The sequence below is a fragment of the Vicia villosa genome, unplaced genomic scaffold (genome assembly GCF_029867415.1).
Source record: "Vicia villosa cultivar HV-30 ecotype Madison, WI unplaced genomic scaffold, Vvil1.0 ctg.000924F_1_1, whole genome shotgun sequence".
Taxonomy (NCBI): Eukaryota; Viridiplantae; Streptophyta; class Magnoliopsida; order Fabales; family Fabaceae; genus Vicia; species Vicia villosa.
The window spans coordinates 174,220-246,308 of record NW_026705415.1 but is presented as its reverse complement, the minus strand read 5'-3'; the positions used below and the strand labels follow the sequence as shown (position 1 = coordinate 246,308).

The following is a 72,089-nucleotide window of genomic DNA, read 5'->3' as shown; positions in this document are numbered from 1 at the left end:
TAAATATCTCATAAAAATAGTAGTATTTTTTAGGTTAATTTTGTATTAGTACTTGAATTGCTTCTTCTATTTTTTTGTATCATTTCCATGTTTTTGATATAATTGTTGTGTGATTTTGTTGCTTAGCTTTCGGCCATATTTTAGGCCTACTTTGTTAATATCATTAGTATGCTCCTTTTAGAATCTATCCCATCATAACTTTAGATTTAGACTCCCTTTGTATAAATAACAATTAGGTTTAGAAATTAGGCTAGTCCCCCACTTTTTCATTCTTTTCTTTTACAACACTAAAACACCTAACAAATACTCAAATAAAATCCCTTTAAAAAATACAAAGAAAATACTTAAAAAACATTAATAAAAAAGTGAAAATCATTAAAAAGGGAATGGAAGCTTGAATCTCCCTTGCTTAAGGGAATCATTCGAGTGCTTGGATCTCCCTTGCTTTAGGGAACCATTCGAGCGTAAGTTCCCAATTTCTAAAAAACACCAACCAAAGAGTAACTCGAGTTTCCCTTGCTTAAGGGATTTCCTCGAAACACTCAAAATCTCTCTCTCATCTCTTTTTCTTAAGGGCAATGTTATTTCCGCTCGCACGCATCATAGGTCGATCCCTTATGCAAGAGCGCGAACGTTAACTCCGCCCAACTAAAAAACACAAAAACAAACAGAAAATCGTGAGCCGAGCTACGGTAACTCTGATTCCTGAAAAGGATACGTAGGCAGCGGGGTAGGGCCCGTGCGAGTACAATTCTTTCTTTTCCCTACATTTTGCATTCATTTCGCATATAGACATAGACATATTACACACCCTTTAGATAGAAACAAACATAGGTGGATACCATCGAGTACGATGGGCGCGAGGGGTGCTAATACCTTCCCCTTGCGTTACCGACTCCCGTACCTTGATTCTCTGATCGCGAGACCTTGTTCCTTCCTTTGCTAGGTTTTCTGATATCCCCTTCCCTTATGGGATAAATATATTGGTGGCGACTCTGTTCATTTTTTCGCGAGCGTGCGACAATAGGCGTTTTGAGAAGATGACCATTGGGAGCATTTAATGCGTTGCGTGATCCGTACAACATTGCATTTAATGTTTCACTCTTTTGTCAACTACCTCGAGCCTTGCTTTTCCTGCTTTAATTGACTTTGCCTTTAATAGCTTCTAACGTTCCTTTTGTCAGTCAGCGTAGCCTGCCATCTTGTACTTGCTTCTGATCTGATCTTTGTAGATACAACGTTTGAATTAATCAGAGTCAAACAGCTTGGTGCAGAGCATCTTCTTGTCTTCTAACTTTGAAGTGCTTCTAGCGTGATACCATAAGAAATTCAGTGCTTCTACTTCTGAACTCAAGTTCTTCTGATGCTTCAATAGACCATGTTCTGATTCTGCTTGACCATCTTCTGATGTCTTGCGAGAGCATGTTCTGATGTTGCATACTTGAACCTTTTGAGTCAGTGCTTCTTGCGCTGAATTGTGCATACTCATCATATATTTACTGTAATGGAAAATGCATAGGATTAGAGAACCACATTGTCTTATACAAAATTCATATACATTGTTATCATCAAAACTAAGAATATTGATCAGAACAATTCTTGTTCTAACATGTAGGACTTGCAAACACTGATAAGTAACCCTATTTAGTGGTGTTTTGGCTATGAAGAGAGCAAACTCACGTGAGGTGAGAAGCTTTGTGTTTATGTGTTACATCTTGTAAGTTATGATATGTCTTTTACCCTCGAGGGGGTAAGGTATTTATAGAGGCTTTAGGTATAGAATTTAGGTAACCCCAAGATATGGTAACTGCTCCCCATCGACTGGGGTAAAGTTGACGTCCTATTCCCTACGGAGTCTTGGCATGACTTTATACATGGGGTTAGCCGCTAAAATGATTATATTATACACGTGTTCATTAAGGGTCATCCCACAGGCCACATAAAAGGCCATGCTCCGGCCGACGCTTCATGGGGCGAGTACCCAATGATGAACATATGTCACACTTATTTGGGACTCTCGTAAATATATCATTACACAGTCCCTTAAGCATGAGGAATTGTAAAGGACAAAGTGTTTTTAAACTTCCCTTGGGTTGAACCTCGAGGTCAGGGGCGAGTCGCTTAATTTTAGGTAAGTCCCTCAGCTAGAGGCGAGTCCCTCGACTATGTGAGACTTCTTTAGTTGGAGGTGAATCCTTTAGCTAAGGGGCAAGTCCCTTAGCTATGGCCGACTTCTTTAGTTGGAGGCGAGTCCCTTAACTAGGGTGTGTGTCTCTCAACTATGGGCGACTCCTTTGGTTAGAGTCGAGTCTTTCAGTTGGAGGTGATTCATCACCTTCTTTCCAAATATCTTCGGAGTAGCCAGAGAGTTTTTCTTAGATGAGAGTTCCAAGGTTATTATTGTGTGTGTTCTCTGCAGTTGGTGATTTGTAATTGCACAAACTTTCAGCGATTCTCTTTGGTGTCTGTTGCAAAATATTCTTCTTGGAGGTGGCTCCTATTGTGTATATTTCTAAATCTTTTATTACTACTGTTGTCAAATAGCAATAGTATCAACTCTCTAGCATAGGAAAATTTAAAAATGCTAATATTTTGCATTCAAATCTCTCAAATTTTTGTACAGTTGATGACATGGGACTGTTATTTTGATCGTTTTGGTGTTCAAGGTACGGTTCCTTTGAATCTTGCTTCCTTTTTAAGGTATGATAGACTTGGGAAATATGAAAGACTTAGGACATTGTATAGGGTTGGTAACTTATAGAGTAAATACAACTGTAATTTTAAATAATTTTCAATTTTTGGATAACCTTTCAGAAATTCTTTAGCAAACCAAACACCAACAAAAAAAAGAAATATTGAGGATAATTAAGCTTTTTATTTTGGTGATCTTGCTACAAAGTATGTTTTCGTGTGTTGCTTCAGTTTCATTACCTTAGGATAAACTGAAACTTGTCAGACAAAATTATGTGTTATGTGTTATTCTTTATCCAATACTAAGTAAGGGAAATAATCACGAAGGCTCAGTAGTATGGTTTCAGACCCCTATAAAAAAGGTATGGTTTCGAGGGATGTCGTTTGGAGTTATAAGGCTCTCGTTTGGAGGTGGTCGTTCATAGGGAAAATTACTCATTCCAATTATAACTTTTATGAGTTTAGCAATAACCCATTGTTTTACTTATGTTAGGTTCCAATCGGTTTGTAATTTTCTTTTTCGGCCTTTTTGTGGGATGTAATCTCGAATCTTGTTATTTCTAATATAATCTCTTGCTTTCAAAAAAAAAAAAAAATCTAATAATTCATTGGTGGAATATCATGCTGCCAAGTTTGTACAGATACACGATAAATAATTGGTCACTACATTTCCAATAATTGTTCCTTCGTAATCATTTATAAACCTGATTAGAAGTCATAAATATAATTTATCCTTTTGATGCTTGCTTGTGGTTTTCTTCTTAAGGTCCTCTGAATCATGTATGTCTCCGTTATGTTAGATTATTTTTAAGGCCTCTATCCATGGAGATATCTACATTTCCATTAATTGTTCCATAGAATGAATTTGACATGAAACATGTCCTGCAAGTAACTACATTTCTAGGAGAAATTGATGGAAGTTTCTTTCACTTCCTCTGCAACTTCATAACTTGTCCTTGAAATGCATTATGTCAACTCTGCTAGATAGGTGTTTACTCTTTACCAATGGTCCAGTACTATTAGCAAAGGTATGCATATTTCAACTATGGACATTGTCTTGACTAATGTTTTTTGTTCTTTTGTTATATATGTAACATGAAGTGTCACCGTTAACATCAAGTAGGTTATCTCACAACTCTAAGCCTTTGAATGGCAATGGTTCATTAAAAGGAATAGACGGTGCACCAATTTCTCATTCAGATGAATTTGACGGCTTTGTTAAGGTACATGGCATATTATTGCTAAACTATGAGTCAAGTTAGTTATATTTTATTACCGTGTTGTTTGTACTCATTCATGTTAATGTGTGCTCCGTTTTTTCGGGAAAACAAAATACCATTCATCCACTATATAAGAAATCACTAAAATATTAGATTATGCATATGATAATGATTTATAGAGAGATTAACATATGTGTGTCATTTGTGTGAAAATATATTTTGCCATGTTAATCCTTTCAGCTCTTATTTCTATTAGGGTGGTTTGAGTGCTGGATGAATCCAATGAACCATTTTTCTTGTAATGGTTGCAAGATTTGAATTTTCTACAATCATATCATTGTCGATTCCATTGATTGATCTTCAATGTAAATTAAGTTATTTTCTACTTTGATTTTTTGTATGGAATTATAATGTTTCTTGATTCGGACCATTGACATTAGAGAAATGTTGAAGGGAATCTACAATGGCAAACAATGTCATGTTGGTGATATGCCAACCGTTTTGAACAGGGATTGGGCTGCTGGTGTCCACAAAATCATTGTATAAATTGCATTGCCAGTTTTGATATCTACTTTAAGCATTCCATTAACTATTGGGGGAGGGATCAGGTACTCTAGTTTTTAACCTTTTTTTCTTCTTCATACTTAATTTTTTCAGTATTTTTTTAGTATGCTGATCTTTATTTGTACGTAACAGGGACACCTCGTTGATCTTGTTCAAAGGGAGGTGCAAACACTACTGAAGTCTGCACTGGTTGTTGCACTTTCCATTATCCAAGCAAATCCTCAACTTGAAGACACTAATGTTGGAATTATCCGAGCAAATCCTTAACTTGAAGACACTAATGTTGGAATCATTAACCGGTAGATCAGAAGAGTATGGAAAAGAAAAGTTATACACGTAAGATGCTTATAAGTTAGAAATACTTTATTGTTAGTTGCTTCGCTAAAACTATTGTAATACAGACATGTTTAAATGTGTGTATTTCCAAATGTAGAGTGAGTTAGTAGTTTAAATCTATTTAGGAAATCAGAGTTATAACAATGAAACAAAAGTTGTGATTTGTGAAGTTTAACCAAAATAGAATGTGATTTTGCTTTTGTTAAGGATATTAAAAATTTCTTTTTAATTGTGTTCTTATCCTAGTAATAAAATATAAGTTTTCTTTTTAACTGCTATAAGGACGCAATTCGGGGAATACTGGGTTCAATTCTTAAGTGGGAACAATGTTTGGCCAGTGCCCATATCTCTCAGAACAAACTATAGATTACTAGGGCCCCTTTCCCCTAAGAACCCGAGTGCGAAAGCCAAAAAATTTTTTTTCTAATTCTATTAATAATATTTTAAAATTTTAATTGTTTATTTAAACAAATATTTAATTATTAACAATTATGATACCCTTATAAATTATAAATTGTATTTTGCGAAATTCTTTTTTTTTTAATTAAGCCTAATTAATTTTGATTAGAATTAATTATTAAAAAAAAATAAAGCTTAATTAATTTTGATTAAAAATAATCACAAAAATTTAAATAAAAGAAGCTATAAATTTTAGTTTGAGATTTACTATGAAATTTTGGTGGCGATATTGTAGCTGTATGGTTGGGGAAACATGTATGAAGACTAACATTTTTTGCTACATTTTAGTTGTGGTTTAGCTATGAAGCTTAATATATTAATTTGAATTTTGCTAGGAAATTTTGGCCAAGATTATTAGCCGCTCAATCTATGCTACGGTGTTTATTGTAGCCAATCTCCAACTAACTCTGTTTGATTGAAATTGGCTACAAATTACCTATTGTTTCCGTCGTAGCAAATCACAAAATTTCTTGTAGAAGCATTCAAGTTTTAGTCTAAAAAAAAGCTGAAACCATGTGTTAGCCATGATGTGTCCCTTTTGCTTGTCACCAATGGTGGCAACAGCAGTAGGGGTGGAACCCATTATGGTGCACCCAAAACATCCAGCTTCAATGGTGGCAAGTTTTTATGACATTCATCCGATGGATTGATATCCAGCATCAATGGTGGCAAGTTTTTATGACATTCATCCAATGGATTGATGGTGCACGACCCACTTGATCAACTATTTTATCGTATCAACTTTCAAAGAGTGTGAATTGTAATCCTATGCGAGGCAATTTGATTGCAAAGTTATTTTAACTAAATGTGATTTGAGTGTAGAATTCAGAAAGGTAGAAGGACAAAAATTAGAAAATCCATTTAGTGTTACTAGATACATTATGGAGAACTATTTATGGAAAATCATATAGTAGCACCTGATTTAGTTTAGATTCTTATTGTAAAATTTCATGAGGAAGGACTACGAAAACACTCAACAAGTATTGTACAAAATGGTAACCTAAGCTATCATAAAAAAACACTCACAAAATTTATTATTAAGAAATGCCAAGAAATTTAAAACAACATAAACTAACATAAAACTTTAACATAAATTCAATCAAGTAAACAATTGAAGATTAACTAAGTGGGAACCAAGCTTTCAACATAATTTTGGTTAAACATCCACGAAGTTAACTTGTCCATTCTAGTTTTTTTAATTCTATTTCCACTCCAATTATAGAGAATCACTTCCGTTCGACCACTGTTTGCTGCTTGTACTAGTGCGACACCACTCTCGTAAAGGCACAAAGGGGCTAGAAAATATTTATCTTGATTACGAATATTCAAATCCTGATAACTTACTTTAAGAAATTGAGTCCAAGAATTTTCAATTCCAAATTCCGTCATCTTCCATATAATAAAATGGGTTTCTTGAGTATGGTGACTAAAATAGAGAGAGTCTCCCAACACATGAAGAGTTGGTGAATGAAGTGAAACTTCAACAAAATCTTGAGGGGGAAGTAACTTGCTATATGTGTCGGTACTTAGATTCAACGAGATAATCACAATTTGTTGAGCAATATCTCGGGCCAACAAGATGATAGTGTCATTCAATGATACATCTTCATTGTGAAAGATGCGTCTAATAGGAACACGACCACAACAATTTAAAGGAATCAAGTTAGGAAGTTGAATAATTTTCCTAACATTACAGCCGAAGCTAAGTATTTCAAACTTATTGGGATGGAAATACACAATCTTATAAGTATCAGTTAAATTATCGTAACCAAATGAAAACTTGGAAATCCAGAGATAATCCAAGTGTTTCTTAAATATGTTAGATGATGTGTTGGTGGCTGGGTTCCATAACTGAAACCACTTTTGCCTTTGATGATCCTTCAATGAAAAAACAGAGAAACAGAATAATCCGTTGCAGGAACCAATGAATTTGTACCAGTATTTGGGGTTGGATGGGGAGTAACGTTGGGTGGAATGGATTATGGAAGGATTGTTTAGTAAAGTATTGAGGGGAAAGCGTAGGATATCAGGACCGAGAGTAGAGGTGTCAAACAAGCCCTATAATTAAAAGCCCTAACTATTTGGCCCCATTAAAGCCCTATTATATTGAGCCCCCACTTATTGAGATTTATATTGGGCCCTAAAATTTTAGGCCCTTTGCATAATACATCTTTTTTTGGCCCCATTGAAGGGGCCTTATTTTATTTCAAAAACTCATAGAAACTTCATTTCCTTGTAAAACAAGCTAAGAATATATATATTTTGACATACCCTCCTTCACAACTCAACTTTTTAAATTATATTATTACAAAAAATTATTTTTGATGCTTCAAAATCTTTACCTACAAAATAAACATAAAAAATTATGCTGTGTATTGTGATTTAGTTCATTTGATTTAAATAGTGAGAATTTAAGAAGTTACATTACGCTAAAGAAGTAGAAGAAATGGGAAATGGAAGAAGTTGGATTAGTGGATTAAAGTAGTGGGTAATGCCAACTAATTAATTAATTATATAAAATGAAGTAGTGAGATTAGTGAGGTGTTATAGAAGAAGATATGCCATGAAATTTTTAAACACGTATCCTATATTTTTTTAATTAATTAGTTTTAAATAATTGAAAATGGGAGTTATCATTTTTTAATGCTAATAAAACCACAGCATGATACATAGACATAAATCCAAATCCAAATCAGTTAAAACAACACAACAATGTTAGCATTTAACACCTATTGCCAACCTTGCTTACCAAGTTATTAAATTAAAGAATATTGAATACTAACAGTACCTTCAAGCATATGTATCATGGGCTAGAATTTTTTAACAGAATTTTTAATTTATTTTTTGTTAATTTAAAAAAAAAACTAATTTAACAAGTAGTTTGTTTTTTGAAAATTTTAAACATAATTTTAAAATTTTTTATTTAAAAGTTATTTAGTTTTTTGATATTTTCATTTTATTCTATTTTTTAAAATTAAGTTTTTTATTTTATTTCGGGCCTTATAGCCCTTTTTCAAATTTTGGGGCCTTCTAACATTGGGCCCTATGTATTTGAGAGCTTACCTTTTTAAAATTATTTTAGGCCCCTTTATTATAGGGGCTAGTGCCTAAATTTATTGGCCCCTTAAATTGACACCTCTAACCGAGAGACATGCACAGGATTTGTGTGAGGTTTCTGTTTTTCTTTGATTGTTGAAGATGTAATTTGATGAATGCAGGATCGGAGATGAAAGTGTACGGTGAGTTCTTCAGGGAGGAATACTACTGACGTTATCGGAGTGCGTTTGGATTTACGTGACTTGGTTTTAGGAAGATTCATGGGAACTTAGGCAGTGTTGAAAGTGAACCCTAATAAACGAAAATGTGTATTTCTGTTTTGCGAGAGTTCAACACAAAACACCATGAGATCTTAAGTTGACGTGCCGGTTATGCATTCTTCCTCAATTTTAATAGGAATTGAGAGTGATGCGTGGTGAGAAATTCTAGGTTTTTTTTTTCTAAACTCACGTTTTCTTTATTTTCTAAACTAATTTTTTTTAATCATTCTAAGGAAGACATTTAAGGCTATGGTATTATTTTAAAAAGTATATATATATATATATATATATATATATATATATATATATATATATATATATATATATATATATATATATATATATATATATATATATATATATATATATATATATATATATATATATATATATATATATATATATATATATATAGGAAGCGTATCTATTGAAAACTGATATCTATTGTGAGATACGAGAGCTATCGTTATCAACCATTAGATTTAATTAACGTTTCGGATTTGAAAATTCCTTATAAAGAGCACCTTATTGAATTTTTTTCTATTACCTTTACAAAAAAAACATCCATAAAAAGATATTGTTACCTAAAGTATTTTTATTGGGACTATTAAGTTTGTATTAAAATATCATTAAAAACTCGTTACATTCATACTTAATTTTATTTAGGATATTATCATAAAATATAATACAAATATATATTTTGTATTTTTGTTTAAAATTTAAATCATCTAAATAATAAGTATTTAATTCACATTATATTTTAAGAATAAATATATTTATTTTATTTTAAGAATTACGATAGCCAGTTATATTAGTTTTATAGATTATTCAACATAAAATATTTTTATCGACATTTTTTTTGTTTTTAATTTATATACAATTAATGTTATTGTATTAAGAAATAAAAATTAATAATATAACTATATAAAAAATTGTTTAAAAATATTAATATAACTATATTATTAGTATAAATACATATTAATTAAAATTATTAATATAATTATATAATAAAAATATACAGTAGTATTAAATATCTTGATAATTATATGATTATATTAGTTCTTATATTAATTTATAATTATAGTAATGATTTTGATTAATATATAGTTGTACTAATTTTTTTATTTGAATACTACGATGTATAGTAGTAGAGTATGTTTTTATGGAATTAATATAGAGTTATATTAAGGATTTTAATTATGATGTTAATTTTTTTTATACAATGATAACAAATATAATATAATTATAAAAAACAAAACACTCTAGATGAAATTAATTTATGTTCTGAATAATGATAACCAATTACATTATATTTATTGTTATAGAATAAAAAATAGCAAATGAATATATTTCTTAAAATCAATAATAAGAATTATATATTAATCTAAAAATATTTTCATAGATTTTAATTAATGTATTAATTGTTATTTTTTTATATTAATAATAATAATATATACTTATATATTAATTAAATATTAAAAAAATACTTTCAATAAAATTATTTTATGTTGAAAATTTTATAAAAAGAATTTAATTAGTTATCATATTTCCTAAAATATAACATGAATTAAATTTTGGTATAGACTAAATAAGTTATAAAGAAAGAGGATCATGGAAAGAGAAATTAATCTAGTCCATTAATTTCAATGGATATAAAATTAATGGTTATGATTAATTGTTCTCGTTTCTCACGATAGATATCAGTTATCACTGGATACGCTCCCTATATATATATATATATATATATATATATATATATATATATATATATATATATATATATATATATATATATATTTTTTCAATAAGCAATTGTATTAGAATGAGAGTATAAGGGATACTCCTCCCGATACAAACGGAGAACCTCAACTACTCAAAACTGATAAGAGGTTGAGTACTCCACAAGAAAAAAAATACATAAATTCACAAGCTTGTAACTAATGGATGACCACTTCCAAGAAGTGAAAATAATCTCCGACATACATTCCGAGAAACTAAAAGATCCATTATTATAAATGATATCATTACGCCTAACCCAAATACACCACGCCGTAGCTAACCAAATAATCGCTACAATATTCCTACGAATCGAGAGACGCACCTTGTCAAAAGAGAAAGGGAAGACTTGAAACTCTTCTAACGATAACCCCCATCCATAACCAATCCACTCCAAAACCTTGTTCCAAATGGTCGCGAGAGCCCGACAACCTCCCAGAATATGCGGTAAACTTTCTTCCTCCGAAGAGCAAAAAGCACATTGTAAGTTGTTAACATCCAAAATGCCTCTTTTGTGTAAAAGGTCCTTAGTGGCAATTCTGATATGAATTACCCTCCATCCGAAAATGATGAATTTAGAGGGAACTTTTACCTTCCAAAGGAACGAGCAAGCTTTAGCGACATTTGAATTAATTGGCGGGCCCGACAGCTTGGAGAAGTACCAATCATAACAGGACCTAACAGAAAAGACTTCGTCTGATGATATGAGCCATACGAAAGAGTCTTTAGAATGCTCCCGCAATGAAATGTGCGAGGTAACAGCACACAGCTCCTGCCATAGAGAAGGAAAGACAGCGCTGCTGTCCCGAAGCACGACATCACCATTCCAATCGTGGATCTGTCCCGCTGCTGCCACTGCGACAGAAATGGATTCTTGATCAGCATTCGCAAACAGCTCAGGGAAAGCCTGTCTTAACGGTTGAGTAGCCGCCCAGTTGCTGTACCAGAATGGTGTGTTTGATCCGTTGCCAACGTTGCACTCCATTGCCCCTGCAACGTTGTGATGAAACAAAGAAGAGTAATTGTCAGAAATAATAATGTCTCTCCACCATAGGGAGTTGGATTTGTGAACGACGGATTTATCGCCTATGAGTACCTTCTTCTTTACTTCTCCGTACCGAGAAGCAAGAATGCTACGCCAAACCACCTCTTCCTCCGACAGAATCCGCCATTTCCATTTACTAAGGAGCGCAATGTTCATTACTTCCACGTTCTTTACCCCAAGGCCTCCTTCATCCCACGATTTACACACGGTTTCCCAACTAACCCAGTGTATGGGTCTTTTAATTTCGTTCCCGTTCCAAAGAAACTTGCTTTGAATGACCATAATCTCTTTAAGAATCTTAGAATGAGCCTTATAAAAAGATAAAGAGTAAATCGGGATGGAATTAAGAACCGAGTTGATCAAACACACCATACCCGCCAAGTTAAGATACAAACCCTTCCAAACGGCCAATTTATTCTTCAAAACCAAAATCAAGTCCCTCCACATTGATAGTTTTCGCGGATTATCACCGACCCTAACACCGAGATACTTGAAAGGAAGCCTATCAACTTTACAAGCAAGAAACATGGACGCCGCTTCTAAATACCTATCTTCAACGTTGCTGCCATAAATTGAGCTTTTATGAAAATTCACCTTCAACCCTGACATTAACTCGAAACCTCTTAGAATAGCTTTCATAGTCCACAAATTAGCGGTGTCACCTTCAGCCAAAATAACGGTATCGTCCGCAAATTGAATTATGTTAACCTCCTCCATTTCATTAATTTTAAAACCTCGAAAGTCACCCAAGTCAATAGCTTTCTTCATTAAAGCCGTTAGCACTTCCATTGCCAAGACAAAAAGAAAGGGAGAAAGCGGATCTCCTTGACGAAGCCCCTTTTCGACTTTAAAATCTTTAACATAAATTTATTATTAAGGAATGCCAAGAAATTTAAAACATAAACTAACATAAAACTTTAACATAAATTCAATCAAGTAAACAATTGAAGATTAACTAAGTGGGAACCAAGCTTTCAACATAATTTTGGTTAAACATCCACGAAGTTAACTTGTCCATTCTAGTTTTTTTAATTCTATTTCCACTCCAATTATAGAGAATCACTTTCGTTCGACCACTGTTTGCTGCTTGTACTAGTGCGACACCACTCTCGTAAAGGCACAACGGGGCTAGAAAATATTTATCTTGAATACGAATATTCAAATCCTGATAACTTACTTTAAGAAATTGAGTCCAAGAATTTTCAATTCCAAATTCCGTCATCTTCCATATAATAAAATGGGTTTCTTGAGTATGGTGACTAAAATAGAGAGAGTCTCCCAACACATGAAGAGTTGGTGAATGAAGTGAAACTTCAACAAAATCTTGAGGGGGAAGTAACTTGCTATATGTGTCGGTACTCAATTTCAACGAGATAATCACAATTTGTTGAGCAATATCTCGGGCCAACAGGATGATAGTGTCATTCAAAGATACATCTTCATTGTGAAAGATGCGTCAAATAGGAACACGACCACAACAATTTAAAGGAACCAAGTTAGGAAGTTGAATAATTTTCTTAACATTACAGCCGAAGCTAAGTATTTCAAACTTATTGGGATGGAAATACACAATCTTATAAGTATCAGTTAAATTAGCGTAACCAAATGAAAACTTGGAAAACCAGAGATAATCCAAGTGTTTCTTAAATATGTTAGATGATGTGTTGGTGGCTGGGTTCCATAACTGAAACAAGGTCTTTTGCCTTTGATGATCCTTCAATGAAAAAACAGAGAAACAGAATAATCCGTTGCAGGAACCAATGAATTTGTACCAGTATTTGGGGTTGGATGGGGAGTAACGTTAGGTGGAATGGATTATGGAAGGATTGTTTAGTAAAGTATTGAGGGGAAAGCGTAGGATATCAGGACCGAGAGACATGCACAGGATTTGTGTGAGGTTTCTGTTTTTCTTTGATTGTTGAAGATGTAATTTGATGAATTTAAGATCGGAGATGACGGTGTTCCATGATTTACTGACACATCTGAATTGCATCAAAGATTTAACCGGAAGGAATGATAGAATTGCATCAAATATTGTAAATATATCACTATATTGTCTATTCCTATTCTCTTAATGTAGCCAATAAAAACTAATCAATTAATTTCATTAATGAAGTGTGGTAGTAATAAAGGTAAGGAAAGACAATTAAAGTGACCTATTTCTTCCCTTCGGAAAAATTACCTATTTTTTAGGTTGAAAACATATATGAAATGAGTATAATTATTTAATATTGGACTGAAAAGAAGATGCTGAAAATGAATTAATTAAATCTGTGCCATTAATGATAAAATTTGAAAAAAATAAATTTAAACATTATAGAGATATTTATGCTTCATACTGAAATCTTTTTTTCAAGCACAAATCATAAAAATTTGTATAGGAGACATTGTAGAAAATTCAATTTTTTTATTGGTATAAACACTTACACCGTATATTATATATTATATTCTACGTATATTCCATACATCACAATTTGTATATTACAATGAAAACCAATTATTTGTTGAGTTACCACCAATTATTTGTGTTGATTTCTTAGTTTGTATTCTCCTATAGAGCCTTCGTATCTCAGCTCATGAAAAATCAAAAAAACATACCTCATATTTGTTTTTTTGAAATAAATAAAAATAGTAAAAAAAATAAAAACTAATAAATATCAGAACGATTTTCCCATTTATTTATTTGAAAACATATGGGGAAGTAACCAATCGTTAGTTGGTTCATGGTGATTGGCGCTGAGCTTGGTAGGGAGGATCGCGGTTCGATCCCCGCAACTACGACCGGGAGGGGGCTGGAACCACTTGATGCCAGAATTAATTTTTTTTTTTTAGTAAGCAAGAGATACTAAATTAATGAAAAAGGAGAACAAAGGGTTCTCCACACCTTTACAAGCGGATACGGGAAAAAGCCCGGCCAAAAGGAAAATTACAAACCAACTACTACAACGAGAGGAATAACAAAGGATCCGTTACAAACTCGTAATAGGAGAAATTGGAATGTGTAATTTTACCGCAAAACATCCACTTCCAAGTTAAAGATTTAATATTCCAAACAATATCGTTAACACTCCATCTATCCTTCTGAAAACGCACACCGTTTCTAAGAATCCAAAGAGTCCAAACACAAGCAAGCCAAATCATTCCCTCCTTCCCTTTTGTCACTTTCTTCAAACGGAAAAAGTTATGCCACTCCAAAAAATTAGCTTTGCAATCTTCCTCATCCTTCTCCTTTTTTCCCACCCAAACGGCACCTTCCAACCACACCTTCTTGACCACCCCACAAGAAAAAAAGAAATGCCTCTTGTTCTCCACACAATTGTTACAAAGAATACAATTTAAACTATCCGCGGAAATAGCCATGCCTCTTCTCACCAAGAGGTCTAAAGTAGGAAGTCTATTTCGGAAAAGTCACCAACCAAACGCCTTCACTTTAAAAGGAACCTCCGATTTCCAAAGAATCCCAAACGCCTCATGATTTTTGTCAAAAGGCCCATGAGGAGTCTGAACCCGCCTAATATACTCGTAACATGAAGCAACCGAATAAGTCGAACCCGTATCCGCCTTTCCCATCCACACCACGACATCCCTACCTTCCTAATAAATACTATCTATTTTATTCGATTTGAGAAAAACATTTATTTCAAAGATTCAAACCAATTATTTGGGACTATCATTAATGATGGTTAAAAAAAATATTCTAATGATTCAAATCAATTTGAATTAAGAAAATTAATGCTGCAATAATTACGTAATTTTGCAATATTAATATGTATTAATCACATGAAATTACATTTTTATTATAAAAATAAACACAAAAATATAAGAATAAACAATACTACATATTTTCATTGACACAATGCACACTCCAAAACAAATAAAAAATAGTAAAAAAAAACCAATACCTACATATTTTTACAAACATAGTACAATTTCTTTTTACAATTCAATTTGAGACATCTAATGAAATATATTACGTTTAGGGGCATGCAAATCTCTTAAAATTGTTTTCATTAGGGTAATAAAGTATATTTTGTGTTAGTTAATTTTTATATATTAAAATAGAAGTAATATTTAACCAATTTTTAAACACAATATATTTTAAAATTATTGTATGTTTAATTTATTTTTAAAATAAATAAATAAATCATTATTAAATAATTTATCTATAATATGGTTGAATATTTTATTTTTACTGAATCCGAAAAATAATTTCCTAAAATAAATGTAAATTTTGAATAAACTATATTCCCGGTATTTTAGCCATTTACAATTTTTCTCTTTACAATAAATTGTAATTTAAATATTAATTATTATTAATTATGATATGCCATCTAACCAAGAATATTATTATTTGTAATAAATAAACATAATTAGATAATTTTTTATCTATTAATTTGATATTAAAATGAATCATATAAATTCTTACTATAAGAAATTAAGTATTTTTTTCTTTTATTTTGTCATAACATGAGATATAATTGTTTCATCAAGTTTATCACATTGTTTTAAATAAATATTTTATAAAAAGAATAATAACTAATTTAATGAATCAACTTTTATAGTACCAAAACTATCTTGTCAAAAGTGCATAAAAAATAATCAGTCTTAAAATTGATATATTTGGTTATTATTTCCTGTATTCCGTTTTGAATTGCTATAGAACATACTATTTATTTTATTTATAATGTATATACTATTTATTTTATTTATAATGTATTTTTTTTTCAGTAAGCAAGATTTTACTAATAAAAGAACAAAAGTCTTACAAGATACAAAAGGAAGCCGAAAAAACAACAGCGGAAAATTACCCACCAAATAGTATCTAAGCTAGATAAAGCAAAGGGTTTTTGCTAAACTCGTAGAAGTTACAATTGGGCTGAGTAATATTCCCTATAAATGACCACCTCCAGAGGAGCGCTTTACACCCCCAAACGACGTCTCTAACATTCCAAACACCATTTTTAAAAATGATTTCGTTCCTACGCAACCAAAGGCTCCAAATGATTGCCAACCATATACCTCCCGCCTTTCCCTTTTTAATGTTCAGCTTTCTACAAGTGATGTATCAGGAAGAAAAACTTTCCTTAAAATCAATAACCTTACAATTGATCGTTCCCAACCAATTTGCAATTTCCTTCCAAACTAACTCCACTTCGTGACATTCCAACAGCAAATGAACAGAAGATTCGGGATTACAACCGCAAAAAACACAAGAGATATCAGAATTAGGAGAAAGGATACCTCTTTTGAGGAGCAAGGCCTTAGAGGGAATTCCGTTAGCAAAGCACCGCCAACCGAAAGCTCTAATTTTAAGGGGGACATCCACCCTCCAAATGGACTTGTAGGAAACGTCAAAAGCTCCCGGTGGGCCATACGGAATATGCATCTTGCACAAGGCCGCATAGCAAGACGAAACAGTGAATGCTGCCGCACCCGAAGGCAACCAAACAATGTTGTCGCGGACAGCAGCAGCTGGGACAGTGCTGTCACGGACAGCAGCAGCAGGAAGAATGGTTGGGACAACGGTTTCCAGCTCCCTCCGCAGACCTGCAATCTCTGCAGCAACCGAACCAACAGCTGCGTTCGAAGTTCCGAGGCTGCCCCATTTCCATAAATCGTCCAGCCTCCCCCCCATACAAGCAACGGAGACCTCCTTCAAACCAGACGCTGCATACGCCTCCGGATAACGGTATAAAAAAGGTTCTCCCTTATGCCACGATGAGTGCCAAAAAGAGATTGAATATCCGTTGCTCAAGCTGAACCTGCAATTTGAATTAAAGAAATTTACCGATTGGTTATTCCCTAGCGAGCATATGTCCGCCCACCAAACAGAACAAGAACGGTTGTGATTTAAATTACGTCTCCCATGAATGACATCAAGATTAATATCTCCGTATCGAGATTTCAACAAGCGATACCAAAGAGCATTAGATTCTTCTAATATCCTCCATCGCTATTTGTATAGAAGAGCCTTGTTGAAAACATCCAATCTTTTGATTCCTAAACCCCCCTTTTCCACCGGTAAGCAAACTTCATTCCACCCGACCCAATGCATCTTTCGTCTTTCCTCCGTTCCTCCCCACAAAAAATTACTTTGAATCTTGTTCATTTCTCTTATGACTTTCACCGGAGCTTTATAGAAGGATAGAGTAAATATAGCCAAGCTTGACAAAACCGATTTTATAAGTGTTATTCTACCGCCGAAACTCACCCACCTACTCTTCCACGAAGATAACTTCTTCCTCATTCCGTCAACCAAAGGCTTCCAAAAAATGATTCTTCGAGGATTGGAACCTATATTAATACCAAGAAATTTGAAATGCTTCGACTCCTCCCGACAACAAAGAAAAACCGTAGCCAACTCCATGAACCGTTCATTAACATTAATTCCTATAAGCTTGCTCTTATGGTAATTGATGCTAAGACCCGAAACAATCTCGAAACCTTTCAACACCGTCTTGATGGCTCATAAGTGATTCCAACTACCGTCACCAACCAATAAGGTGTCGTCGGCAAATTGAAGAACATCAATAAAACAACTCCCTTGAACTTTGAATCCCGCGTAATCCCCATTTTCCACCGCCTTATCAATCAAGATTTTAAGGCCTTCCGCCACAATCACGAAAAGAAACGGGGAGATAGGATCTCCTTGACGTAACCCTCTTTCCACCCCAAATTCCCCCGTTGGACTACCGTTGATCAAAACCGACATCTTACTAGAAAAAATTAAAACCTCCATCCACCTCATCCATTTGTCCCCAAATCCTATGCTCCTCATCATGAATCTTAGAAAATTCCAATTGACTTTGTCATAAGCCTTCTCAAAGTCGACTTTGAAAAGGAGACACTCCCTTCCCTCCTTAGAAGCAAAATCCACCAATTCGTTAGCCACAAGAACACCATCCACAAGATGCCTACCCGGGATAAAAGCGGTTTGACTATAGGAAATAATAGAAGGCATTATCTTTTTGATCCTATTAGCCAACAACTTCGCCAAGATTTTGTATATGCTACCAACCAAACAAATGGGTCTATAATCGTCTAATCCCAAAGGATTAGAAGATTTCGGGATAAGGGTAAGAAATGATGAAGTTATTGATTTAGACAAAACAACCCCGGTATGAAAATCCTTAATGCAAGCACACACATCCCTTTTAATAAAAGACCAACACTTTTGGAAAAAGAGAAGAGACATACCATCCGGTCCCGGACTCTTCGCCCCATCATAACTCCAAATCGCGCCTTTTATTTCCTCCTCCGAGAAAGGTTCTTCCAAACCTTGACTTGCCTCCGAATTTAAGCAATTGAAAGAGGCATTTTCCAAAATCGGTCTATCTTTCCAACTTTCATGAAATTTGCTTTCAAAGTGCCTCTTCACCGCTTCTTTCACCTCTAAAACCGAGCTCACTACCCCATTACTAGTGACAAAACTACTAATATGATTCCTTCTCCTTTTCTCCTTCATAACTTTATGGAAGAATCTACTATTCGAATCGCCGTCATTCAACCACTTCAATCTCGACTTTTGAATAAGCATGTTTTCTTTTATTCTAAGATTCATCCAAATGTTTTTACTAGCCTCTTTCCTCCTAGCCAAGTCTTCCGCATTCAAAACCTCCAAGTCCTCCATCTCATTTAACTCCTTAACCCCCTCTTCCACCGCCAAGTCGAACCTACCGAACACATTTTTATTCCACCATCTCAATTTATCTCTCAAAAGCCGGATCTTTTCTTTCAAGACAAAATCGCCTCTTCCAAACACCTCCATCTCCTTCCACTCCTTTTCGACAAACGGCAATAAATTCTTGTTCGAAAACCATTCGGTGTTGAACTTGAAAGGTTTAGGCCCCCAATCCTCTTTATCGACTTCTAACCAAATCGGGCAATGGTCGGAAATATCCCGGGAACCAATGAATTGGCCAACAACTCCCCACAAAGAAACTAAAGTATCAGATACTAGGAACCTGTCTATCCTGCTCTTTGATCTCCCATCCCCACTATACCAACTGAATTTGCGCCCTTTACAAGGAACATCATTAAGGCCGGAACTATCTATGAACTCCGAAAAATATCTCCTCTCTGAATCGGTGCTGGCAGCAGATCTTCCAACCCTCTCATTTCTAGATTTTACGGCGTTAAAGTCTCCCCCAAATAACCATTCACCATCAGTGTGTTTATTTTTCAGAGTCAGCAATTCTCTCCACAAATTCCTCTTCTCAGCCAAGGCACAGGATGAATAAATATTCACAACATAAAAAGAGAAGTTCTGGCAACTGACCTTTACCCCCAAGTATCCGAATCCGCAAAAACTCGACTCAACCGAAACTGTAGACAATTTCCACAGGATCAGTAAGCCGCCCGCAGCACCAACCGATGGACAAAAAGAGTAACCAAAGTTCTGACCTCCCCAGAAACTATTGGCCAACGAATCTGAAATCTCCGTTAATTTCGATTCTTGAATCAGAAAAATGTTTGCACGACCCTTATTGATAATATTACAAATCCTCTTCCTCTTCAACTTACTACCTCCTCCCCTGATGTTTAGACTTCCTATAATCATTATGAATTTTGAGATGTCGTCTTCCTTCCTACCACGATCCTCTGATGGTCCTGAATCTGATCAGAGAGCATCTCCTTCAAGCCCTTTCCCACACTGCCTGCTCCCACTCCTAAATTAATTAGAGCACTGAACATTTTGTCCTCCGATGGGGGACGAAGATAAAGTTTCAGCCTGTTATTGCAGCGGATGATGTTAGACTCACTAGAAATCTCTCCATGAGCATAGACGGTATCGGTATTGAAATGCATACAGTAAATAATAACTATAATTTTTTGAACGCTTCTTGCTTCAACTTCCATATAAAGACTTTCTTATTCCCATTTTCTCACTTCTTTGCTCGTTAAAGTCACATGACTTCTACAAGCTTTCTCCGATTTAAAGATTCCAAAAAATTATCGATGGAGATCAAACCGATGACTATTAAACATTTCCTATGAGTAGAATTCCAACCAAGATGTTAAGTGATACATTTTAATGACGCTCTTTGCAAAACCTCGCATATGAAACTGGGGTAGCACCTCATATTCAACTGAGATTAATGTAATTTTTGTAATAGTAAAACAAGGGGTGATGGTTCTATCTTCTTATGAAACATAGTACGTAGAAGCCTCATATCGTTTGTCAAACACTTTGGATGAAAATGTTATTTAAAGAGTTGAAGATTAATAAAGTTGTGAAGATCAATTTGTTAGTTGATCATAAGCTATTCATTCAAAGAGTCATTAAAGAAACAAGCACATTTCATTTCTAAGAGACTAAGTGAGCAAGAACAAGTTGGAGATTGAATACTCCACATTAGGTTATTGGGTATCCAAATTTCTTTGCTTTCTACGAAAATGAACTCCGTATATATATATATATATATATATATATATATATATATATATATGTGTGTGTGTGTCCCAAAATACTTGCAATTTTATATTTAATCTTCCAATTATATATATATATATATATATATATATATATATATATATATATATATATATATATATATATATATATATATATATATATATATATATATATATATATATATATATATATGGGGACGACTCAAGTGAGAACACTTGGTTATTATGAGAAATGAGAACAATGAATCACGACCATTAAATTTTGATTTTGTTGATTTTAATGGACTGGATTGGTTTCTCTTTCTATGTTGATTTAAAATAAATACTAAGGATCATAGAAAGAGAAACCAATCCAGTCCATTAAAATCAACAAAATCAAAATTTAATGGTCGTGATTCATTGTTCTCATTTCTCATAATAACCAAGTGTTCTCACTTGAGTCGTCCCCTATATATATATATATATATATATATATATATATATATATATATATATATATATATATATATATATATATATATATATATATATATATATATATATATATATATACTTGCAATTTTATATTTAATCTTCCATTTGTACCCTCTAATAAATACTCTTAATTTATTGTTTTCTCACTTAACATTAATGTTAATTTGAAACACCAATAGTTAATTAGGATAATTTGATAAAATCATTATTCTCTCTTTTATTTATTACTGTTTCTTAATCTGTGTGAAATGTTCATTTGCGACAAATAATATGGGACGGAGGGAGTATTAAACTTGATGTTGGTACCTTTCATGATCAACACTACAAGAAAATAACATATTAACTACCAAATATTTGCTAGAGCTATTAATTCAAGGTAATTTTCGGCTTGATTGCATGTGATTCTACTTCAAAAAATAATTTCATAGCTAAATTTAACATCTTTCCTCTTTTTAGAATTCAATATGGCATAACGCAAAATAAATATAGGGTTAATAGTAGTTCACCCCCTGTAATGTTAGCGAATTTTGCTTTTCCCCCCTCTCTACCTTTTGGCAACGGTTTTTTCAAAAAAACCGTTGCCAAAACCGGCCTTTGGCAACAGTAGGAGGGTAAACCAAAACACGCTCATATTACAGAGGGTAAACTAAAACTACTATTAACCCATAAATATATAAATAGCTATGATAGCAAGTGAAAAAATATTGTCAATGAAGGTGTAGGTGTGAAATTTCCAATTTATATATATATATTTCTCAGTCCATTTTCATTTGTTATATTGATATTTAATTTACTGATAGTATATGTAATTTTTTAATGTAGAAATTGAGAGAATATTTGACTTGAAGATTGCAAGTGAGAGAATCTCAATAGTTTTTTTTGATAATTCAAAAGTAATCTCAAGGGTATTTGAAGTACTTTCATCCATTGTTCCTTCTTCCTCTTTACAAATTTCTCACAATAATGCATCTTGATACCCTCTTGGGTTTTGATAATTAAACTTGTTCTTAATTAGGGTTTAATGTGTTATAATTATTGTTAATTTAGCTCTTCATATTGTTTTTCTTAGATGAGAGTTCCAAGGTTATTATTGTGTGTGTTCGATCTACAGTTGGTGATTTGTAATTGCACAAACTTTCAGCGATTCTCTTTGGTGTCTGTTGCAAAATATTCTTCTTGGAGGTGGCTCCTATTGGGTATATTTCTAAATCTTTTATTACTACTGTTGTCAAATAGCAATAGCATCAACTCTCTAGCATAGGAAAATTTAAAAATGCTAATATTTTGCATTCAAATCTCTCAAATTTATGTACAGTTGATGACATGGGACTGTTATTTTGATCGGTTTGGTGTTCAAGGTACGGTTCTTTTGAATCTTGCTTCCTTTTTAAGGTATGATAGACTTGGGAAATATGAAATACTTAGGACATTGTATAGGGTTGGTAACTTATAGAGTAAATACAACTGTAATTTTAAATAATTTTCAATTTTCGGATAGCCTTTCAGAAATACTTTAGCAAACCAAACACCAACAAAAAAAAGAAATATTTAGGATAATTAAGCTTTTTATTTTGGTGATCTTGCTACAAAGTATGTTTTCGTGTGTTGCTTCAGTTTCATTACCTTAGGATAAACTGAAACTTGTCAGGAAAAGTTATGCGTTATGTGCGTATTTCTCTTCATAGTAATCGAGTCATGGTTTTGTACCTACCTACTTGCAGTAACCATAAGTCACTCATTTTTTTACTAGATTGGGCTTTGAGTCCTATGAAATGATATTGGGACTTATGGACTTGATTTAAGTAAGATACGTTGGTTTGGTGGTTTTAAACATCTCCAGAGGTTCATCAAAAAACTGTTTTGATAAGTACTTAGAGAACAATTAATCTAAACTATGTGCTTGTTTTAAAAACAAATACTTCTTTTCGCACGTCCCTTAAGGCTTAAACTAGAGTTATGTTCTGTTTTTTGTATTGGTTTGCTTTATAGCTTATAGCATAACATTCTGCATCCAATACTATGTAAGGGAAATAATCACGAAGACTCAGTAGTATGTTTCAGCCCCCTTATAAAAAAGGTATGGTTTCAGCCTAGTAAAAGGAAGATCTAATAATTCATTGGTGGACTATCGAGCTGCCAAGTTTGTACAGATACACGATAAATAATTGGCCACTACATTTTTAATAATTGTTCCTTAGTAATCATTTATAAACCTGATTAGAAGTCATAATTTATCCTTTGGATGCCTGCTTGTGGTTTTCTTCTTAAGGTCCTCTGAATCATGTACGTCTCCATTATGTTAGATTATTTTTAAGGCCTCTATCAATGGAGATTTTTTTTTAGTAAACAAGATTTCATTCAAACGGAGAACAAAGGGTTCCCCAACCTGTTTACAAAAGGAACGGCAAAACGCCAAAACACATAAATTACATCCCAAATATAATTACGATAAGAACCATAGGGGTTCTTTGACAAAATCGTAAAAGGAATAATTGGAGTGTGTAATTTCTCCGCAAAAAGGCCACCTCCAAGCCAATACTTTGATGTTTCAAGCTAAATCATCAAAATTCCAAACCTCTTCCCTAAAACAAACCCCGTTCCTACATAACCAAATAGCCCACGTCGTTGCCAACCAAATAATATCTACTTTCTTTACATCTACCTTCTTAGATATACAAAACGAGTGCCAATCCATAAAACTCGATAAGCTCTGTTTTTCCTCTATCCCACTCTTACCAATCCACCCCGCTATTTTCCTCCAAATATTCTTTACAAAAGAACAAGCAAAAAAGAATGATCTCTATTTTCCAAATCCCTCCTACAAAAGGAACACTTTAAGTTATCCAAAGAGAAAGGAATACCTCGAAGCGCCAATTGATCTTTTGTAGGAAGCCTATTAGCCAAGAGCCTCCACGCAAAAGCTTTAATCTTGAAAGGAACATTCGACTTCCAAACCAACCCCTTCGCCTCATGAAAACGACAAAAGGGACCAAACGGAACACGCTTACTAGCATACTCCGAATAACACGAGGCAACCGAGAATCCTTCACCACTATTGAGGCTCCACTCCACCCCGTCCTTGTCCTCCCCCAAATCCCCGAAAGCCATCAACAAATTCCGAAGCTCCTCCCATTCGGCCAAAATAGCTCCGGTAGATAACAAATGCTCCGCTATACCAAGGTCCCCCCACAACCATTTACCATCCATCTAACCACCCATCGCGGCAACCGCAACTCCTTTCAAAGCCGATGCCTCAAAAAGAGCCGGAAACTCAACCTTCAAAATCTTCCCATCCAACCAAACTTCCTCCCAAAAGGGGGTTCGAAAACCATTATTAATTGAAAACCTACACAAAGAAACAAACGGGTCAAGAAAAAATGCGGTCCCAATTTTCAACATATCCTTCCACCAAAAGGATGCCCTCCTTATATCTTTAACATCACCCCCTCCTCCCAACAACTTCATCGAGAGGTCACCATAGCGAGATTTTAAAATTTTGAAACTAAGAGAATCCGCACCTTGGATGATCTTCCATCTCCACTTGCTCAAAAGAGCCACATTAAAATCCTTGATATTTTTCACTCCTAACCCCCCTTCTCAAAAGGTTGAGTAACAACCTTCCAACAAATCCAATGAATGCACCTCTTCTCCATCCCACCTCCCCAAAGAAAATTACTTTGAATTTTCGTTATCTCCTTCACCACCTTTTTGGGCATCAAGTAGAAAGACATGGTAAAAACGGTTAGAGAACTCAAAACGGACTTCAATAACGTTATTCTACCTCCTAGAGTGAGGAACCTATTTTTCCAACCATCCAACCACTTTTTCAACTTGGAAATAAGCGGACTCCACATTTCGTATTTTCTCAGATTAGACCCCACCGGTATTCCAAGAAAGGTAAAATTACTCTCTTCTACCTTACAAGCAAGAGAGTTAGAGGCGGCCTCCAAGAAACCCCTACCCACATTGATGTCAATCAATTTGCTCTTATTATAATTTATGCCCAACCCCGACACCATCTCAAAAGCCTTAAGAACCACTTTAATGGCCCACACTTGCTTCCAAGAGCCTTTTCCAACCAACAAAGTGTCATCCGCAAATTGGAGAATGTCCACTTCACAACTCCTATGAATAGAAAAGCTCTCAAACTCACCCATCTCCATAGATTTTCTAACCAATCCCGCAAGACCTTCCGCCACCAACACAAAAAGAAAAGGCGAGAGGGGATCACCTTGCCTTAGACCTTTGCCCACCTCAAAATCGGAAGTGGGGCTACCATTAACAAGGATCGACATATTGCTCTTAAAAATCAATTTTTCCATCCAACCTCTTCATTTAACCCCAAAACCCATTCTCCTAAAAAGGTACCTTAAAAAGTTCCAACTTACATTATCATACGCCTTTTCAAAATACACCTTAAATAATAAGCAATCTTGCTTTGTCTTCCTTGCGTAATCCACCACTTCGTTTGCAACAAGCACCCCTTCGAGCATTTGTCTCTCCGGAACAAAAGCACTTTGACACGGAGAGACAATGGAACCAATAATCTTTTTTAATCTTCCTGCCAATAATTTTGCCACTACTTTGTACATACACCCCACCAAACAAATAGGCCTATACTCGTTCAAAGAGAGGGGATTAAGAGATTTAGGGATCAACGAAATGAAAGACGAAGTTACCGCCTTTGAAAGTGAACCCCCATTGTAGAAACTCTCGAAAAACCGAATAAAATCTTCTTTAATAAAACTCCAACATTTCTTGATAAAGAGAAATGAATAGCCATCCGGACCCGGACACTTAGAACCTCCACAATTCCAAATGGCCTCTTTAATCTCTCCCTCTAAGAACGGACTTTCAAGGGCCGCCACATCCGCCTCCCCAACCATGTTAAAAGGAATTCCTTCCAAAATGGGCCTATGATCATCCAATTCCTTAAACTTATTGTGAAAATGATTCACTACCTCTTCTTTTATCTCTTCCACCGAATCCAACAAACGCCCCGAGACAAGAATAGGACCAATATGATTCACTCTCCGTCTATCTTTCATCACCTTATGGAAAAAACCACTATTTGCATCTCCCTCCTTTAACCATTTCAATCTCGATTTTTGAATTATCATGTTCTCTTTAATCCTCAAGTTCCTCCAAAACCTAAATGTAGCTTTCCTTCTCCCATTTACCACCTCATTCAACTCAATATCATCCGTTTCTTCCAACTTTTCATATCCAAGATTAATGTCCCTCACTCCTTCATCCACTTCCAAATCGAACCTCCCAAAAACCTCCACATTCCACTTCCTTAAAATAGGCTTAAGAAGTTTCAACTTCTCTTTTAGAACATAATCACCCCTCCCCTCCACCTCTAGGCATTTCCACTCCTTCTCAACAAACGGCAAGAAAGAATCCAAGGAAAACCATTCATTATTAAATCTAAAAGGTTTCGGGCCCCAATCCACCTTGTCCACAATCAACCAAATGGGACAATGGTCCGAAATGTCCCTCGCGCCAATGAATTGACCAACCACACCCCGTCTATTCACCACCTCATATGATAAAAGGAACCGGTCGATTCTACTCATCGACTTACCATCCCCACTATACCACGAGAATTTCTTGCCCTTACAAGGAACGTCCACCAAAGCGCTTTTGTAAATGAATTCGGAAAAAAGTTCCACCTCGTTAAGATTTACCACCACGGACCACCCTTTCCTTTCTCTACGATTTTTGATCGCGTTGAAATCTCCACCTATGATCCATTCCCCATCCTTAAATTTCTCCTTCAAAGACAACAAATCCTCCCATAATTTCCTCTTTTTCTCAATGACACACGAAGAGTACACGTTTACAATATAGTACCACAAATTATCTCTTTTAACTTTGATGCCCAAATAACCTTCCCCTTTGAAACTATTCACCACCTCCACTTTACCATCCCTCCAAAGAGTGTGCAAACCCCCCGATAAACCGTTTGAGTTAGAATAGGAAAAACCTATGTCCGGCCCACTCCAAAAACTCTTACCAAAGGCATCCTTGAAGTCTTTAATTTTAGTTTCTTGTAACAAAAAATGTCTGCTTTCCCTTTATTAATTATAGAACTAACCCTCCTTCTCTTTAAAACACTACAACCTCCCCTAATATTTAAAGAGCCGATGATCATGTCAACCTTTTTGAAGACTCCTTCCTCTCTACCATCCTCACACTGCTATAACTCTCAAGTTTCTCAATCCTTCTTAACAAAAATTCCCTTCCTTCCGTCTCGGCAACCCCCAGTGCTACAATGGCCTCCCAAAGCTTTTCCCTCACATCCCCATTAATGAACTCCCATTGCCTACTATTACTCCTCCTTATATCTGAATCCTCTTTATGAACACCATAAACCTCAGTACTATTTCCGCCAAAAGAGAGAATGGAATCCGAAACTGCACTTGGAACAATCTGAACCTGCACTCCTTTTTTCCCCGTCTTCTTAACCCCAACCTTGTTTCTTTTGCCTTGAGATTTCAAAACCACTCCCTTACTACCTCCGCCAGCCTTGGAACCTCCTTTCACCACTCCAATATCTGCCAGACTTTTAAATTTCAATTTTTTATGCTTAAAATTACTCTCAGGCACCCCAAGGGAACACGGACCCACTGTTTCAATGCCATCTTCTGTGATAAACACAGAACTTCTGTCCTCACTATCTCCCACCGATATCTGCCTCAGCCCCTTTCCAACACTACCCCTCTCCTTCAGAGAAATAAGAGCCAAATCAAAAGAACCTGTATTTCTGCTCCCACCGCTCCCAGCCAAACTCCTCGAAACTGAACCACTATCCTCCTTCTGATTCGAATCAAACAGGGGCCTGACTGCCGACCCAAACTCCTTCACCGTTTCGCTGCAAGAAACCAACAGTTGGATTATGGGATCGTCGACTGACCTCATCCTTTCTACATCAGAAGCTAAAGGAACAAGAATGGGTGTCGTCTCCTTTGGAACACAACAATCCCCTATGAACGAGTTACCGCCAGCCGAGACTACATTAACGCAACTAGGATCGCACTTAGGAACATCAACCGGACAAATAACAGTATTTAACAGACTACATTCTGAATTATCAACCCTTTCTAACACCCCCTCATCATCAAGCAAATTATCAGACCACACATCTTCGGATTCCGAAGAGTCGGAGACAGAGGTATGAGGTTTCTGCGTACCTGAAATGTTTCGAATCGAGCCAATTGCGTCTTCCCTTAGCACCAACGAAACTTCCTTCCCGTTGATCTGCACGATCATAGACTTCATCAATTCATGTGTTAGTTTGACTCTCGCCATAAATCTAGCTGTGTCGTAATTGGACCCCGCCGCCGTTGATTCATCCACGCAGATAAATTCCCCCATCGAGTTAGCCAACTTAACGAAGAAATCCACACACCACGCGTGCAACGGGACACCGTAAACGCTCACCCAAATGACCCTTCCGTCGTCAATGTCCTTCTCATTCCACCTTCTTACTACCGCGAACCATTGTTTCCACCACGTTTCGCCTTCCCCTATTAAGTCCTCAATCACACCCTCCTCTTCCTCTTCTAAAAGACACATATTGCCCCCCATAGGCGTTACCTTGATATCAAAGACACCCTCCATCATGAAGTGAGACTAAATGTTGTAAGTCGAACCCGGTATCGTCACCACCCCCACGTAAGCTTTCTCCAACCTCTTCCTGTTATCTGCCTGAGAGGTAAAACATAACACAGGATTATCACCCACCTTCTCGCTACCCTTCTCGCTGCCCTTAACCAAACCTTCATTCAAATCCTCCACATAACGCCTCTTCAGTGACCCAACAGAGGTGCCTGGATGCACTCCCGCCGCCGGTCGATGATGTTGCGACATTTGACCTTGCCTGTGAGAAAACTTGGTCTCCGTAGGTGACACCTTCCTCGCACTAGACCACTCAAACCTCGGAAGATTAGCATGAATTTTCTTCCCCATAATCATCACATTATCACAACGAACCGCCAACAATCTACCGTCTTCAACCTCTTCGAACCTAACAAAACCAAATTTCTTCCCCAAATTATTCTTCCTCGGCGAGATTGCAACCTCCACCACATTCCCCAAACACCCAAAAACCTCGAAGAACGATTTTGCTGATTGAGATTCCGGAAACTCATAAAAGAATATGGACGTAATCTCAGCATTCTTATTCCTTCTAACACCTCCTCCCCACGGGAAAACGTCCCACCGCGGACCAAGCGCCTTGAATGGTCTTCTACTGAAAGTTTTCCAAACCCCACCGTGATTATGTGCAGATTCGGCCATCGGAAAGTCCACCCAGCCCTAACCCCCTTTTAGAGAGAGGGGGGAGAGAACATTTCTTCTTCGATATCTACTCAAATTTGTCTCTAGTGTATTATTTATGCTTTAGCTTAGAATGAATTTGACATGAAACATATCCTGTTAGTAAGTACATTTCTAGGAGAAATTGATGGAAGTTTCTTTCACTTCCTCTACAACTTCATAGCTTGTCCTTGAAATGCATTATTTCAACTCTGCTAGATAGGTGTTTCCTCTTTACCAATGGTCCAGTACTATTAGCAAAGGTATGCATATTTCAACTATGGACATTGTCTTGACTAATGTTTTTTTGTTCTTTTGTTATATATGTAACATGAAGTGTCACCGTTAACATCAAGTAGGTTATCTCACAACTCTAAGCCTTTGAATGACAATGGTTCATTAAGAGGAATAGACGGTGCAGCTGCCACAGGTGGAACTTTTTATACTCATTGTTAAGGATATATTTCTTATTATAATAGAATCAGTGTTTCAGCCTCACGAAAAAAAAGAATCAATGTTTCATATCACATATTGTCAAGAATTTTATTTCAATACAATGAATATTTTTATTGAATGTAGTGGTGTAAATATTCTTCATACTACACATAGTTTACCCTCTAATTGTAGAGTCCCTTTGAGGCTACGGACCAACAATAGTAGAACTTAGCTTAAAATATATATACAAGAAATCACTAAAATATTAGATTATGCATATGATAATGATTTATAGAGAGATTAACATATGTGTCGTCATTTGTGTGAAAATATATTTTGGCATGTTAATCCTTTCAGCTTTTATTTCTATTAGGGCGGTTTGATATCTACTTTAAGCATTCCATTAATTCTTGGGGAAGGGATAAGGTGCTGTAGTTTTTTTAACCTTTTCTTCTACTTCTTCATACCCAATTTTTTCAGTATGCTGATCTTTATTCATACCCAATAATTAGTTTTGATTAAAAATAATCACAAAAATTTAAATAAAAGAAACTATAAATTTTAGTTTGAGATTTACTATGAAATTTTGGTGGCAATATTGTAGCGGTATGGTTGGGAAACATAAATGAAGACTAACATTTTGCTACACTTTAGTTGTGGTTTAGCTATGAAGTTTAATATATTAGTTTGAGTTTTGCTAGGAAATTTTGGCCAAGATTATTAGCCGCTCAATCTATGCTACGGTGTTTATTGTAGCCAATCCCCAATAAATCTCCAACTAACTCTGTTTGATTGAAATTGACTACAAATTAGCTATTGTTTCCATCGTAGCAAATCACAAATTTTCTTGTAGTGCAAGCTGTGTAATATTTGCAGAAGCATTCAAGTTTTAGTCTCTAAAAAAAGCTGAAACCATGTGTTAGCCATGATGTGTCCTTTTGCTTGTCACCAATGGTGGCAACAGCAGTAGGAGTGGAACCCATTATGGTGCACCCAAAAGATCCAGCTTCAATGGTGGCAAGTTTTTATGACATTCATCCGATGGATCGATGGTGCACAACCCAGTTGATCAACTATTTTATCGTATCAACTTTCAAAGAATGTGAATTGTAATCCTATGCGAGGCATTTGAATGCGAAGTTATTTTAAATAAATGTGATTTGAGTGTAGAATTCAGAAAGGTAGAAGGACAAAAATTAGAAAATCCATTTAGTGTTACTAGATACATTATGGAGAACTATTTATGGAAAATCATATAGTAGCACCTGATTTAGTTTATATTCTTATTGTAAAATTTCATGAGGAAGGACTACGAAAACACTCAACAAGTATTATACAAAATGGTAACCTAAGCTATCATAAAAAAACACTCACAAAATTTATTATTAAGAAATGCCAAGAAATTTAAAACAACATAAACTAACATAAAACTTTAACATAAATTCAATCAAGTAAACAATTGAAGATTAACTAAGTGGGAACCAAGCTTTCAACATAATTTTGGTTAAACATCCACGAAGTTAACTTGTCCATTCTAGTTTTTTTAATTCTATTTCCACTCCAATTATAGAGAATCACTTCCGTTCGACCACTGTTTGCTGCTTGTACTAGTGCGACACCACTCTCGTAAAGGCACAAAGGGGCTAGAAAATATTTATCTTGATTAGGAATATTCAAATCCTGATAACTTACTTTAAGAAATTGAGTCCAAGAATTTTCAATTCCAAATTCCGACATCTTCCATATAATAAAATGGGTTTCTTGAGTATGGTGACTAAAATAGAGAGAGTCTTCTAACACATGAAGAGTTGGGGAATGAAGTGAAACTTCAACAAAATCTTGAGGGGGAAGTAACTTGCTATATGTGTCGGTACTCAGATTCAACGAGATAATCACAATTTGTTGAGCAATATCTCGGGCCAACAAGATGATAGTGTCATTCAAAGATACATCTTCATTGAGAAAGACGCGTTTAGTTGGAACACGATCCCAACAATTTAAAGGAACCAAGTTAGGAAGTTGAATAATTTTCCTAACATTACAGCCGAAGCTAAGTATTTCAAACTTATTGGGATGGAAATACACAATCTTATAAGTATCAGTTAAATTATCGTAACCAAATGAACACTTGGAAAACCATAGATAATCCAAGTGTTTCTTAAATATAATAGATGATGTGTTGGTGGCTGGGTTCCATAACTGAAACAAGGTCTTTTGCCTTTGATGATCCTTCAATGAAAAAACAGAGAAACAGAATAATCCGTTGCAGGAACCAATGAATTTGTACCAGTATTTGGGGTTGGATGGGGAGTAACGTTGGGTGGAATGGATTATGGAAGGATTGTTTAGTAAAGTATTGAGGGGAAAGCGTAGGATATCAGGACCGAGAGACATGCACAGGATTTGTGTGAGGTTTCTGTTTTTCTTTGATTGTTGAAGATGTAATTTGATGAATTCAGGATCGGAGATGAAGGTGTTCCATGCTTTACTGACACATCTGAATTGCATCAAAGATTTAACCGGAAGGAACGATAGTATATGTACGGTGAGTTCTTCAGGGAGGAATACTACTGACGTTATCGGAGTGCGGTTGGATTTACGTGACTTGGTTTTCGGAAGATTCATGGGAACTTACGCAGTGTTGAAAGTGAACCCTAATAAACGAAAATATGTATTTCTGTGTTACGAAAGTTCAACACAAAACACCATGAGATCTTACTTAAGTTGACGTGCCGGTTATGCATTCTTCCTCAATTTTAATAGGAATTGAGAGTGATGCGTGGTGAGGAATTCTAGGGTTTTTTTTTTTTTTCTAAACTCACGTTTTCTTTATTTTCTAAAATTTGTTTTTTTTGAATCATTCTAAGGAAGACATTTATGGCTATGGTATTATTTTATATATATATATATATATATATATATATATATATATATATATATATATATATATATATATATATATATATATATATATATATATATATATATATATATATATATATATATATATATATATATATATATATATATATATATATATATATATATATATGTTTATTACATTACATAGAAGAATATAAATATGTGGGCATACTATTATTTAAGACTATATTTCACATTCCATTATTTGGATGTCATTTTTCGATATAAGTGTTTAAAAATAGGACAATTTCTTTATGGAAAATACTATGGTGAAGTCACGAAAATGACTTCTTTGGTGAAGTCATTAATTTGATCAATGAGAAACAAACCCTAAGTTATCTTAATTTAATCAATGCCACGTAGGATTATATTGTACATGCCACTTACTATGCAGTCTTATGTTATTTTTTTTTTAATAAGCAATGGGATTAAAAGGAGTATTATGGATACTCCAAACCAAAAAATACAAAAGGAAAACTCCTACTACTCAAAATAATTGAGAGGAAGGGTATTCCAAATGTGAAAATTACAATTATCCCTAATGACATAATACGATTGAAGCCAATTTCAAGAGAATAAGACTATCCCTGACATACATTCGGTAAAACTAAAAGACTCATTTCTAAAAATAATCGCATTACGCCTTAACCAAATGTTCCACACCGTAGCTAGCCAAATAACCGCAAAGAAATCAAAAAACTCCTTGAACTCTTCAAATAATAAATTGTCAACCGGGCCAATCCATTCGAACACCTTCCTCCAAATACTCGAAATGACAAAACAGCCTCTATTAAGTGAGATAAATTTTCCTCCTCCAATTGACAAAAAACACAACATATCCCTCCATCTACCAAAGAGATGCCCCGTTTTAATAATTGGTCTTTCGTTGCCAATCTATTATGAATGAGTCTCCATCCGAAAAAAAGGATTTTCGGGGGTGCTTTAATCCTCCAAAGAAATCCAATTTTCTTGAGAAACGAAGAATTTAAAGAGGGACTTTTAAGCTTTTCATAAAATCTTTCATAGCAAGAATTTACCTTGAAAACTCCTTCACTGTTGCAGCCCCATGTAAAGCTGTCTTGTCTCCCTTCCGTAGGCCGAAAACCAACAATTTGATCGATCAGCTCCTTCCATAAAAAACCGATGTTGCTGCCACTGTGAAACAGCTCTTCTACCGTCTTCCAGCACCACCCAGAATCATCAAATCTGCCAGCATCCGCTACCGGCAATGCGTCGTTCTTAGCAAGCACGAACAGCTCCGGAAATTGATGCATGAGTGCTGGCTGCCCCGACCAATTGCTGTACCAGAACAGGACAGCAGTGCCGTGATAACACGATTTTATATCGTATATTTAGCCTAAAATCCATAGATATTTATAGCATTTTCCGTTTATTATGTTAATTTATTATGATATTACGCGTGTATTTGCTTTATTTCAGGTTTTACACTTCAATTTCGACTATTTGCGAAAAGGAAAGAAAATTGAGCATAAATGACCAATATTTATGCCTAAAAGATGAAAAGGGAGTGCTGAAGTGAAAGAAGGGTGCAATTAGGACCCAAAAGGCCCAAAAGAGATATTCAGCCCACCATGAATCAAAAGGCGCGTGGCTCAGACCTGCAAGCGAGTGGAGACGCACGTCTCCACGTTCTCTTCAGCCACGTCACCAAGAGGAGACGCCCGTCTCCAACTGCCCAAGATTTTCTCCACTTGAGACGCACGTCTCAAGTCTTCCTGAAGAAACGGAGACCCACGTCTCCACGCCCAGTCTGCAGAAAGTTCCTCAATTCACGGATTCCAACTGCAAACCTCCTCCTATAAATAGGACCTGCTATCCCACTTCCAAAGTGTCTGATTTCCTGCCAACGAAGTGCTGCCGAAATTGTACCGCGAACTGCTTTTCCTTATTCTGTTTTCATTTAACCGTCTATTTTCTCACAACGATTTCTACACTGGAAATTGTTGTGAACTTTTCATAGATCTAGCCTTACGTTAGATTTATCGCTTTATTTCCTTGTTTTTATTTTCTGCCATTTAAATTCCGAAGAACGATCCAGCCAACCTGTGGTGGAAGTTCGAGTACTTCAAGATTCAATTCAATCCAGATTTATTTTAATTCAGGTTTTTTATTTACCGCCTTATTTATATTATTTATCTGCATGATATATTATATGCCATTTAATATGCTTATTATTATGAACCGAACCGATATATGTATGTTTAATCGTATTGATATGTCTGGCTAAAATACTAAAGGTGTCGGTATGTAAAGTAAGTTAACCGTAGGGATCCGAAATAAATTGGCTTAAATTATGTTTTATTAATTATCACTTATTTTTGGTTTATATGTCTAATTTAATTAGTAAGTCTTAAAACCAATAGAGCGAAAGTTTGAGGGGTTAAGACGGTCAAAGGTTAAAATCAATAGAGCGAAAGTTTGAGATCTTTAACTGGATAGTAGACATAGGACATTAGTTTTAAGGATGGCGAAAGCGTATTAAAACTAATTGGAACTTATTTATTTTCAAAAAGTGTTTTTACACCCGAGCGGGATGGCGAAAGCGTACGTTAGGGATATTAGCATGTTCCGAGTCAACAGAGCGAAAGTTTGAGATTAGGAGATTTAAATAGATAACAACCTCGTAAAATAGGCATTTTATTAATTACATTGTTTCCAAAAAGCTCTTCTAAAATCTAATGGGATGGCGAAAGCGTACATTAGGAATAGGATAGTAGTCTGAATCAACAGAGCGAAAGTTTGAGACGAGGATTTTTTAATCAATTGGAATTAGTAAAGATTTTTAATTTAATTATGCAAAAGCCAATGAACCTTCGGATTACCTTTAGTTAAACGAAATACATACTGATACCTGTCTTTTATTATTATTCTTTATTTTCTCACAACCACTTTCCCTTAGGAACAATCGAAATTTTAGTACTCCTAGCTTTACATAGTAACCTTAGATAACGGTAGATCGATTCATAGTCCCTGTGGATTCGATATCTTTTAAAACTACACGACACGACTGTGCACTTGCAGTTATCAGATTTATAGACACGTAAAGTCGCGATCAAGTTTTTGGCGCCGTTGCCGGGGACTATTTAAGTCGATATCGTAACTCACTGTTACACCGTAGAGACTAGGATAATTCTTCCCTTTCTTTTTGAACGATTGTATGCCAAATACTCGTTCACAAGGAGGAGACTTAATACAACGAATTAACGAGATCGAACGTTTCATTAACGTTAAACGTCGAGCTCGCAACCTTCCCGAAGTAGCAGAAATTCCGATTAATCAGGAATTGAATTTTACTGATCAAATCAATCAAATCACCCCGAAGTTAGAGATGGCTGCTATTCGTCCTCTTAGAGACTATGCCGCTCCTTCGCGCGCTGAACCGCATTCAAGTATCGCACCACCTGCGATTGAAGCGAACAATTTCGAACTGAAACCTTCACTGGTCCAAGCTGTTCAACAGAATCAATTCTCTGGAAGCCCTGTAGACGACCCCAATCTCCATTTATCCGTGTTCGTGCAATACGCCGACACTATCAAAGCCAACAACGTTAGTTCCGAAGCTATTCGATTACGCCTTTTCCCTTTCTCCTTGAGAGATAGAGCGAGAGCGTGGCTTCAATCCCTGCCTTCCAATTCCATAACTACGTGGGACGAATTGAAGAGAGTATTCTTAGCGAGATACTTTCCGCCTAGCAAGACTGCTATGCTTAGAGGTCAAATCAACGGATTTACCCAGAAAGATAACGAATCGCTCTTCGAAGCTTGGGAACGTTACAAGGACATGCTTAGAATATGCCCTCATCATGGACTCGAACCATGGCTGATCATCCATACCTTTTATGGTGGTCTCTTATATAACACTAAAATGACTATAGATGCCGCTGCTGGCGGAGCACTAATGGACAAACCCCATGATGAAGCATACAAACTCATAGAGAACATGGCACAAAACCATTACCAATGGGGAGGAGAACGCGCCGCTCTAGAGAAAGCCCAAACCAAAGGAGGAATGTACGAAATTAGTGGTATAGACCGCGTTAACGCTAAAGTAGACGCTTTAACTCAAAAGATCGAGAATTTAACCATCACTCCTTCAGCCACCGCTGCCGCTGTAGCACCTAACTGCGAGATTTGTGGATTGACTGGGCATGTAGTTGCTGAATGCCAACTCTTGACTGGAGTCCCATCTGATCAAGTAAATTACGCTCAAGGAAACCCTTATTCTAACACGTACAACCCTGGATGGAAAAACCACCCGAACTTTTCTTATAAGAACAACAATGCGTTGTACGCGCCTGGACAAGCACCTGCTGTACCACCTGGCTACCAAAAAGCGCCTGTAGCTGCTCAAAACACCCCTAGGAAGTCAAACCTAGAAATCATGATGGAGAACTTTATAGCTTCCCAACAACAAACCAATAAAGACTTCCTGAATCAAAACATCCACAATAGCGAGCAACTAAAACAACTATCGAACAAAGTAGATGCTTTAGCTACGCATAACAAAATGTTAGAAACTCAAATCTCACAAGTAGCTCAACAACAAGAACCTACTGCTGCCCCTGCTGGCACGTTTCCTGCTCAACCACAACCTAATCCTAAAGGACATGCGAACGCGACAACACTACGAAGTGGAACTAATTACGATGGACCCATAGATCCTAGAACCCAAAACGTACCCATGTCACAACAAGAGCCAAAGGAAACCCAAAAGAAAACAACCGACGAACAAACTGCTAAGACTAAAGAGAACAATAACGAAGTGGAACCCGAAAAAGAGAAACCTTATGTTCCACCACCACCTTATAAGCCACCAATTCCTTACCCTCAAAGATTAGCCAAATCAAAAACTGAAGCGCAATTTAAAAGATTTGTAGAACTTCTGAAGCAATTAAACATAACCATACCATTCACAGAAGCCATAACTGAGATGCCTTCGTACGCTAAGTTCTTAAAAGAAATCTTATCAAACAAAAAGAAGCTCGAGGATAACGAAACTATAACGCTTACCGCTGAATGTAGCGCTATCATCCAAAACAACATGCCTCCAAAACTGAAAGACCCTGGTAGTTTCTCTATACCCTGCGTAATTGGAAAAACCATCATAGAGAAAGCCTTGTGCGATTTAGGAGCTAGTGTTAGTTTGATGCCTCTTTCGACCTGTAAGAAACTCAATCTAGGTGAGCTTAAAGCAACAAGAATGTCTCTTCAACTAGCAGACCGTTCAGTTAAATATCCTGTAGGAATGTTAGAGAATATCCCTGTTCGTGTAGGTCAATTCTACATCCCGACCGACTTCATCATTATGGATATCCAAGAAGATTCTAACATCCCGATCATTTTAGGAAGACCATTTTTAGCGACCGCTGGTGCAATTATAGATGTAAAGCGAGGAAAGCTTACTTTCGAAGTAGGAGAAGAGAAAATAGAATTTATCCTTTCCCAATTCCTAAAAGCACCTTCTATAATTGACACATGCTGTTCTGCTGACATAATCGACGAGTGTGTCAAGGAAATAAAATCCGAACCAAATAAGGAAACCGAAACCCTAAGGATTCCTATGCCGCCAATTTTTGAAGATGACAACTGGCGTGAGGAATATCAAGATAACCACCTGAGTGAATGCTTAGCTTTAACCCCTGATCCTATACCTGGACCTAAGAAACCTGCTATAGAGCTGAAGACACTCCCTACCGATCTTAGATACGAATTTCTAGACGAAGAACTAAACCGACCAGTTATAGTGAACGCCAACTTAGGACGAACCGAGACTGAAAAATTACTTAATGTCCTAAGAAAATACCCCACCGCTTTAGGATACAACATATCAGATCTGAAAGGTATAAGCCCTTCTCTGTGTATGCACCGCATCATGCTCGAAGACGATAGTAAAACCTCTAGGGAACATCAAAGGCGAATAAACCCTATTATGAGCGATGTGGTTAAAAAGGAAATCCAAAAACTGCTAGAAGCTGGAATAATATATCCTATATCCGATAGTAAATGGGTTAGCCCCGTTCACGTCGTACCAAAGAAAGGAGGAGTCACTGTAATCACTAACGCAAAAGGAGAATCTGTAGCACAACGTACCCAAACTGGATGGAGAATGTGCATTGACTATAGGAAGCTAAATAAAGCTACCCGAAAAGACCATTTCCCTTTACCTTTCATAGATCAAATGCTCGAACGCTTAGCTAAACACTCACATTTTTGCTATCTGGATGGATACTCCGGATTTTTCCAAATTCCTATCCACCCTGACGACCAAGAGAAGACCACATTCACCTGTCCTTATGGTACATTCGCTTATAGACGAATGCCTTTTGGACTCTGCAATGCACCCGCGACCTTCCAAAGATGCATGATGGCAATATTTGCCGACTTCCTAGATGGAATAATGGAGGTCTTTATGGACGACTTCTCTGTCTGTGGAGGAAGTTTTGAAACATGTTTAGAAAACCTTGAAATGGTGCTTAGACGATGCGTAAGCGTAAACCTAGTCCTTAATTGGGAAAAATGCCATTTCATGGTTCGACAAGGAATTGTACTTGGACACATCGTATCCGATAGAGGAATCGAAGTTGATAAAGCAAAAATCGAAATTATCGAAAACCTTCAACCTCCCAAAACCGTTAGAGAAATAAGAAGTTTTCTGGGACATGCTGGTTTTTACCGACGCTTCATTAAGGATTTCTCTAAAATAACCAAACCCTTAACTGAACTACTCATGAAAGACGCCGAATTTATTTTCACCGATAAATGCACTGAAGCATTTCAAACACTTAAACAAGCATTGATCTCTGCGCCAATTATGCAACCTCCCGACTGGAATGAGCCTTTCGAAATAATGTGTGACGCAAGTGATTATGCTGTAGGAGCCGTTCTAGGACAAAGAAAGGATAAGAAACTACATGTCATATATTATGCGAGTAGAACCCTAGACGAAGCTCAGATGAATTATGCCACGACAGAAAAAGAATTATTAGCTGTCGTATTCGCATTAGACAAATTCCGTTCTTACCTGGTAGGAGCCAAAATAATCATATACACTGACCACGCCGCCATTAGGTACCTCCTAACCAAAAAGGACGCTAAACCAAGACTTTTGAGATGGATCTTGTTACTACAAGAATTCGACCTGGAAATTAAAGATAAGAAAGGCACTGAAAATGTCGTAGCAGATCACCTCTCTCGATTGGAAAATCTGAAACCCGAACAAGTACCAATTGACGATGATTTCCCTTATGAAAGACTCATCGCCCAATTAGAAGCAAATGAATTCGAACCATACCGTCCAAACTCTGAAACCGAGAAATTAGCTGAAATAGCTTTAGCCCGATCTGACGCACCTTGGTATGCAGATTTCGTAAATTACCTAGCTGCTGGTGTGCTTCCTCCTGATCTAAGCTACCAACAGAAGAAGAAATTCTTCCATGACCTAAAACATTACTATTGGGACGACCCACTCCTTTTCAAAAGAGGCCCCGATGGAATCTTTAGACGTTGTGTACCCGAGGAAGAGATAAGAAGCATAATAACACATTGTCATTCTGCACCGTGTGGAGGACACCATAGCACATCTAGAACCTGCGCCAAAATCCTTCAATCTGGACTTTTCTGGCCCAACCTGTGGAAAGACGTCCATTTTGCTGTACTAAGCTGTGATAGATGCCAACGAACTGGAAACATTTCAAGACGCGATGAAATGCCTCAAAAAGGCATTCTAGAAGTAGAAATATTTGACGTCTGGGGAATAGACTTCATGGGACCGTTTCCGTCATCGTTTGGAAATCAATATATACTCGTAGCCGTCGATTACGTTTCAAAATGGATAGAAGCTATTGCTTCCCCTACAAACGATACACGAGTAGTTATTAAACTTTTCAAAAACGTCATCTTTCCTAGGTTCGGTGTGCCAAGATTGGTAATTAGCGATGGTGGTTCCCATTTCATTTCAAGAATACTTGAGAAACTCCTTCGAAAATATGGAGTAAATCATCGAATAGCCACACCATACCATCCACAAACAAGCGGTCAAGTAGAAGTATCTAACCGCGAAATAAAACAAATATTGGAGAAAACTGTTGCTATATCTAGGAAAGATTGGTCAGCCAAGCTAAATGAAGCTTTATGGGCTTATAGAACAGCTTTCAAAACTCCAATAGGAACTACCCCATTCAAACTCGTTTATGGAAAATCATGCCACCTACCAGTAGAGTTAGAACATAAAGCCTATTGGGCCATTAAGAACTTAAACCTAAACTACACTGCCGCTGGTGAGAAACGACTTCTAGACATAAACGAATTAGAAGAACTTAGACAAGACGCTTACGAAAACGCCAAAATCTATAAAGAGCGAACGAAAAAATGGCACGACAAGCGTATATCTAGGAAAAATTTTAGCATAGGCGATAAAGTGCTCTTATTTAATTCTAGACTAAAATTATTTCCTGGTAAGTTACGATCTAGATGGTCTGGCCCTTTCGAAATAACTAACATATTTCCGAGTGGAGCGATAGAAATCAAAGGAGAAACTGTCAAACCTTTTGTCGTAAATGGGCAACGTCTTAAGTATTACCATCATCTCGAATACGATGAAAACATCGAAGTTTTTAAACTTGACGAACTGCCCGCTCTTTCGAAAAAATAGTTTTCTATTTTTAAATCGTCGAGCTTACGACATTAAACAAAGCGCTTGGTGGGAGACAACCCACATTTATTTATTCTTCTATTTTTTATTTATTAAAACTTTAATTTTTCTAATCTTTTATTTTTTATTTTTCATTTTAAAACTTTATTCTATTTTTAATTTTAATTTTAATCATTTTTGATTTTTCATACATCTTATAATAATTATTATAATTATAACTACTATCTATGAATTGAGAAAATATTTCCGTTATAATTATATTTATTATTATAACTTGTTACCTAAGCTTAATTTTAACTTTTTAATTTATTTTAAATAAACACTAGCCTAATTCTAACTTATCCTAATATTTTCAACTTCTAGGTTTTTCAATTAACTACTAACTACGATGGAAGGAGTTGATAATATGGAAGTTGTGTTCCGTGGTAGAGGACAAGAAGCAAGATTCAACATGCTGGCTGAAAGACAAATAGATCTGACTTGCTACCCTGACCAATCGACTATGATACGACTTGGCATCCAAGAAAGCGTTTTGCACCTGCTTAACCAAGTCGGTTGGACTGGTTACCACTTGTTCCGCAAGTTTAATACCTACCGGAAACTCACTTTGGAATTTTTGAGCTCACTGACCTATCTTCCAAACAGTGGACAAGGACTGAAGAAAGGAGTCATCCTTTTTCGACTCTTTGGAATGGAATTTAACTTTTGCATGGGAGACTTTGCTAAAATGTTAGAACTACCTCATGGACCCGATGCATATGCCAAAGTAGCTGAAGAAAACCTTCCATACTGGGAGCTGGAAAAATTCTGGGGGAAAATCACTGGAAATGATAACCCTGAAGAGAATGAATTTCAATCTGAGAATATCCACAATCCTGCTTTCCGCTACTTTCACAAGATCCTTGCTCACTACATTTTTGGAAAGCCTGATAATGTCACTGAAGTTACTAGAGAAGAGTTATTCATCATGTTCTGCTCCTCTCAGAATCGCCCGGTCAATGCCATTGCATTCATGCTAACAAACTTCGAGCGCATCACGCAAGACGAAGTTTCACCCATTAGGATCGGCGGATTTGTCACTATGATTGCTAATGCCATAGGAATGAGAGTACCTTTGCTTAGATTGACACCTTTTGGTACCCATACCTCTATGGACATCAATTTCTGCTTTAATCGAGGTATCATCGGTAATCTTGGACCTCATCGGTTTGAATTGCTCATTGATAACAAAGTTTGGTATCAGTTCACCTTACCGAATCCTAGGACAAGTGTGCACAACCCTACCAACTGGCTTTACTATGGTCAGATTCCTGAGAGAGAGCCCTCACCTGAAACTCCTCAAGCTTATGAACATTTTGATGAGGAAATGCCTGCATCCGAATCTGAACCTGAAACACCACCTGGTACTATGAACCCTTACCTGAAGATGAACCGATTCCTGACTATGAACCCTGTACCTGAAGATGAACCGATTCCTGAATATGAACCTTTATCAGAAAACGAGCCTATACCCGAGTACGAGCCTGAGACACCTTCTGAAGATTCTGCTGATGAATACACTGTTGACATGACTGATGTCGAACTCGAGCCACAACAACCCGCTACGTCCACCGCATCGGTAAATCAAAGAATGCCCAATCTGAACACGCACGAACAAGCAATCACTGCACTACAACAAGATGTACAACATGTGCGCAACGAGCTTCACACTTTGCAAATGCATTTCTTCGATTTCATCGACACCGTCAATGCTCAGTTCGACGAAGTTTTCAAACACATTTATTCTAATGTGCACAACAATAGACGTGGCTAGATGTTACCGTTTAGATTATTAGGTCTTATTTCTAGTTTTAGTAATTTCAAACTCCTAGTTTAGAATTTAATTTTTCTGCACTTTTACATTCCGCTCCTGTTAACACTCAGTACCGGTTTAATTTTAAATGCAATATTCTATTTATTACTGCTACTGTGTTTTACTACATCACTATTAAACTGCTATGCATTCCTGTATACCATATTTTTGCCGTTTATAGTATGATACAAGGACACTGTACTGAGCTGGTATTCTGTATTATTGCTACTGTCAGAATGGGTCCACACCTGCACGTGTGGAAACCACTTACCTGAGCTAGGAGACGCACGTCTCCATTCATGTGGGACCAGCAGTCTTCATGCATAGGACAGGAGACGCACGTCTCCATGCCTGTCCCCCAGCAGACTGGCTGCCTGAGACGCGCGCCTTCCCAAGGCCAGCAGTCTGTGCTGCCTTTTTGACCACGCAGATGACCACATTTATCCCATTTTTGAATTTTGAATTTGAATTTCAAAATTCATTCTCCTCATTCTTCCCCTATTTATTCCATTTAAACTCCATTAACCTCATTCATCCTCCATCATTCACCTCTTAAACTCCATTCATTTCCCATTTTTCTATTCTATTCAAACTTCAAACACCACCATTAATCCATTTTAATTCTCCATTAACCACCCCATTTTCAAACCCCACTATAAAACCACACCACCACCACTCTTCTTCCTCACAACTATCATACCATTCTCTACTCTTCTACACTACATTTTTATTTTTCATTTCCATACTCACCATGCCTCCACGTTCATTAATCCGTAGTGAGCGTCCCGAGCGACCACCTCCCGACCTTTCAAACATTATCTTCCGAGATGATGCTCAACGAACAAAATATGTTGCTTTCTACGAACGTTCAGTTGTTCCCACAAAATTTGTGAACACCGAGTGTCTAGAAACTTTGGGTCTCATTGATGGTGTCACCCGTTTGCTCACTAAATCTAGCCTCCACCATCTTTGTACCGAACCCGTACCTACTTATGAGCCGCTCGTCTTAGAATTTTTGAGTTCCTTCAACTACGACACTCCCTCTAATCAACCATTCTCAACCGGTAGCATCCAATTCCGGATGTTCAACCGTGAATATGCTCTAGATCAAGATGTCGTAGCTTCATATTTGCATTTTAATCATGCTCCAATTGCTCACCGCTCAATCTTTCAAGAACTCAATGGTCGATCCTGGGAGGATCTCGCTTTTGAATTTTGGTTCCATCTCACTGGAGAAAATCCTACCGGTTGGAGAGCTCTTCATGCTTCTCACATTCAAAACCCCGCTATACGTTATTTTCAACGTGTCTTGGGGCATATTATTTTTGCGAGATCCAACAACCACAAGGTAAACCAAAATGAATTATTTTTCCTTTACTGTGCGCTTAACAATATCCGTTTCAATGCCGCGCCGTTTATGTTCCAACACATCCAAGGTTTAGTTAACGCCCCCGCCACAAATCCATTCTTGCTTGGAGGCATTATTACTACCTTGGCCTGTGCTTTAGGTCTTGGTGACGAGCTCCTATCACTCTCTCATCTCATGAAGCCTGCTCAGTCACTCGATCTCACTTACTGCCGCGATTCCCACTTGGTTTCACCCCGCCATGATGGCCGATACACTTTGGTCGTCAACAAAGTTCCTATTCCGTATGTCATCCTTCCTTGTCCTGAAAGAATTAACATCCGTTATGTTCAACGTTGGAGGCTTATTGAAGACAATCCTCAAGATGACCAACAAGAACATCCTAATGAACCTATGGATGCAAATGAAGAAGAACTCAACCAAGGGCAAGCTGATGTCAACCAACCTCCTCCAAACAACCCTCCGCCTATCACTCTTGAAGCCATGTATGCTGCTATTCAACGCCAAGATCAACTCGTTCAAGCTATGCAGACAAACCAAACTGAAACAATTAGGCTCATCCGAGAGATGCAACAGGAGCACCGTGACTATGCTATTAGGAACGAAAGTCAATACGCTGAAATTGCCACATATTTGCATAATCTTGACATTCGTGTTAATGACTCTCCTGATAGACGCCGCCGTGTTCGTACAAGAGGCACGAGCAGTTCTCGAAACCGCAACAATGAGGAGTAGTTCTTATGCACTGAGGACATTGCATCATCTAAGTCTGGGGGAGTCGTGTTATTTCTATTTCCTTTAGTTTTATTTTTCCCTTCAGTTATTTCCCTTCCTTGTAATGTTTTTCTAATTCAATAAAGAATATTTATGGAATTTAAGTCTTATATGTATAATTCCGTAGTTATTTCAATTTCTTCCATTTTCTTGAGCCATAACAAAAAAATTTTTTGCTCCTAAACGATAAACGCAAACCCCACACGTTCAAGAAATACGAAGCTACTCAATCACTCAACGCACCGAAACTGAATTAGTCAATATCCTTATTGTCGCAACACTCTAAAACCCCCGAGTATACGTAACCGATTTGAATACCCGTTATACCAAAACCATCGACTTTAAGTTTTGAAATAACCCTTAGTAGTTTATTCTAGCAGTCGGCACCGTCTTAGATACAAACTACGCAGAGAGCCGATGAATATAAGTGTATGATCCTCATAATAATTATGTGTTCAACCATAAGAAGAAATGTGCCTACTAAGTAAGGTGATCCTCACAAGATCATTTAACCTAACGGTCGCAAATCTCATATACAAAGAATTTAAAAACTCACTGTCGATTGGTTCAGAAGTCATCTGGTAATGAACTTGGTAGGAAGGACTATTGTCCGATTCCCCACAATCTACAAGTGAATGCTAAGGAGTATACCACATATTGTGCCAGAACTCCATGAGAAGGATCATAGTCACTAACCGACTACTCTGCTATGTGCGTGTCAGGATAATGGGCTTAATGTGATTGCGCGCGAATGAAAAGGGTGAAACATGATGACAAGTCAAATAGGTCGAGCTATAATGGCATGATTCGGATTGGTATGCATACTGGGAGTTGTTTAGTGTTGTTACTATAGGTTTATTGCTAAGATTCGTTATTTCCGAATAAGAACACTATGTAGCTAAGTATGACTGAACGACGTGGTGGAAGTGTGTTTCATTTATCTTTATCTTCTTATTTTGCTTGAGGACAAGCAAAGGTTCAAGTCTGGGGGAATTTGATAACACGATTTTATATCGTATATTTAGCCTAAAATCCATAGATATTTATAGCATTTTCCGTTTATTATGTTAATTTATTATGATATTACGCGTGTATTTGCTTTGTTTCAGGTTTTACACTTCAATTTCGACTATTTGCGAAAAGGAAAGAAAATTGAGCTTAAATGACCAATATTTATGCCTAAAAGATGAAAAGGGAGTGCTGAAGTGAAAGAAGGGTGCAATTAGGACCCAAAAGGCCCAAAAGAGATATTCAGCCCACCATGAATCAAAAGGCGCGTGGCCCAGACCTGCAAGCAAGTGGAGACGCACGTCTCCACGTTCTCTTCAGCCACGTCACCAAGAGGAGACGCCCATCTCCAACTGCCCAAGATTTTCTCCACTTGAGACGCACGTCTCAAGTCTTCCTGAAGAAACGGAGACCCACGTCTCCACGCCCAGTCTGCAGAAAGTTCCTCAATTCACGGATTCCAACTGCAAACCTCCTCCTATAAATAGGACCTGCTATCCCACTTCCAAGGAGTCCGATTTCCTGCCAACGAAGTGCTGCCGAAATTGTACCGCGAACTGCTTTTCCTTATTCTGTTTTCATTTAACCGTCTATTTTCTCACAACGATTTCTACACTGGAAATTGTTGTGAACTTTTCATAGATCTAGCCTTATGTTAGATTTATCGCTTTATTTCCTTGTTTTTATTTTCTGCCATTTAAATTCCGAAGAACGATCCAGCCAACCTGTGGTGGAAGTTCGAGTACTTCAAGATTCAATTCAATTCAGATTTCTTTTAATTCAGGTTTTTATTTACCGCCTTATTTATATTATTTATCTGCATGATATATTATATGCCATTTAATATGCTTATTATTATGAACCGAACCAATATATGTATGTTTAATCGTATTGATATGTCTGGCTAAAATACTAAAGGTGTCGGTATGTAAAGTAAGTTAACCGTAGGGATCCGAAATAAATTGGCTTAAATTATGTTTTATTAATTATCACTTATTTTTGGTTTATATGTCTAGTTTAATTAGTAAGTCTTAAAACCAATAGAGCGAAAGTTTGAGGGGTTAGGACGGTCAAAGGTTAAAATCAGTAGAGCGAAAGTTTGAGATCTTTAACTGGATAGTAGACATAGGACATTAGTTTTAAGGATGGCGAAAGCGTATTAAAACTAATTGGAACTTATTTATTTTCAAAAAGTGTTTTTACACCCGAGCGGGATGGCGAAAGCGTACGTTAGGGATATTAGCATGTTCCGAGTCAACAGAGCGAAAGTTTGAGATTAGGAGATTTAAATAGATAACAACCTCGTAAAATAGGCATTTTATTAATTACATTGTTTCCAAAAAGCTCTTCTAAAATCTAATGGGATGGCGAAAGCGTACATTAGGATTAGGATAGTAGTCTGAATCAACAGAGCGAAAGTTTGAGACGAGGATTTTTAATCAATTGGAATTAGTAAAGATTTTTAATTTAATTATTCAAAAGCCAATGAACCTTCGGATTACCTTTAGTTAAACGAAATACATACTGATACCTGTCTTTTATTATTATTCTTTATTTTCTCACAATCACTTTCCCTTAGGAACAATCGAAATTTTAGTACTCCTAGCTTTACATAGTAACCTTAGATAACGGTAGATCGATTCATAGTCCCTGTGGATTCGATATCTTTTAAAACTACACGACACGACTGTGCACTTGCAGTTATCAGATTTATAGACACGTAAAGTCGCGATCATGAACCAATTTTGAGCCTATATCCAAAAAACAAAAACAACATCATTGTACCTTGACTTGGCGTGAATATTATGGACTTTGAAAATGGTGCGAAATTCTAAGTTTGGGGTAGTTACTGTATCGGAAAAGAGGCAAGTGTGATAAAAAAAAAAGAAAAAAAAAAGAAAATATGAAGTGTGATTAATCAAGAAAAAAAAGAAGAAGAAACGATGTAAAACTTCGTATGAACACACTTGCCCGGAAAAATTAACTTATGTGAAACCCCGGTATGAAAAGAAAGCACCATGACAAGAGAAACAATGTGAATGCCAAGTCCACAAACCCTTGTGTAACCAATTTTTTTTGTTTTCCTCACCATACCTAAGCCCTGTTACAACCTAAAAGACCTCAAAAAGTGTGTGTAGTTTGTTGGTGTAGTGGAAGTAGAATGTATTCAAAGTTAAAAGATGATATTGCATAACCTGGACTGTGAGTGTGCTAACCCTGAGAGAATTAGTGAGAAGTGTGAAAAGTTTGTAGGTGAAGATAGCTCCACTATGGAAATGTAGCGGATGGACGGGATCGAATTACCAGAGACTTGACAAGGAAGGTAGAAAGCAAGTTGCGAAAAACATCGGCTATATTGTGGTAAACAAGAATTTTGGGGTGACCTCGTTGTTGTCTCGTGCATCACTTGAGGACAAGTAATGAGATAAGTTTGGGGTTGTGATCACACGAGGCCTTGCAATAGTCTGATACATTCTATTCCTCCAGGTAACCTTGCTGTTGTGGCTCTGCAGTGCACGATAAACCTCCTTCATCTTGAATTTGTCCACCAATATTTGCTACACTTGCATATACTTTCCTTGTTGTTTTAAAACCTGTTTCAATATCCAAGAAAAACTAGTTTTGCATTCATTCAGCAGAACATTTTCACCCTTTAAGTAAATAGCATGAATCCACTTAATCCATAGGTTATCTGTTTTTTTACTTAACTTCCAAAGCAACTTAAGCATATAGACCTTATTCCAAACCTCCAAATCAACAAGATTCATCCCTCCATGAATTTTCGGTTTATAGACCTACTTCCAAGCTATTGGGGATTTTCTAGAGAGGGAATTAGCACCAGTCCAAAGGAAACTCCTGCATATACTATCTATTCTCTGCAGCACTGCTTTTGGGATGGGCAGGCAATTCATCAAGAAATTAACCACAGCAAAAATAACACTTTGTATGAGTTGTAATCTACCAGTATATGTTAGCATTTTTGCACTCCAATGATTAACCCTATGCATAATCTTATCTATCAAAGGTAAGTAGTGTTTGATAGCTAATTTCTTACTTGTGAGGGGAATACCTAAATACCTGAAGGGGAGGGAGCCCTCCATGAAGCCAGTCATCTCTTTAATTATGTTTTTTGTATCATCATCAACAGCACCAAAATACACAAAACATTTCTTGGGATTCATCCTAAGGCCAGTGGACATTGAGAACTTTTCAATCTGGTTGAGCATGATTCCCATAGAGGTAGGGTCTCCTCTAGTGAAAATTAACAGATCAAGTTGGTTATGTTTAGCTTCTTACATCTTGTGTGATATTTAAAGTCAGGAACCTTACTCAGTTGATGCAGAATTCTGGTGAAGTACTCCATAATAAGAACAAACAGCAAAGGAGAGATCGGATCTCCTTGTCTAATCCCTCTCTTAGCCTCCATGATCCTAGTATATTCACCATTTAAGTTGAATCTGTATGAAACAGTGCTAACAGTCCGCATTATCCACTCAATAGACCTGCAAGGAAAACCAAATTCCCTAAGACTATTCTCAAGAGCTATCCAATCCACCATATCATAGGCTTTTTGGAGGTCTATTTGAATCATACACTTTGGAGCAGCATTCTTTTTCTCATACTCCCTGATCAATTCAGAAGCTAATAAAACATGGTCATGTAGATGATGACCCTTCACAAAAGCAGCTTGATTGAGGTCTACCAAGGAGTTTATCACCTTCCCTAGCCTAGCTGTTAAGATCCTGGAGATGATCTTATAAATAGTAGTGTAACATGATATAGGCCTATACTCTTTTATCATCTTAGCTTCAGAAGTCTTGGGAATGAGGGCCACTATAGAGCAATTAAAACCTCGATGCAATTTTCCTTTTAGAAAAAACTCCCTCACACCAGCACAAACATCATCTCCCACAATTCTCCAACTATGCTTAAAAAACCATCCAGCCCAGGAGTTTTATTGTCTCCTATGCCTTTAAGCGCATCAACAATTTCCTGATTTGTGACTGACTGAATTAGAGAATCCCTTTGCTCCATAGTCAACTGGTTTCCATGTCTCATAGCAGATATGGTTCCATAAAATCTAAGGATCTCTTGTTCAAAACTCAGACACTTAATTAGTAGAAAAGTATAAAAAAATTCATGAAGAAAAAATAGTACGACTCTTTTTTTTATAAAATAAAATTCAATTAAAAAATAGAAATCAAAATTTTAGTTGCAAAGCAACAAAATTTTAACTAAAATAAAACAATGAACTCTATAATCTTCGGCACTCCCCGGCAACCGCGCCAAAAACTTGATAGGGAAAATAGTAAGTATACTATTTTTCCTCTGTAGTAATAAAGGAGAAATTCACCGAATGTCGATTTCAAGGACTGCTTGACGAAACAGAGTTCGTGTTCTAAAGTAGTTAAACAAAAGACTTGGGGGTTTTAGATTGTTGCTTTTAAACAGAGAAAATAAAATAGTAATTAAAAGTAAACAAAGCAATTGAACAAATTTAAATCTATATGGGTAAACATGCTAGGGAAGGTGTATGATCAGATTCATTAATAATTCTAATCTGACCTTGCAATGACATCTTTTAATTTATTGATTACCGTTTCTCAAGGGTGTTTACTCCTAAGTCCTTACTGAGTGTCATACCCCAATTTTTGACCCTAAGATCATACATTAGTTGCATTTTAATCATCAATCAGGAGCACTGTTTCGAAGCTCTATTTTTGATAATGTGATCATCTCTGAGGGGAACCATCTAGCACCTCTAGCTTTTATTTTGTTTTATACTAACCAAAATCCAAAAATATGTATTTTGTTTCTTTTGTTACATTTTACAGGTAACAGATCGAGCAAAAATCAAAATAGTGCAAGGAAAGAAATTTTTGAAAATTTGGTTGTGGAAATCGATTGACCCATATGGGAAATCGATTTCCTAGGACGAAATTTGAAAAAAAGAGGGAAGCATGACATCATTTTTGCACCAAACACATTTCCCTTGATTATTCTTTGTCATTTACCAATATTCCACCTCACCACAAATTAATTACTTTCATTAACCTCACTTTAACCCCACTTTATCAAATTAAACACAAATTAATTTACCAAATGAATAATTACCAAATTTCCCACACCTCTCTTTCCAATTCTATAAATAGAGGCCTTCACCTCCTCATTTTACAAGCTTGAATAGTCAAATAAACTCTTGCAATCTCTCTCCTCATCCCTACCAAATTCACTAAAAGCTCTCTTTTCTTTCATAAAGTTAGTGATTTACATCTTGAACCTCACTAACTTTGAGCTAAACCACCATCCATCTCTCTTTTTCTTCAATTATTGCTAGATCAAGACTTGTGTTGGTGTGTTCTTGAAGTGGATCCAAGTTTGTGCAAGATTTGGTAAAATTCTATATCCTTTTTCCATAGTCAAAGATGTGATCTATTATTGTTTGTGTGTGATGCACCTTTGGTGCTATATTGGTCCCTTTTGGTGAAGAATTGATGGAAAATTCGTGCACATTGATGTATGAGATCATAAGGTGTTTGTTTTTTTGCTTAAACAAGGTTTCATGCTTCTATTTGTTGATTTTTGAAAAACTGCGCGCATGAAATCGATTTCCTACAGAGGGAAATCGATTTCCACTCTATTTTTTGCACCAGATTTGAAGTCTGCAGACAGGAAATCGATTTCCTACAAAGGGAAATCGATTTCTAGTAAGGCAAAATGTTTTTTTTTTGCTATTTTTGACTTGTTTTTGGTTCTAACTCTTCTTCAACTCCATTCTTTTGATATTTTCTTTGAATCACAAGTTAGAGGCCTAATTTCACTCTAATATCAATGGACTTAGGGCGTCGATAGGATGAAAATCCGAATCCGCAAAATTAAGTGATTGATCTTAGAGATGGAAGGAGCTTTTGAATGTGGTTCCATCTTTTATTTCTCTTTGTTTTGATCGATGAAAGTCTTTGATACCTTGAGACTTCTTATCGATTCTTGGTAAAGACTAGATCGTTACCTATTTTCTTTTCGTGCGGTATTGCTTTCGGAGAGTGATCTACATATTGCTTCTCTCGCATGCATTAGCATATAAAGTTTTGCCGGCCTCGTTGTAGGGTGATTTCTACATAAATCACTTGGCAATCTGCTTAACATAGCGCAATATTTCATGTCCGGAATAAAAATGATCAAACATGGAAGAGAATCGTATGCGGTTGATTTAAGACTTATGGAAGTTTATCCTGTAGTCGCTATGATTTTATCAAGCTTCTGATAAATTTCCATTGAATTTAAATCCGAGAACATCCTTCACTCACCATCGATCTTTATTACTAACTTTGATAACATACTTGACAAGTTTCAAGATGGTTATCTTTAACATCTAACAATTGACTTTAATTTCCGCACTTTATTATATTGCTCTTTATTTCTCGATTTATGCTTTATTTTATCATTTCATCATATTCATGTTTCCGCCATTTTCTCTTTGTCCATTTGGACGTTTATATTCCGCTATTTTCTCTTTGTCCATTTGGACATTTTGTTTATGTTTCCGCTATTTTCTTTTTGTCCACTTGGACCATACTCTATTTTTGTGCTAAAACACTAATAAATAATAAAAATCTAAAAAAAACACCTAAGGCTCTCTATGGGCTATTGGTTACTATCCCGAGCATTTTGGAGACTTGGACTTTCGGACTTAATACCTCTGGACCCTGTTATTCTGTTGTTACTCTGTCGATATTCTGTCTGTCTGGCATTGGATTGGTGTCTGTTTGTGTGTGCAGGTATTTCCTCGAAAGCCCTTGATGGTTAATTCCAAGGCGTTGTGATAAGGATTTTACCCGAAAACAGCTGTTACTCTGCCCGATTTTCATCAGAATTTTAATGTGCTTAATGCAAAGTTGTGCTAAAGACAATAAGTTCATCTGGATCCCCAAGTGGTAATGCTTCGGTTTAGTGTTATTAATCCAAAGGACGGGAAATCTACCTTGAATCTTAATGTCAAGTGTTGGCTTCTTTTCGGTTAGATCGTTGTTTCCTTAGCTTTTATTTTATGCACTAGGATAGCCTTTTTATCTCTTGCTCCTTTCTTAGTTTTTCAAAATCTTCTCCCTTTTTCAAAATCTTCTAATGTTTGCAATCTTTTTAAAACCTTTTCTCTTTAAAAATATCTTTTGCCCTTAGTGGATTTTCTTCAAAAGTTTAGACACGATTAATTGTTGTAGTGAGTTACGATACCCCACGATTTTGAAATTGATTGATATAATGAGATCTTTTCTGCGTGAGAGAGCTAGTGGCATACTCGTTGATTTTTATCCGAGTTGGAGCCCTTCTTTCATTTGCGATGAAAAGAACTCATTTTTTTCTCATGCTCAAGATCAATGGCTGAGTATTTCTCTCCGACGACGATAAAGTTTTTATTCCTTTTAAAAACCGTTTCCCTTTTAAGCGGAACTACATTAGCTTTGACTTCTCCATTGCACCGAGGAGGTATGTAGGCACAAGGCTCAATGTCTTTCCGAGCTTATTTTAAAATTAAAACAAACCCCTTTTTTAGCACACACGACACAGATTTTCAAAAAGGTTCCTGTGGAGTACCACAGATATGAGGGGTGCTTAAAACCTTCCCCTTGTATAATCAACATCCGTACCTAAGATCTCTTTTTGTTTTAAAAAACAAAATTTGGGTTTTTTTAGTTATTTTCCCTTTTCCTTTGGAAACAATAAAGCGCGGTGGCGACTTTCACTGAAATATTGAGTCGAGTCAATCCCATGGCTTCGTTCTCAGATTTTCCCCGCTACACTGAGTAAACCTTTAAACATTAAAATTAACTCCTATGGCTATAGTGAACTACAGATGAAATTAAGCATTAATTTATCAAGAACAATTTGGTTCCTATAGGGTATCCCTAGTCCTAGGGGATATCTACTATAGGATACTATCAATTGAGCGTTAACATTGACAGTCCTGCCTAACTATTAACCGTAAATCAAATCTCAATTTTTCTGAAAGAGAAATCATTAAGCACAAATCAAAAGTAAATTCAATATAGAATAAACTATTGTCATTACAAGGTTCAAATAGAAATCATGATAAACCAGATCAGGGACACTCCCCTAGCAATGGGAGTCTAGCCTCTCATAGAATCCAAGAAAAACACGGTAAAAGTCATAAACATTACAGATAAATTGATGAATTAGTCTTCAATCACATAAAGTTCTTGAAGATCTTGATCCACCTTGAAAATCTGAGTTTCCTAACCTTCTTAACGTGTCTTTGCCGTAAACAATCGTCCAACCTAGTGTAATTCGCATATTTGGATTAAATAGAGCAATTATGGGCTTGTTTTGTGATTTTGGACGCCCATACAAGTATGGGGGGGTTCCATACGCGTATGAGGCTGTACGGTACGCGTATGGGGGGCCATACACGTACGATATGCGTATGAGGGGGTCCACACGTGTATGGGCAGCAGCGCAATTAATAAAATATTTTATAATTTAAGGAATTATTATTTGAAAATTCCAAAACCCTAATAAGAAAAATAATAATAAAAAAACAAAAAATTTATATTAATTACCTACCATTTTCTTTGTGAAGTGTAAATTAAATATAGTACTTTTAAACAATAATTACATATATTTATTATTATAAATTATTTTCTAATTTAAGGAATTTTTATTTTAAAATTCTAAACCCTAATTCGCGAAGAAGCATGAAAAGTAAACATAGAGAGTGATATATAAATTCTTGATGAATATCATTTTGACACCTCTGAGGCAACTTATAAACGTAGAAGAATAGAGTTTTTTTTAGCATTCTGTCAATAATATAATTCATTCATCATCAGAAGTGTCTTCTAAAATATCAATGGAAAAAGCATCTTCCCACTCTTCTCGAAACAATATAAATGAAGATAGGTTAACTAGTTTACCGATTTGTATTCTTCTTCACATACTCTCCTTTCTAAATGCTAGAGAAGACGTTCGTAGTTGCATTCTATCTACACTATGGAGAAAAATCTGGAAGCCACTTCCAACTCTTTCATTAAGCTCTTCACACTTTACTCGTCGCAAAACTTTCACAAAATTTATACATCAGATTTTGTTACTACGCGATGCCTCAGCCTCGCTATATGCTCTTAATCTTCACTCTCCCATTTCCATTAAGCGTCGTCTATTTGAGAGGATTTTAAATTATGTTGCAGCGCACAATGTTAAACAATTAGAAATCCATGCCCGGTGTAATATTTAAGTCTTTCCATCTTGCTTTTTATCACGCCACACCTCTCAAGAATTTCAAAAAATATTATTCCCCAATCCTAGGTGTTTTCAAGCATTAACCAGTTTGCATCTAAGGTAAGTCACTTTTTTTAGGCGAAGCAGATCCTTTTTCAGCATTTCCAAAGTTGAGTACTTTGGACTTTTTTTTTTGAAATTCAAGGAGAACAGAATATATGTATATCAAGTAGCAACCTTCTCAACCTAACAATACAATCATATTCTTACCAGGGCAACATCAAATTATCTACTCCAAATCTTTGTACTTTTACTTTTATAGGCATTCCTGTTCAAATATTACTTGAAAGCTATCTTAGTTACGTTGAACATGTAGACATTCAGGAGGATCTATAAGTGCAAGGTAGTTATGTAAAGCCTCCTTCATATCTACTTAGTTGTTTGTTACAGTTTGCTTGTATCAAATCATTTGATCCTTAATACTGCTTCAAATATTAGTTAGTTAGTATTTTAATATATGAATCTAATTCTAAATTTTCACGATTCATTGGTGAGATTCTCTCCTTACTTACTTATTAATTAGTAGTTGAGTTTCCTTCAATATATAAATGTCATTTGTAATTGTGAGATATTGGATCGAACTCTAGTATGGTCGAAGGGTAGCTTCTTGGTTCGACAGTTTGACAGAGTTAAGCATGAAGTCGAAGGTTGTTCACATGCTGGTGTCGAAGTGTGCATGCTGTAGTCGAAGATGGGTCTGGCATGCAGATGTCGAAGATGCTAGGGTTGTTAGCATGTTAAATTAGGTTTTAGTGTTTAAACCCTAATTTGTTAAGTTAGCTTGTATATTAAGTTGTCTTGTGTAATGGGCCTTGCTGAAAAAGCCCATTAGTTAGTATGTTAGATTTTATTATAAATAGCATACTAGTCTCTCATCATTGCTAAGTTGCAAATCCTAATTTAGAGTGAGAGTGGTTATTTGTTATTCTTGTAAACTTGTAATCTTGTTTTAAGAGAAAGTAAAAGAATAGCAGTTATAACCAATTCTTGTGTTCTTCTTCTTCGTTGTTATTTATTCTTCCCTTGCATTATACTTTGTTCTTGGTATTGAATTCACAACAAATTGGTGCGGTGAGCATGGAGAAGATGCCTTCAACAAAGTATGAGATTGAAAAGTTCACCGGAGTGAATGATTTTGGTCTGTGGCGCTTGAAGATGAAAGCCTTACTGGTTCAGCAAGGTTGCTTGGAAGCGTTGAAGGGAGAGGCAACCATGAATGCAAAATTGACGGCAGCGGAGAAGACGAATATGATCGAGAAAGCACACAGCGCAATTTTGTTGAGCCATGGTGATAAGGTTCTTCGGAAGGTATCAAAGAAGACGACGACATCAGGGTTATGGGTGAAACTTGAAAGTTTGTATATGACCAAATTGCTGGTAAATCGACTCTACCTGAAGCAAGCTTTGTATTCGTTCAAGATGATTAAAGACAAAGTGTTGGCTAAGCAGTTGGATATGTTCAACAAGCTGATTCTTGATCTTGAAAATATTGATGTGAAGATCGATGATAAAGATCAAGCGCTGTTACTATTGTGTTCTTTGCCTCGATCACATGCTCACTTCAAAGAAACTCTCATGTATGGAAGGGAGTCCCTGACCTTTGAAGAAGTTCAATCAGCCCTGTATTCTAAGGACTTGAACAAACGAAAGGAGCATAAACCTTCTACTGTTGGCGAAGGTTTGGCCATTAAAGGAAAACTCTTACGAAAGGATGGTAAGTTTGACAAGTAGAAGGGCAAAATCCAGTCGAAGTCTTACAGTGGCGAAGCATCTGGCATTCGATGCTATCATTGTAAGAAGGAGGGTCACACAAGAAAGGTGTGCCCTGAACGCCTGAAAGATCATGGAGGTAAGGATAATGGCAATCCAGCCATTGTTCATGATTTTGAATCATCTGATGTTCTTGTGGTTTCAAGCAGTGACTCGAGAAGAGAGTGGATTATGGATTCAGGTTGCACTTGGCACATGACTCCAAACAAAGACTTTTTCGAGGAATTATGTGATCAAGATGGTGGATCAGTATTGCAGGGAAATAACAAGGCTTGCAAGATTGCAAGTGTTGGATCTGTGAGGTTGAAACTCCATGATGAGTCAATAAGGTTGTTGACTGAAGTCAGGTTTGTTCCTGATTTGAAGAGAAATCTACTTTCGCTTGGTGAATTCGACAAGAAAGGATATGTTCTCCAAGGAGAGAAAAGTATCCTAAGAGTCATGAAGGGTTCGAAGGAAGTCTTGAGAGGCGTGAAGAAACAAGACTTGTATACCTTTGAGGCTGAAGTTGTAAGTGGTTCGACAAATGTTGCATCCACGAAACCTTTGTCGAAGACAGAAATCTGGCACATGAGATTGGGCCATGTTAGTGAAAGGGGTCTGGTCGAATCAGGGAAACAAAATCTGCTTGGTGGAGACAAAGTCGAAAAGCTGAAGTTTTGTGAACCCTGTGTACTTGGAAAATCTTGCAGAGTGAAGTTCAACAAAGGCAAACAAAGAACACATGGATCCCTTGATTACATCCATGCTGATCTTTGGGGGCCTACAAGGTGTCCATCACATTCAGGAGCAAGGTATTTTCTATCCATAATAGATGATTATTCCAGAAAATTATGGGTATTCATCCAGAAGACTAAGGATGAAACTTTTAAGAATTTCAAAAGTTGGAAGACTCTGGTTGAAAATCAGACTGGCAGAAAGGTCAAGAGGTTGAGAACCGACCATGGCCTTGAATTTTGCAATGAGGCATTCGACAATATTTGTGCTGCCTCTGGTATTGCAAGGCACAGAACTACTGCAGGTACTCCACAACAAAATGGTTTGGTTGAAAGGTTTAATCGAACTATTTTGGAGAGAGTCAGATGCATGTTGACTAGTGCTGGACTAAAGAAGGTGTTCTAGGCTGAGGCTGTTTCGACAGCAACATATCTGATAAACAGATGTCCTTCAACAGCGTTAGATATGAAGACACCTAAAGAAGTTTGGTCGGGACATCCACCAGATCTCGACAAAATAAGAGTATTTGGCTGCGTAGCCTATGCTCACATTAGGCAAGACAAGGTCGAACCTAGAGCTCTAAAATGCATGTTCATGGGATACCCTGAAGGAGTCAAAGCTTATAGGCTATGGTTCCTAGAGCCAGGTCACAGGAGGTGTATCGCCAGTCAAGATGTAGTTTTCAATGAAGCTGAAATGGCTTTTAAGAAAATTGATGATGTTAGTCGAAGTACAAAAACATCTGACAAAGAGATGGAACAGGTAGAGATTCCTATTGAGGTGGAGCATGTTGATGCTGAATTGCATATCCCTGATGAAATCAAAGAAGCAGGAGATGCTGAGGAAGTTGAGGAAACTGACGATGACTACCTATTGTCGAGAGATAGGTCGAGAAGAGTCATCAAGCCACCTCAGAGACTTGGGTATGCAGATCTTATAGCTTATGCCTTAATCTCTGCAAGTGAAGTTCTAGATGAAGAACCTAGAGACTACAAGGAAGTTATGAGGAGTGGAAATAAGACTGAATGGCTGAAGGCCATGGATGATGAGATGAAATCTCTTCATGATAATCACACTTGGGAACTGATCAAGAAACCTGCTGGGGCAAGGTTAGTCAGCTGTAAATGGATTTTCAAAGTTAAGGAAGGAATTGAAGGAGTGACGTCGAAAAGATACAGGGCAAGGTTAGTTGCAAGGGGTTTCACTCAGAAAGAAGGTGTCGACTTCAATGATGTGTTGTCTCCTGTTGTGAAGCATAGGTCCATTCGAATGTTGCTTGCAATGGTGGCACAGTTTGATCTTGAACTGGAACAGATGGATGTGAAGACTGCGTTCTTGTATGGTGATCTAGATGAAACGATCCTGATGAGGCAACCTGAAGGGTATGTCGAAAAGGGGAAGGAAGATTGTGTGTGCAAGTTAAAGAGATCTTTGTATGGGCTGAAACAATCTCCTCGGCAGTGAAATAGGAGATTCGACAAGTTCATGGCACGCATAAGTTTCATTAGAAGTCAGTTCGACCACTGTGTTTACTTCATATTTCGACCTGGTAATTCATTTGTTATTTTGTTGCTTTATGTGGATGATATTCTCATAGCAAGCAACAATGTTGAAGATGTGACGAGGGTGAAGGCTGAACTCAATAAGGAGTTCGATATGAAGGATCTGGGAGCTGCTTCCAGGATTCTTGGAATTGACATTCGAAGAGATAGAAATAAGTCGAAGTTATGCTTATCTCAAGAGGCATATCTACGGAAGATTCTCGAAAAGTTTGGTATGTCGAATTCGAAACCAGTTGTGACTCCAACAAACCCTCAATTCAAGCTGAGTATTGATCAGTGTCCCAATACTGATGTTCGAAGAGCCTATATGAATAGCATTCCGTATGCTAATATAGTTGGTTCTTTGATGTATGCTATGGTCTGTACAAGACCCGACGTAGCATATGCAGTAAGTCTTGTAAGCAGGTACATGGCGAATCCTGGAAAGGCTCACTGGCAAACATTGAAGTGGATTTTAAGGTACATAAATGGGTCTCTGAACAGAGTCCTAATTTATGGTGGAGCCTTGGGTGAAGAAAGTAAAGCAGTAATAGAAGGATATGTCGACTGTGATTATGCAGGTTGTATGGATTCTAGAAAATCTATTTCTGGATATGTTTTCACTATGTTTGGCACTGCAATTAGTTGGAAAGCAACACTTCAGAAGGTTGTTGCTCTATCAACCATTGAAGCGGAGTATATTGCTCTAACTGAAGCTATGAAAGAAGCATTGTGGCTTGAAGGTTTTGCGACGGAGCTGAAACTTCAAGGTCGAGGTATCACTGTTAAATGTGATAGTCAGAGTGCAATACACCTGTCGAAGAATTCAGCCTATCATGAACGATCTAAGCACATTGATGTGAGGCTGCATTTCGTCAGAGGAGTAATCGAGCGTGGAGAAGTCCAAGTGCTGAAGGTTTCGACTGAAGACAATGCTGCTGATATGATCACCAAGACATTGTCGAGTTGCAAGTTTTTCCACTGTATGCAGTTGATAAAGCTGCATGAAGAAAGCTAGTTTGTTCCCTTGATGTAGTAGAGTTAGATCTAAGGTGGAGATTTGTGAGATATTGGATCGAACTCTAGTATGGTCGAAGGGTAGCTTCTTGTTTCGACAGTTCGACAGAGTTAAGCATGAAGTCGAAGGTTGTTCACATGCTGGTGTCAAAGTGTGCATGCTATAGTCGAAGATGGGTCTAGCATGCAAATGTCGAAGATGCTAGGGTTGTTAGCATGTTAAATTAGGTTTTAGTGTTTAAACCATAATTTGTTAAGTTAGCTTGTTTATTAAGTTGGCTTGTGTAATGGGCCTTGCTGAAAAAGCCCATTAGTTAGTATGTTAGATTTTATTATAAATAGCATACTAGTCTCTCATCATTGCTAAGCTGAAAATCCTAATTTAGGGTGAGAGAGGTTATTTGTTATTCTTGTAAACTTGTAATCTTGTTTTAAGAGAAAGTAAAAGAATAGCAGTTATAACCAACTCTTGTGTTCTTCTTCTTCCTTGTTATTTATTCTTCCCTTGCATTATACTTTGTTCTTGGTATTGAATTCACAACAGTAATTTTTTTAACGTACTAGTTCTTACTTTTAATAATTTTTCATTTGATTAATTTCGTGTACTTAACTCATAATCTTACGTTAGTATTGTATAGTTTTTAAATTATTTAGTGGCAAAACTGTGACACATTAAATATTGAAAATGGTTCCGATCAGGTAACATTTCTTCTACTTCTTGTAACTTTCATTATTGGAACATTCTACCTCTCTCGTGTATAAAGAGGTTATCAATTATTTATATTCTCTAATTTATATTTATGCTAATAAATTATATATTTTTTGTTGTATTAGAGTAAAAAAAATCATATCAAACAAAAAATAATAAATAAATTCGGAAAAAACGTTAATTAGGAACTCTTTACGAGGCGTTAGTTAAATGTACTATTTTTAAATATAAATTACATATGTTTATTACTATAAATTAAATATTTTCTTATTTAAGAAATTTGTTTTTTAAAAATTTCAAAACCCTACTTATTTTGCTAATAGTGAGAACCTACATAAAAATTAAACCTGCTGTTAAATATTTTTGCTCACTAATTTAAGATAATAATAATAAATTAAATAAAATTATTATTTTCACATTTTTATTTATACCAATGACTTCATAAAAGTAAAGACCTCGTTAATATTATTTTTTATTAAAAAAAAAGTTACAGAGGCAAATTAAGTTGTGTGGGCTGGGTTAGTTGGAAGAACGTGAAATTACTGTTTGAAAAAGGGGGATTAGGAACAAAAAAACATTTTAGTGTTTAATTTAGCTCTTATTAACAAGTGGAGGTGGAGAATTCTTCAAGGGAACGATTCGCTTTGGTGCAACGTGTTGAAAGCAAGGGTTAATTGTTCTCCTTTGGTGGAGGGATATCGTAAAGATTGGTAATTGTTCCTTTCATGATGCTATTGTTCCTTGTAGTAGTTTTGCTATTAAGAATGGTTTTAATACACCGTTTTGTAAAGCAAAATGATTTGAGGAAATTATTTTGAAAGATGCATTCCCGGATTTATACAAGGCTTCAAGTTTAAAAGGGGTGTCGGTGGCGGCTATACGTGGGTGGATAGAAGGGAGGTGGCAGTGGAGTGACTTTGGGATTTCCATGTTTTTTTTTGGAAGAATCCGGCCATATGGGTGGCTTCATTTTATTTGGGAAAAGTTGGAGGGTTTTTGTGGGTTCACGGATGGTAAAGATTCGGTTTCTTGGGATTGTAACAACGGATTGGATTTTTCGGTAGCTTCGTCTTATTCAAATTATGGTAATGCCTTAATTCCTTACAGACCTCCAAACAAGTTCAACGATGTTTTTTGGCTCGTGTGGAAATCCGAGGTGCTTTTCAAAAATAAGGCTTTCGATTGGAGACTTCTTCTTGATATAGAGAGGTATTTCTATTCCTTTAGATAAATTAAAGTGCATTTTTTGTGGTTTGGATGCTGAGAATAGCAACCATTCGTTTTTTGGTTGTTGCATGGTGAAGAACAATTGGAGCGAAATTGCTCTTTGGGTAGGTAAAGTCAATAGATTTGATGATGAGTGTTTGTCGAATTTTATGGATTGACATTCGTTCTTTTGTACTCAAAAGGTCAAAGAGAGTAAGGTAGATGTTGTTTGGCTTGCCACAACTTGGACTTTATGGTTATTAAGGAATGGGGCGTGTTTCCGGGAGGAGCATTGGAACTTTAATGACACGGTTTGGAACATAAAGCTCCTTGTTTGAAAGTGGTGTTTTTGCCAAAAAATTACACATTCCAATTATTCTTTTTACGAGTTTAATAAGAATACGTTCTTATTTCTCTCGAAATTTTAATTGGATTGTAATTTTTCTTTTTGGTCGGCTATTCCCGTCTCTTCGTGTAAACATGTTGGAGAACCCTTAGTTCTCCATTATATAATATTTTGCTTAAAAAAACTTATTTATTATATGCTAAAATAAATAAAAAAGTAAAAAGTAAAAGACTTTATAATGGATACATAATTTAAGATGAAAAATAGTGTGGTTTGTTATTCTTGTAACTCGTAATCTTGATTAAAGAGAAAGGAAAGAATAGTTGTTATAACCAATTATTGTGTTCTTCTTATTTTACCATCTTTTCTAACCCTTGTGAGTTTCTTGCCGTCAAAATCAAACTGTTTATACTTTGTAGTTTTCAATGAAGCTTTGGTGCCTATATGAATTGTAACACTCCATATTTTCATAAATTAATTTAAATTAATTTAAATTAATTTAATTGAATCATGGGGGAATTATTTGAAACTATTGAGTATTATGAAGAATTAATCTGATGGGCTTGGGTCGTGATTAGTAAAGGAGGGGGTGCATTGGTAGGTCCTATTACTAATTAAAATAATTTTATTTTATTTTTAATAAAATAGAAGGAGTTAGGGGAATAGAGAAGGTTACAGTATTTGGAAAAGAGTCTGAACGTGAAAAGAGAAGAGGAGCAAGAAGTGCGACAAGAGGAAGAGCGAAGAATCAACCTACAGGTAAGGGGGACTCTTTCGTTTATCTTCTATTATGGGTTTATAGGTAGTATGATAGAATTGATCTTGTTATTCGCATCAATTGAGTTATGCTTAGGTTGTAGAAATGTTAGGTTTTGGGGAAGTTGATTGATGATGATTGTGTTGATCATGTATGGTGTTAATTGGATGGTTGAAATGTATTATAAATGTGTTATAATATATGCTTGTTTGCTGTACGTAAAATCTGGTTGAAATGGAATTGGTTTGGTAATGATTTGGTGAAGGAAGGGCAAAATTGCAGGCTGTTTTCTGCAATTCGAAGTTCTGGAAATCACCAGTTCGCGCCGCGATCCTTTGTTTGCGCCGTGAAGGCGTGCTTCCTATTCGTTCTGCGCCGCGTCCAGGGGTTGGCGTCGCGAACTGCTTGGCAGAAAGCCAGGAAGTTTGGTTGTGTTCAGTACGCGCCGCGAACCTTTGTTTGCACCGCGAAGGCGTGCTTCCTATTCGTTCCGCGCCGCAAACTGTGTGTGGCGCCGCGTGCTGTTGGCTGTTGGTTGTTGGCGACAGGCCATCTTGAAAAGTTTAAAGAGGTGTAACTTTTGAACCGTAAGCAGGATTTTGGTGCCGTTTCGAGCATAGTGAAGCTAATCAAATAATTTACATAATAAAATGATGTTGTGGTTGTAACCGGTGTTTGTTATACATGTATTGTTGGTATAAAATATGTGTTTTACTATGGTTGAGGAATAGCATGATTGTGTGTGGCTATTTATTTTTGTAATTGATGATTATGACATTTGGTTGATTTATGTGGGTGATGAGCATGTTATGGTTGATGCATGCATTCATAATCATTATGTGGATGATACTTGACGATGGTGGATCAGTGGTAGCTAATTCCCATTGTGTGGAATTAGTGAGTGGGTGTTACCGTATCATTGACGATGGTGGGTCGGTGAGTTGGGTTATCCCAGATTTTGGTACCACATGCATGTAGTTGCATTGTATTAGGCTACTTTGTGCTATTATAACATGAATGGAAGATTGTCCAATGTTATAATATGTGTGATTGTTTGATTGTTTACTGGTTGTGTGGTTGTGAATCTGATCATAACTGTAATTGGGTGAATGGCATGTGATTTGATATTTTATTATCTATATCTTATAACATTAGTTAAATGTGAATGAGACTCACCCTTACTGTTGTTATTTTTCAGATTGAGGAGTAGCTCTTGTACTTGGTGAGGATTAGCTCGTCAAGTAGTTCGTTAGAGTCAGTTGGGTCCGTGTCATGCTCTGGTCGTGTAACACTAGGGACGTTGTTTAGAGTTACTTGTTAAACTCTTTTATTTGGGTGTTTTATTATGGTGGTGTTTTAAGTCCATGACTTTGGATGTTGCATTGTTCAGATGTTAAATATAATTCCGCTGCGTTAACATGATGATTTGAATGATATTTGGGTTTAACGTTCTCTTTTATGGCATGACATGAGTATTTGTTTGATTAATGGAAGTTGTAATGCCCTTTTTCATGTTTTACTCTGATTATTGTTTAATATTTATGCGGGGTATTAGAAGGGTGTTACATGAATAGCGTCTCATATGCTAATATAGTGGGTTCTTTGATGTATGCTAAGGTCTATACTAGACCCAACAGAGAATATGCAGTAAGTCTTATAAGCAAGTACCAGGCGAATCTTGGAAATGCTCAATGGCAAGCATTGAAGTGGATTTTAAGATACATAAATGGGTCTCACAGGGTCCTAATTTATTGTGGAGCCTTGGGTGAAGATATTAAAGCAGTAATCGAAGGATATGTTGACTCTGATTATGCAGGTTGTATAGATTCTAGAAAATCTATCTCTGGATATGTTTACACTATGTTTCGCAAAGCAATTAGTTGGAAAGAAACACTTCAAAGGTTGTTGCTCTATCAACCACTAAAGCGGAGTATATTTCCCTAACTAAAACTGTGAAAGAAGCATTGTTGCTTGAAGGTTTTGCAAAGGAGATGAAACTTCAAGGTCGAGGCATCACTGTTAAATGTGATAGTCAAAGTGCAACACACCTGTCGAAGAATTCAGCCTATCATGAGCGAATTAAGTACTTTGATGTGAGGCTGCATTTCTTCAGAGAAGTAATCGAGCGTGGAAAAGTCCAAGTGCTGAAGGTTTCGACTGAGGACAATTCTGCTGATAAGATCACCAAGACATTATCATATTGCATATTTTTCTACAGTATGCAGTTGATAAAGCTGCATGAATAATGTTAGTTTGTTCTTTGATGTTATAGATTTTGTTCTAAGGTGGAGATTTGTGAGATATTGTATCGAACTCTAGCATGGTCAAATGGTAGCTGGTGTCAAAATGTGCATGATGTAGTCAAAGATTGATCTAGCATGCAGGTGTCAAAGATGCTAGGTTTGTTAGCATGTTAAATTAGGTTTCAGTGTTTAAACCCTAATTTGTTAAGTTAGCTTGTTTATTAATTTAACTTGTGTAATGGGCCTTGTGGAAAAAGACCATTAGTTAGTATGCTAGGTTTTATAAATAGCTTACTAGTCTCTCATCATTGCATACTGCAAATCCTAATTTAGGATGAGAGAGTTATTTTTTATTCTTGTAACTTGTAATCTTGATTAAAGAGAAAGGAAAGAATGGCAGTTATAACCAATTATTGTGTTCTTCTTATTTTACCATATTTTCTAACACTTGTGAACTTCTTGCCGTCAAAATCAAATTATTTATACTTTGTTTGCGGTATCGTTTTTTACAATAGTGATACCTCAATATAAACAAGATAATGTTAGTACGGATATAGGAAATGATGCATGAATAAATGACAATAATATACTAACAAATATTAAACAAGGTTAACTGAAGAAAATCTAGAAATAAACATATTAAATTCTATGTTATTATATGTTGCTTGAAGTATAAGTATTAGTTAAAAAAAAAATTTCTTATATGTTGTTGTTAATGTAGTTTTCATATTTTAATTTTTGTATTGTATTAAGGAAATTTTAGAAATTTATTATGTTCTATTCAAAGTGCCTTTTTCGAAATACAAGTGGATTGACGGTAACACTATAGTAAAAAATGATGAGTTAGGATCTACATTGGTTGATATTGAAAAGGCAACTTATTTGACCAAATCATTAAATATGGCATCACAAGAAAAATAAGCATTTTATGTCGCCCCCCCCCCCCCTTCTGACAAAAGATGATAAATTATTCTCCATGGAAAACACTTTCTTTATATTGATGAAAATCACAATTTAAAATTTGATATTCCTAAGACCCCTTCTTTCGCAAATCTATACCATTGGATGATAAATTATTCTCCAAGGAAAACACAATCTTCATAGGGATGTAATCTTTCTTGCCTTTACTCTTTGAAAAAGCTATTAAGGATTCAACTTTTGGATTTGATTTGTTTTCCATATCCGGTGACTTCTCTTTCTTCTCGAATGCCCTGATGATTATTTTCCATATCCTCTACCCCAAACTGAAATGTTGCTATCCCAACAACAACCCCAAACTTAGAATGTTCATAGATCAGATAACTCATGTAACTACTTTGAGTTGGGAAGGAAAGTGTTTGGGCTATAGGCGTATATGATGCAGTTATTAAAACAAACAAATGGATAAAGGCTCAAATGGGGTTAACAAAGGATAATGATAAAAAAGGATGGTTAGAAAGGCTCAGGGGTAATAACAAAAAAAATGCATCAGTGTGTGAAATCATGCAAATGTCATCAGAAAAGAACATACGCAAGTTCTGAATGATAAAGACATACCTGAATTTTCTATATGATGAATATTATGTTTAGCTTTTTCTGCTCCCACCATGTTAGGTAGAGCTGACAACCTACATAGTACCTCTTGTTGGATGGGGCTTCTCAACCAATTATGGTTAACCAGCTCAACCTTCAATACAACACAATTAAACCAATCAGATCATTCAGAGGTATATCACACCATATTTTGGCGAATTTACAGGTGCAGAGGATACACAAGCAATTTGTTTGAGTACTCTTTCACACAACCACTGAAGCTATAATTATCATATTACCAGATGAAAGTAAGCATCCATAAAATAAACCAACTTAAAGAAAAATAAAATTAAAGACTATAAAAATATTACGAATACCTCCCTTGGGTTGCCTCCCAAGGAGCGCTCGTTTATAGTCATTAGTTTGACGCTTCATTCCCTATGTTAGGGTGGCATATATGACAAAAAGAACACATCATCTTTTTTCTTTCCTTTGTTTGGAAGAAATCCCGTGAACATGAGGTATTGATGATATGGCTTCCAAAGCAGTTTCAATTTGATTTTAGTGAACAAGGCATAAATGGGATCCAATACTTAGTCAATTTCATGTCTTCCATCTGCCTTGTTGCAAAAAAAAAAATTTAGGGACGCTCTTATGCTGAAGATTTTCTTGTTGGATATCCACATTTTCACAAATTTTTAAATGTGGCTTTTCATCCAGAGTGATTCCCAAATCGGGTTACCAACATGTAGGAGATACATGTGGCAATGTATCAAAATAATACATGGCTACATAACTCAAACACTTAATTAGTAGCAAAGTATAAAATAATTCATGAAGCAAAAATAATACGACTCTTTTTTTTATAAAATAAAATTCAAATAAAAAACAAAAATCAAAATTTTAGTTGCAAAGCAACACAATTTTAACTAAAATAAAACAATGAACTTTATAATCTTCGGCAGTCCCCGGCAACGGCGCCAAAAACTTGATAGGGAAAATAGTAAGTGTACTATTTTGCCTCTGTAGTAATAAAGGAGAAATTCCTCAAATGTCGATCTCAAGGACTGCTTGACGAAACAGAGTTCGTGTTCTAAAGTAGTTAAACAAAAGACTTGGGAGTTTTAGATTGTTGCTTTTAAACAGAGAAAATAAAAAAGTAATTAAAAGTAAGCACAGTAGTTGAACAAATTTAAATCTATATGGGTAAACATGCTAGGCAAGGTGTATGATCATATTCATTAATAATTCTTATCTGACCTTGCAATGACATCTTTTAAATTACTCATAACCGTTTCTCAAGGGTGTTTACTCCTAAGTCCTTACTGAGTAAACCTTTAAACATTAAAATTAACTCCTATGGCCATAGTGAACTACATATGAAATTAAGCATTAATTTATCAAGAACAATTTGGTTCCTATAGGGTATCCCTTGTCCTAGGGGATATTTACTATAGGATACTATCAATTGAGCGTTAACGTTGACAATCCTGCCTAACTATTAACCGTAAATCAAATCTTCTGAAAGAGAAATCATTAAGCACAAATCAAAAGTAAATGCAATATGTGATAAACTATTGTCATTACAAGGTTCAATTAGAAATCATGAACAAACTAGATCAGGGACACTCCCTTAGCAATGGGAGTCTAGCCTCTCATAGAATCCAGGAAAAAAATGGTAAAAGTCATAAACATTACAGAGAAATCGATGAATTAGTTTTCAATCACATAACACTCTTGAAGATTTTGATCCACCTTGAAAATGTGAACCTTCTAAACGTGTCTTTGCCGTAAATAATTGTCCAACCTAGTGTAATTCGCATTTAAGGATTAAATAGAGCAATTATGGGCTGTTTTGCGATTTTGGACGCCCATACTACTCGTATGGGGGGTTCCATACGCATATGAGGGTGTATGGTACGCGTATGGGGGGCCATACACGTGCAATATGCGTATGAGGGGGTCCACACGTGTATGGGCAGCAGTGCAATTTTTCAGCTTTTGATACGCTTAAGAAATGGCTGGTACACGTTTGAACCGAGTCGAATTAACCTTCGATGTCTTCACGAAAGTTGTAGCCCTTGATGTTAGCTTTCATTTTCCGCCAGTCCCACGTCATTTCGAGGTATGACGCTCTAGCTATGATCAAAATTCTACACGACTATCATGTTTAAAAACATGCTGAAAATTTCCAGATCTCACAACTTTTTGAAAATTCGCCGCGTTCCTTTTATGGTCATATAATTGACTTCCTCTAACTTACAAAACACGTTAACCTTCCCAAAACGATCAAAAAATACCAGGAGTGATTTAAACACAAATAAATATGAATTTAAAGAAATCGACACATAAATCACTCAAACTATATGAAAATTCAAATAACTCGCCTACTTTCACTTGTTAAAATGATAATGATTATAGCAGAAATGGTGACTGATTAGAGGGTTTATTTCTACCCATTGGATGAGATAAATGATCTTCACTACTACTGAAAACCCATTTAACAACGGTTGCAAAATACATATAATCACCCGGGTCCAGGTATAACGCCCGTTTAATTATTTAATTAATTGATTGTGAATAATTTGGTGAAATTGTGATTAAATTGTGTATTTGTGTTGTTGGAGGAGTGTATACCTAAATGTGTACAGACATGAAGGTGTGGCCAGGTATTGGTATTTATGCTATGTTATAGTATATGGTTAGATGATAATACGAATAATAATAATAATAGAATAGATAATTGATTAGTTTATTGGGCCTATTATGGTGTTAGCATTAAAATTAGTGGGAGTGTGTTGTTAAGCCCATTAGAGTGATGAAAGTTAGAAAGGAATTAATAAAATAAGTGAGAAAAGAGAATTGAAAAAATAGAGAAGATAGAGAATTTTGGGGAGAACGTGAAAGAGAAGAATAGGCATAAAGAGGCTATGGCAATTGTCGTTAATGGTAGTTGTACTGATGACTTCATGGCTAAACGAGGCTTAAGGCAAGGAGATCCTCTCCCTGCTCTTTTGTTTGTAATTGTTATGGAAGGTTTAACCTATCTTATGGAGACAGTCGTGGAGTTGGGAAAATATAAAGGCTTTCAGTTTAGTGAGAATTACTTGGTGGATATTCTGCATTTTGCAGACGATACAATCATCTTTGTTGAAAAAGGGAATAAGAATTTATGGATCTTGAAGGCTATTTTAAGAGGCTTAGAATTAATGTCAGGTTTGAAATAAAGTTAATTAGGGATTTCTTATTTATGAGGTGTTAGTTAAAATTACTCATTTTTAATAATGATTACATATAAATTGATTATTAAATAGATATTTTCTAATCTAAAAAAGTTTTATTTAAAAATTCTAATATCCGGTTGTTTTGGCAATAATAAGAACCTACATAGAAGTTAAACCTGCTATAAAGTATTTTTGCACTCCAATTTGTGAAAGTATTAAATTTAATAAATAATTATTTAAATCAATAATTTAATAAAAGTAAAGATTTGACTAAATAAAATAAATAATAGAATTATTACCTACTTTTTCTTTATGAAGAGTTAATTATTTATATTAATTTTTAGTAATAATTACATATATTGATTATTAATAAAATATTTTCTAAATTAAGTAATTTGTAATTTACAATTCCTAAACCCTAATAATAAAAATAATTAAAGAATAAACAAAAATACTTTTTAATTACTTTCATTTTTTCTTATTGAGACGTTAGTTAAACATACTACTTTTTTAAAAATAATTTCATCAATTTATTAATAATAAAATATTTTTTAATTTAAACAATTTTTATTTTAAAATACCTAAACCTGAAAAGAAATATTATAATAGCATGAACAAATAGCCTACATTATATTTATCAATCATTAATTAAATAAACAACATTTTATGAATAATTACATATAATTATTATTAGTAAGATATAGTATCTTAATTTAAGATATGTCTACTGTAAAATTTCTAAACCATTCATTATCCAATTGTGAGAACGTACATAGATGTTAAACCTGCTATGAAATATTTATTCTCTCAACTTTATGATAATAATAAATTTAATAAAACTATTAATTTTAATAATCTGTTTATAAAAAAATCTTTAAAAAATTAAAGACCTTGTCAAAAGAAAATTAATAATATATTAGGTAAGTATTTTTTCTTAATGAAGCGTTAATTAAATATTATACCATTTTCCAATAACTAAGAATATTTATTTTTAATAAAATAATTTGTAACGTAAGGAGTTTTTTTTTTAAATTCCAAAACCCAAATAAGAAAAATATTAAGAGATTAAAAAAAAAAGCATAGTAATTACCCTTTTTTTTTTTTTGA

At 35.9% G+C, this 72,089-nt stretch overlaps 3 protein-coding genes and 1 non-coding gene across 4 annotated transcripts; 1 reads left to right on the top strand and 3 right to left on the bottom strand.

Annotated features, from left to right (window-relative positions):
- Positions 1-14,348: 14,348 nt before the first annotated feature.
- LOC131632282 (uncharacterized) lies at positions 14,349-14,768 on the bottom strand. The gene has a single exon (XM_058903060.1). It carries the CDS (start codon positions 14,766-14,768, stop codon positions 14,349-14,351), a length of 420 nt encoding a protein of 139 aa, XP_058759043.1.
- Positions 14,769-31,523: 16,755 nt separating this feature from the next.
- LOC131632281 (uncharacterized) lies at positions 31,524-34,249 on the bottom strand. The gene is made up of 2 exons (XM_058903059.1): positions 34,013-34,249; positions 31,524-32,282 (listed from the first exon to the last, which is right to left on the bottom strand). Exons 1-2 carry the CDS (start codon positions 34,247-34,249, stop codon positions 31,524-31,526), a joined length of 996 nt encoding a protein of 331 aa, XP_058759042.1.
- A 2,450-nt stretch (positions 34,250-36,699) lies between these two features.
- LOC131632292 (small nucleolar RNA R71) lies at positions 36,700-36,806 on the bottom strand. Its single transcript, XR_009292944.1, has one exon. It is a non-coding gene; the product is annotated as a small nucleolar RNA R71 (small nucleolar RNA).
- A 1,120-nt stretch (positions 36,807-37,926) lies between these two features.
- LOC131632290 (uncharacterized) lies at positions 37,927-38,505 on the top strand (the record flags this gene model as incomplete). The annotated part of the gene is made up of 1 exon (XM_058903069.1): positions 37,927-38,505. A coding segment is annotated over exon 1 (579 nt), but the record flags the coding sequence as incomplete, so codon positions are not given.
- Positions 38,506-72,089: the final 33,584 nt, after the last annotated feature.

Excerpts from the sequence above, each read along its gene's own strand:
- LOC131632282 (XM_058903060.1), bottom strand. The coding sequence starts at position 14,768 with ATGGCTATTTCCGCGGATAGTTTAAATTGTATTCTTTGTAACAATTGT.
- LOC131632281 (XM_058903059.1), bottom strand. The coding sequence starts at position 34,249 with ATGCATCAATTTCCGGAGCTGTTCGTGCTTGCTAAGAACGACGCATTG. Across the intron at positions 32,283-34,012 it reads ACAGTGAAGGAGTTTTCAAG|GATCATCAAAGGCAAAAGAC; the intron begins GTAAATTCTTGC and ends TTTTCATTGAAG.